This window comes from Equus asinus, chromosome 2 (assembly GCF_041296235.1).
Source record: "Equus asinus isolate D_3611 breed Donkey chromosome 2, EquAss-T2T_v2, whole genome shotgun sequence".
Classification (NCBI taxonomy): Eukaryota; Metazoa; Chordata; class Mammalia; order Perissodactyla; family Equidae; genus Equus; species Equus asinus.
The window spans coordinates 170,872,406-170,944,278 of NC_091791.1; the positions used below are offsets into that span (position 1 = coordinate 170,872,406).

A 71,873-nucleotide genomic window follows, 5' to 3' on the forward strand; every position below is an offset into this window, starting at 1 on the left:
AACAGCAGGTAGGTCTTCTGTCTCAGTGAACACAGCAGGGTGGCAGTCTGTTGTCTCCAGCTGAGTGGTCACAGGTGAGCTGGGTGGTCAAAGGTGAGTGCAGCAATCAGTTCCTAGCCTAAGGAAAGATGCTTATCCCTAAGGAAATGCCAATGTGGGGGGAAGTTGCACCTTTATCTCAAGGGCCTTTGTTCTGGCCATAGGAAATGTCTAAGCAGATATACAGTGGGTGCTCAACAGCCACAGCCAGGCCCTTTTGTAAAAAACAAAGTCAGGCTGAATTAGGTTTGTACTAAATGGCTTCCTTGTATACTCCAATATATTCTATTGCTTGCCATTTTTATTTGTCATATTGGATACAATGTTCTAAATATGCTATTAGATCCACTTGTCCTTGTTTTCTTTAAATCATCCATATCCTTATGGAATTCTTTTATGGTCTACTTGCTATACTAATTCTTGAGGTGATGGTAGGTTTATTTATCTCCTTGGAGTTCTTTAAATTTTCGTTTTGTAGACTTTCTGGCCAGATAATAGGTGCCTTAAAATTTAAAATCACTTTGTCTTCCTGATGAATTGATCTGTTTATCGTTGTGAAAGGACCCTATTTCTCTTCACAGACACTTTTGATTTGAAGTCACTTTTGTCTGGTATTGATACACCTACAATGGCTTTCTACGGTTATTGTCAATAATGGTAGATCCATTTCCTTTCTCTTACGTTCAGCTTTTTAGACCTGTCTATTGCACAGAGCACACATTTATGTTTGTTTTCACAGCTGACTTGATTCTTTGAATTGTACCTGGCGTATTCAGGATGCTTACATTTGACGTAGTTATGGATACATTTGCTTTTAAGTCTGCTCTGACTTTATGTTTTGCGTTTCTCCCAACTATTCTGTGGGTTTTTTCCCTCTTCTTTCTCACCTTGTCTTGGATGGATTACTTTTTACCTTTCCTTTTTTCCCTTCTACTCTTTGGAAGTTATGCATTGCTTATATTATTTTAGTGGTTACATAAAAGTACAGGATGTCTCCACAACTTATCAAAGACTAAATTTAATCAGTAGGTTTATCCTTCTCCCTGAAAATGCAGGAAACACAGCCCTTTTAATCTCATTTACCTTCTCCCAAAATTTTGGATTTTAATTCCACCCTGTTTTGTTAACACATTGGAAATTGTGATTATCATTTTACAGAAACAATGTTCATTTTTCTTTAATACTTTCTAGTTACTAGGCTAGTTTTGTTTTTGCTGTATTGTACTCTAATAATTTCTTCAGATATTTCTTCCACTTAAGAATCCTCTTTTCTGGTGTCCTCAATGTGCAAGCAAATCCCCCCACTTCGTTTATAATGTTGTTATTTTGTCAGGGCTAATTACCCTGAGGAGTTCAAGGCGGAGTTTGAAAGCATTTGACTGTTTTACCAAATCATTTTTCTTCCCTTTTGTTATGTTAAGGAGATGCAACCAACCACTCTGAACCCGACCAAGCCTCACTAGGAGAGCTATGCCTATGACCTTGGCCTCATTTTAAGTGCTAAGATCTCTCCAGGAGGAGCTTAGGCCTTATGAACCTGCAGTATGTGGAAGCATGTTTCCCATCTTAGCCCGCTCACGTGAACACCCTCCTCTCCCTTTTTTTTTTGGAGGAAGATTAGCCCTGAGCTAACATCTGCCACCAATCCTCCTCTTTTTGCTGAGGAAGAGTGGCCCTGAGCTAACATCCATGCCCACCTTCTTCTATTTTATACATGGGATGCCTGCCACAGCATGGCTTGACAAATGGTGCGTAGGTCTACACAGGGATCCGAACCGGCTAACCCCAGGCGGCCAAAGCAGAACATGCAAACTTAACTGCTGCACCTGCAGGCCCACCCCATCCACCTCTCCCTTTTGAAACTCCCGTTCTCCAACTAAAATAAAAGTCCCTTCTTCCCTTTGTTCGGGAACCCCATGACTCCGGAAATGATTCCTCAAGGTCTCCCATTTGCTGCAAATACACCTTACTGTGTGAGTCAGCTCCTTCTGGTGGAGAGTCTGATTTCACTTGCCAGGAGGAAACTCACTTTGGTTTCAGTACAATTTTGTTTTTTATATTTGGAAATTCTATCTAGTTCTTTATCCAATCAGTAATGACACTTCATATTTTCCTGCTTCCTGCAGTCATTTTTAAGTTTGTATTATAATATGTGCAAGATAATTCTAAATCTCAAGTACATAGTTGCTGATCTGTCCCTACTAAGAGTTATTTCTGCTGGCTTTCGTTCACGGGGTCACGTTTTCATGTATTCTTTGGCATTTTGATTATGTGCAGTTTGATACTTTTTCAAAAGATTTTGCATGTGTGGTGGGTAGGGGCCGAGGGTGGCAGGCTTCCCAAGGCCTGAAATAAAGGTACCTTCTTCAGAGAGGATTTGCAATGGCTTCTGCCTGGCCCCTGGAGTCATTTCCCTTCTAAACCACCTGGAAATCAAGACCACTGCTGGAGACCCAATGAGAACCTAGTCTGAAAATCTTCAGGAAGGGTGTCCCTGGTCACAATTTCTCAGAATCTGGTTGTTTTTCCCTTTTCTCCATTTTCCTGCATTGTTCAGTACCAAGGCTATCTTCTCTGCTGAGGGTAGAGGGTAGATTTGCGTCTGCTCACTGTTAGGCTAAAGGGCAGCCTGTGGGGCCCCAGATTAACATGAGGAGAGTTTCTTACTTGAGTCTCCATATTGGTTGGACCCAGGGCCTTCACTTTTATCCCTCTTTCCCCAAGAAATCACCAAAACCGAAGGCCCAATTATTTAGATGGCAAATACCTTCAGGGCAAAACCAGCTTGAGTTGTCTCGACTTCTGCTTAACTTCTGGGTTTGAGAATTAAATCCAAAATTTAACCTGACAGTCCCCTGCTGTCTTGTCAGTTTGTCAATGCTTTCAAAAGTTGGATTCCCCCTGTTTTTCCCTTAAATTTGTTTCTTCAGAGGGTTGGTCCAAATAACCTGGCCTGCTATCACTAAAGATGGAAGTCAGGGTGTTACTTTTGTATTTATTCAACCATCCTTCATTCAGTTTATTTTGTGAAGGAGACAATTAGAACTATTTCACCTTGCCACTGCCCTTCATTTTGCCAGTTACTCTTTACTACACAAAATCACAGAAAATAGTTCAATGACTACATTTTAGTGGACTCGTGTCACTAAAAGAATGGATCGTTTAACCTCAGCGAGCAAACTTCAAATTCATCCCAGGTTGGTTCTCTTCAGAGGAGGATTCCTACAAAAAGCTAATCCAATCTGGTGTGCAAACTCTTTCCTGACTTTGGGATCCTATCCTCTTCCTGAATTTCAAAAATTCCCTTTTCTGGATTAGGGGGAATCTTGTACCACTTAGAAAAATCTATGAGTATGCGAGGGCTCTATTCTCTAATGCATATCCAACAAAACAAAGGACTGTCAGGAACTGGGACCAGATGTCTGCCCCCACCTGGAGATCAGATGGCGGCCCCACCCAGAGACCAGCTGCCTTCCCCACCTGGAGACCAACCCCCTATATAACCAGCTTGTAGTCTTTGTTGTGTAAGATGATTCTTTTGGACATTAGTCCTCCATCTTCCCTCTTGCTAGCAAGCTGCAATAAAGAAATCCTTCCTCTCCCACCACTTTGCCTCCTGACTATGGGCATGTCTTGCATTGAGAAGAGGACCCTCCCTTTGCCGGTAACAATATGACACAATAATTCTGCTGCTGGGACTCTATCCTGTAAACAGTGTGAAACACACACACACACAAACACGGGCACACTCACACCTTCACACATTTCTACGAAAAACTTTGAGCATAAAGATGCTCATCGCAATATTATTTAAAATTGTCAAAAATGAGAAACAACCTAAATAACAAAGTGGAAACCATTAGCTACGGTATATCCACATAATGGAGTATGATATAAACATAAATATGATCTTTAGGAACCTTGTAGAAAACCAGGCGAAAAACTTTAACTGGCTATTTGCATGCTCTCACTCCCAAAAGAGAAAATTATCAAAGCATCAAGTTAACACTTTAGCCTATTGGACTGGCAACAATTTAAAAAAAGGACAATATTCTGTTTGGGCATATATGTGGAGAAACTGCCATAGAAATTTCTTGATATAGAGTACATAAATTGGTACTATCCTTTTAGATAGCAATTTGCTAACATGTGCAATAAGTTAAAAAAATGCAAGTATGCTTTGAACTAGCAAACCCAGTTTATGTACTTATTCTCAGAAAATGAGACAAGTACTTAAAGGTTTTTCATTGCAGTATGGTATACACTAGCAAAAAATTTAAAAATGAGAACAACCTTGAAATAAAGCAAAAAGAGCATCAATAAGTAAATTCTTGTAAGTTCATATATCACATGCAAATGACAAAATAGAAGCAGCCATTGAAATGATGACTAGTATTTCCTGACAGTCATAGATGACCAAGTAACAGAATCAGGTACAAAATCTCATGTGTGGGAGAGTAACGTCACCCATATGGCAACATAGGTCACTCCCGAATTTGCTCCCCCTCACGAGAAGAATGACTAACAACTATTCATGAACAAGACACCACTGAGAAAATCCTAGAACAGAGAACTGAGGCTGAAGCACCCCCTGCACTGCAGAGACCAAGACAAACCACGTTAGAGGGATGAAGGATGTTAACTAAACTTATTGTGATGACTATTTCACAACATAAGCAAGTCAAGTCATTGTGCTGTATACTTTAAACATATGCAGTGCTATATGTCAATTACATCTCAATAAAACAGGGGAAAAAATCTTATGTATAGCATTATCCCTTTTTTATTTTACAAACTATACAAATTTGCATAGTAAAAAGCCTATTAAAATGTACACCAAATGGTTGCTGGTGGTTGTAACTGGGTGGTGAATATTAGATAATGCTAATTTTTTTCCTGTTATCTTGGTTTATTTGTATTTCCTTCAATTATATTTTTGTATATTTTGAAGATGAAAGAAGAGGCCATGGACCAAGAAATGCACTTCCTGAAGCTGGAAGAGGCAAGAAACAGATTCCCTGGGAAACTGATGTTGGATTTCCGGCCTCCAGAACTGTGAGGGAATAAATTTCCAGCCTTTTAAGCCATTAAGTTGGTGAGAATTTGTTGCGGTGGCCATAGGAAACTAATACAGCGCCTCATCTGGAAGTTTGCATTTGGAAATCATGTCCCCAGGGGTAGCTGCCTCAGAAAAAGCCGCCCCCACTGACAGGACTAAGTATGGACAGGCACCCTCTCAGGACTGCCACTCATGTGGCTACTTGTTGTTAAACTATGCCTTTGCATGAAGAAAATGGTGGCCATTCCTCCAAGGTTCTGCAGCCCCAAGCTGGGGATTACTCCCAGAGAGCCAAGTTCAGGCTCGCACCTGTGTGAGAGCACAGCCACCCAAAGCCAGGCAGCAGCTCCAGAGGTGCAGCCTCACAGAAGCTCAGTGGGAAGGGCTTAGGCCAGGGTCAAGCTGGGGGAGCATTCAAGGCCAGGGCTGGACCACAGGACTGCCTCTGATCTCCCACGCAGACCCAAACAGAGACCACCCATCCCAGGAAGATGGGGAGAGCAGGACCACATGGAGGCCAGCTCAGTCTTCCCTTCCTCTGCCTGAAGGGGGCTCTGGGGGCCCCTCCCGTGTAACAATGCCACCCAGGGCCTTGCCTCCTTTGGATGGAAAATGGAACCCCTCCAGGTCTTCACCAAGATCCAGAGCTTCCTGTCCTGGAGAAAGAGATCAATGAGAGCCCCATTATTGAGAATTTCTTGGGGAAGAGTCCAGACCTCCCTGCATGGAGGCTGCCATGGCCTTAATAACTAGATGGAAATGACTGATTTCTCTTTACTTATTGAACAACAGTCACTGGGTACCAGCTGTGGGCAGGCTAGCCTCTGCTTACGTTTCTCCCCTGTTTTCTGCATCCTCCTCTCTCTCACCTCCCACCACCTCCTCACAAACCCTTGCTGTGTTATGACCCAGCTTGATGCTTTTCAACACCTGTTCCTGGATGAACTCCTCACATCCAGCCCCATGGCCCCTAGGGCCTAGAAGTGACTCATAGACCATTCACTCACAGCCTCGGCCCCTTTCAGCCTGTGTCTTGTTCACCTGTGTAGGACGTTGCAGGCCACTTGGGCTATAGCTGCCAGTCGAGTAAGGGAGGGAGTCTTTGTAGAGGGGCTGAACAGCACTACTATTGCCATCAATCAGCAAACAAGGGAATATCGAGCACCCGCTATGTGCCAGGAACTGGAGGCTCAGAAGTGGGCATGGCAGACACAAGTCCTACCCTCATGAAACTTACAGCCCAAAGGACTTTCATCAGAATTTCCCTAAGTCTCCTTCCTTGTCCAGGCTGGTCAGATTGTCCTGAATCTGTGGGGGAAATCCAAACAAATGAAAATCATCTTATTGGAGAATAGCAACATTCATCTCACTTACCATTTCCAGTTTTCACATGCACTGTCACATTTGTCTCTAGAACAGCAGTGTTTGGGATTGGAAATGAAGAGCCCAGTTCTGTGGTCAGTGCAGCCCCACCTCTGGATGAAGGAGAGATACAAGGAGGAAAAACACAACCAGGGCAGTGATTTCTTTATGGTTTACATCTAGGGTGCCCTATGGGTAAAAAGTTCAGTACAGACTCTGACATGGAGGACATACCCCAGTTCCTTATCTTCCTTAAATCACACCAGATCAGGGAGGCTCACATAGTGCCAGAAAAATGGGGAACAGCCTCCAAGCCACAGGCCACTATGGTTACTGCTCCATGCTTAGCATTCAAGGTCACAGTGACCCTCAAAATTGGCCAGCTCTTAACTTGGAGGCCACATGTGTGATAAGAGCCTCTGTGTTGACACTGGGCTCCCTGGGCCTGGTCAGTGGAGCTGGGCATGCAGGGCAGCCATCCCCTCCCAGATCTTGATGCTTATCTGGGTGCCTTATCTTGATGCTTATCTGGCTGGCTTATCTTGATGCTTATCTGGCTGTGAAGTTCAGTCCAGTCACAGTGGTAGATGAACGTCCCCCAACCAAAACACACACACACCAGACTTATTTTCACATGTGGTAAAGATCTCCCTCTGGGTTCTCGTCACCCTGGCAGGCAGGCCTTCTCACATCTTATCACCACAAAGACCTCTGTAGCAGAATATCTTAGTGATCTTGCCCACTTCCGCGACACGGGGAGAACAGTTGACTTCACACAGCTTTTGTTTGAGGGCCGAAAATCCTCCTGAAGCAAACATGTTCCCAGATCATGCTCAGAAAGAGACAAGGAAGGGGACAAAACAAACAAAAATACAGGATTATACACACAAGCACACACAAATATATATGCACACAGACAGGCATATATTTGAGTGTGTATCATATATGAAATATGCATATGTGTGTCTATGTACATATGTATAGATACAGGTATAGGTATGGACATATGATTTCAAAAAGCTACCCTGGCACATACATACCCATTTGAGGAGAGATTTCCATGGCTAACAATGCTTACAAAGCCTCTGCTGTAGCCCGATGCTCTTATGTTAGAGGAGGATAATGAGGCCCAGAAATTGATATAACTGAGCAGGAGCTCAGGGCTCTCAAGCTCCACCTCAGGTTGCTCCCAACTGAGAGATAAAGGCTCAGAGCTGCCAAGTCTTAAAAGTGATCTTATGGCTCTGCCCAAGATAACATCCCTGGTCCCTGACGAAGATGTTTTCCAACCTCTCTCCCAACAATTTCCTGGAGAGAAAGCTCCTGGGCCACCTGAGCACCATTCTAAGACAACTCGAACTCTCAGAACACTCTCCTTTGCTGAGCTAACATCTGCCCGCTGTGGCTTCCACCACCTCTTAGAGTGATACAAAAGAGAGTTTGCAGCTGGGCAGGCACACGTCCTGTGTGTATGTGTGTGTACACACTTTCTATAACCATGTGACCTTGAGCACATCACTTAATCTCGCTGGGTCTGTTTCATTTTACAGTGTGATTCCTGAGAATGCCCATGCAGAGAGTGGAGAATTCAGTGAGATCACATATATGAATCACATATGCCTGGGAACATAGTCAGGTGGGGATTCATAGTAATGCCCTTGGCCTTCTCTCTTCCCTGATTTCCCCCAAACTGTATTTGTGTTAAAAAGCAGCTACCAAATAACAGCCCATTTGAAGATAGCATGATGCACACCACTCCCCTGCCCATCTTTTCCCTACATGTGTCAGCTGGGAGTTGGTTTACCAGTGGGCACCCTGTCTTTTGGGACACTCAGCAGAGCCCAGGGTGGGCACCCTCTTGGGACAGGGCTTTCCTCCTCTTATCTGTTATATCCTCTATGGGGTCAAGAAAAAGGTCGAAGTTCCCTGCCCCCATGAGACTGCAGGAAAGATGAGATTTCTGGGAGACAAGGGCCAAGCCAAAGACACAAGCCAATGCTAATCCCCCTCATTCTGGTCCCCATTGTCTACTAAGGAGTTGTCGAGTGTCACTCAGAGTAGGTATTTATGTGTAGGTGTTTAAGATGCTCATAGCTGCTCAGCCAAAGTCTTAGCATTTGATGCCCAGGGGACCAGAAAACTGACTCCTAAAAACCTCAGTGGTGGAGTTCAATGCCTTGATGAATTAAGTGTGGTCCAGTAACAGATCCATCCTCCATTTTCCAGGCTTAGGAGCCCAAGACAAGGCATCATTAAATATGTTTAGAGTTGTGCAATCATATACTGGTTGTTCTGATAAAAAAGCCAGAGAGAATACAGGCAGAATAATAGTCTTTGGTATCTTAGTAAATTATCCTGCCGCAGTTCCATTGGTAAAATGCTCTCAGTGGCCCAGAAGGTTTCTGCAATGTCTGATTTCCCATGTGCAGGCTTTGAAGGGATGGCTAGAATGGTCCAGAACTTTTGCTTTGTCCACATGTGGTTCCAGTGCTACTTCCTAGTACTTGGTCAGAAATAGAAGTTTAATAGCAGTGGGGGGCGGGGGCCCTACTACTAGGAGATGTCATTTCAAGACTGGAGGAGAGAGAGAGGACGTGACACAAGAATTCTTAGGTCTGCGTTATATTTTGCAAATATAACACTTCATTATATCTACGCTGAACTATGAGACAGAAAGAAAGAGAAAGACCCACCAATTTTGCAGTCATGTACTAGAAGTTCTGGTAAATTATTCAGAAGCAACCCCTTACCCACCGCAAAGCAAACCATTTGCCACATCCCATACGGACACGGTAAGAAAGCACACAGCACCAGCTACTGAGTGAGATGGGAGAAGAAATAACTCGTTCACTCCAGAAGGGCAAGGTGTGACCTTTAGGCTCTGTGGGAACGAATGCTTTGGGGAAAAGAAACGTCCTCAGTGAGCAAAATTCCTGTGGAGGTAAAGACACTCAGGTGGGGTTTTGGGGGAGAATAGTCTTGACTGTGATCCAAGGTCACATCAAAAGTGACATTACAACCCAGATCATCACTCCTTTCCAAGCTGCTCCCACCCAAAAGTGCAATCAACAGCTGCCCCCAGTTGGGAGGGCGTGGGCACTCTGTTCTGACCCAAACTTGCTTCTCCTCCCCCTTCCTCTATATTCCTCTGTCTACACATCATCCCAGACATTGACCCACACCAGACTTTTACTGAATTATCCCCAACCCAACATCCACATGTTGCTCTTTGTTGGTGGCTGGGCAATGATTACAGTAGGCAACAAGGAGAAATTAAAGGCTGTTCTAGTGGTTGCCAAAACTATGTTAATCTCATAAATTTATATCTGTCTTATAGACATTTTTCTCTCCCCAATCCTGCCCTCTCTCCCTTATCCTTACCACTACAGAGGCAAAAGGGAAGTACAATCTTCCCCACTCCCACTCATAACCTAGGTTCTCCTTCACTGACACGTCTTTCCCTGAAAACTGTTTTAGATGCCCTGTAAACACCCCAGACATTGACTATCATCCCAACTTCCTAATAGGAATGGAGAGACAACTCCTACCTGAGGCAGGAATCTGTTCTCAACAGCATGGCTGAGTCTCATGGTCAAATGAAATCAGCTAGGGCCCTTTATGCTTGTAGGTTCTGATTTCAGGCAGGACTTAAGAGAATGATCAGACTCAGGGAAAGTGGTTTATAGCAGCAGACTCAAATGCCATGTATGAGTGCAGGAATGTCATGTCATTGTGCCATTGTCATTGCTGCAAGGAATGGCCCTGCCCACGTCCAATAAGTACTAGATGTGATTTGGTAAGAGGCTAAGGCCCAAGAGGATTGCCCCTCATGGGCCAAGCATGACATTCTCCTACATGTCAGGGAAGAAAATCAGGAGAATGAAGAATAAAAGCAAAGGGAGTGTGTGATCCCAAGGACCTTTTCCATCACAATTTGATGGAATTTCCATCACAGTATTGTGGACACTGAGGAATCTTTCTTCTCTAAGAGAACTAGAGTCACATATTAAAGATATAGACAGAAACTTTTACTCCTCAGCACCTGCTTAAATTTCCCCCAGATTCCTCGAACACTATATGATAGGGTTAAGCTGTAGAGGTGTGGAGAAGATCCCAGACTTTGGAATCAGATCCCTGCATTCTCATCCCAAGTCCCCCTCCATTCTCATGAGCTGAGTCATGTGGAACAAGTCCCTTAGCTCCTCAGGGTCTTAGCTTCCTCATTTGTGAAATGGAAGAAATATTGGTAGTGACTCAGATGGTGAGGTGAGGATCTGTGGTTGGTGATCAATAAATATCAGCCGACATTATGACATTGGGTAATATTGTCTCATTTGTTCAACAAACTGAAGAATCATATCTTATTTTCTATAGATTTTATTATCAACTTTCACTTCAACACAGCTTTTTAAAATTACAAGTCACAAATGTTTTTCACCATCTTTTAGTTTTTCTCTATTTGGTCATATCTGAGAAGAAATTTAGTCTCTCCACTGACGCTTTTTCCAGGTAGGATTCTTCCTAGAAAGGCACCTGTATTATAGCTTTTCCACATGTTTGCCACCTCAGTAAGCATTTCACTCCCTTAAATTTGTATTACTACTTCTAGATTTGGGAGGATGTTCCTCCATGACCTTGGCCATTTGACTATCCATTGAGGTTAAAGAAAATTTTCCTTGAATTTCCCACTCCCTCCATTCTCAGTCTAGTCAGTCTATAATGTCAAGGTTACTATGTTCAGGGCCCTAGCCTGACTCTTGAAGAACCAACCCAAAAAGGGTGAGGGCCAGGAATGAGGATGATGGGAAAGGGCAGGGCCTGAGACTCAGGGGTTTTATGTCCTCCTCTAACCTTAGTATATTTGCTTTCCAAATATAATAAAGCAAGGAAATAATCAATGACATTATGGGAGCTCTAGCAATTCCGAGGAGAGTCATCTTGGGCTGGAGTGGACATAAAGCCCTGAAGTTTCCTAACTTTAAGTCAGCAGAATGACCAACAACCCCCTAAACACAGAGCAAATAAAGGTTCCATAGCGTTGTGCTCTGTTGACCCTGTCATGCCTTGTCTTATCAAGGGACTGACTTGTTACTTTAGACTTCAAACACCACCTAAAACCATGAACTGTATTCTGAAATATTTCTCTGCTTCTTGTCTTGACAGAGATAGAATCAGTCTTCTTAGACACAACTAGATAGAGGTAAGGTAACAGAGACTGCAGTGACCACACAAACAAGGAACATAGTCCTTGTAAAAAATTTGGAAAATCACTAAACAAATGGATGACTGTACCACACTACTAGTAATATGACCAATCCCTGGGGCAGGGGGACAGCATTATTTCCAGAGCTACCACATTACAATATGCAAAATTCCAAGTTTTCATTGGAAAATTGAAAATACAAAGAAACAAAAAAAGTATGATCCATTCACAGGGGGACAAAAATAAATTTACAGAAAACATTTTGAAGAAGCCCATACATTGTTTATATAAGACAACATGTAAATTGACTGTCTTTAAAACATTCAAAGAACTAAAGGAAACTATGAAAGGAACTCAAGGAAATCAAGAACAATGTATGGAAGTGTAGATAATATCCATAGATATATAGAAATTATAATTTTGAAGCTTAAAAGTACAATAGCTGTAATGAAAATTCCACTGGAGGGATTCAACAATAGATTGACCAGACAGAAGAAAGAATCAATGAACTTTCAGGGCAAAGAAAAGAATCCAGACTGAGGAGCAGAAAGAAAAAAGAGTGAAGAAAATGAACAGAGCCTAAGGGATCCATGGGAAACTATCAAGAATGCTAACAGATGCCTTATGGGAGTCCCAGAAGGAGAAAAAGGAAAGGACCAGAAAAACAATATTTGAAGAAATAATGGCCCAAACTTCCTAAATCTGGTGAAACATAGGAATATGCATATCTAAGAACCTCAACAAATTTCAGTGAGGATGAACTCAGAGATCCACACTAAGATACACTACAATCAAACTGTCAAATGCCAAAGACAAAGAGTAAATCTAGAAAGCAGCAAGAAGAAATGACTTAACGTGGACAGATGACTAACAGTAAGATTAACAGACCATTTCTCGTCAGAAATCATGGAGGCCAGGAGGCAATGGGATGATATATTTAAAGTACTGAAAGGAAAGAAAAGCCCGTCAACCAAGAGTTCTATATCTGGTAAAACTGCCCTACAAATAAATGGGGAAATACAGATATCCCCAGATAAACAAAAGCTAAAGGAATTCATCATTAGTAGATCTGCCCTACAAGAAATGCTAAAGGGAGTCCTTCAGGCTGAAACAAGGGCATTAGATGGCAACTTGAGTCCAAATGAAGAAATAAAGATCTCTGATAAAAAGAACTACAAAGATAAATATAAAAGCTAGCATTAGTCTATTCTGGGTTTGTAACTCTCCTTTTTGCTTCCTGTATGATTTAAAATACATAAATGCATAATAAATACTTATTAAATAATAAATGCATCAAGCAATAATGGTAAAACTTATGGGCACACATGTAGAAAGATGTAATATGTGACATCAACAACATAAAGGAGTGGAACTGAATAGGAGTTAATAAATTAATTACAAAAATTGCAGGGTAGAAGATCAGTTGTGTTTCTATATACTAGCAATGAACAACCCAAAAAGGAAATTAAGAAAACAATTCCATTTCCAACAGCACTAAAAGAATAAAATACCTAGGACTAAATCTAACCAAGGAGGTGAACAAATCATACATGAAAACTATGAAACTTTGCTGAAAAAAATTGAAGAAGGACTAATTAAATAGAAATACATTCCATGTTCATGGATTGGAAGACGTATAGTGTTAAGATGGCAATACTCTTCAAAGCCATCTACAGAGTCAATGCCATCTCTATCAAAATTCCAGTGGCCATTTTTGCTGACCTGGAAAAGCCAATTCTAAAATTCATATGGAAGTGCAAGGGGCCCCAAATAGCCAAAACAACATTCAAAAAGAAAAACAAAGTTGGAGGACTCGTACTTCTTGGTTTCAAAACTTACTATAAGATGAGGGTGACCCGGTGTCAGCATGGTTAAGTTCACATGCTCTGCTTTTGTGACCTGGGATTCACCAGTTCGGATCACAGGTGCAGACCTACACACCACTTGTCAAGCCATGATGTGGTAGCCATCCCATGAATAAGTAGCAGAAGATGGGCACAGATGTTAGCTCAGGGCTAGTCTTCCTCAGCAAAAAGGAGAAGGATTGACAGCTGATGAAGGTTCAGGGCTAATCTTCCTCAAACAAACAAAAAAAACTTACTACAAAGCTACAGCAATCAGAAACAGTGTGGCACTGCATAAGGATGGACATATAGACCGATGGAATAGAAGTGAGAAACCAGAAACAAACCGGAACATCTTTGACCAATTGATTTTTGACAAGGGTGCCAAGACCATTCAGTAGGGAAAGAATAATATCTTCAATAAATGGCGCTGGTACAACCTGATAACTACATAAAAAGAATGTAGTTGGATCCCTACCTAACTCCATACACAATAATTAATTCAAAATGGATCAACAGCCTAGATATCAGAGCTTAAAGCATAAAACTCTTAGTAAATCTTCATGACCTCTGATTTGGCACTGGATTCTTAGATTTGACACCAAAAGCACAAGCAACAAAAGATAAAATAGATAAATTGGATTTCATAAAAATTAAAATGTTCTGTGTACTAAAGATAGTATCAAGAAAGCGAAAGACAATCTACAGAATGAGAGAAAATATTTATAAATCATATATCTCATAAAGGTTGAGTATCCAGAATATATAAAGAACTCTTACAACTCAACAACAAAAAGACAAACAACTCAATTAAGAAATGGGCAAGGACTTAAACTGACATTTTCCCAAGATATATAAATGACCTGGAAACAGAGGAAAAGATACAAACATCAGTATTTATTAAGGAAACGTAAATCAAAACGACAATGACATATCACTTCATAACAACCTGAATGGCTATAATCAAAAAGAAAGAGAGGAGGCAGCCCCGTTGCCAACAGGTTAAGTTAGCGTGCTCCGCTGCAGTGGCCCAGGGTTCGGATCCTGGGCGTGGACATGGTGCTGCTCGACAGGTCACGTTGAGGCGGCGTCCCACATACCACAACTAGAAGGACCCATAACTAAGATATACAACTATGTATGGGGGGGGGGTGGTTTGGGGAGATAAAGCAGTAAATAAATAAATAAATCAATCAATAAAAGTAAAAAAAAAGAAAGAGAGAAAAATCACAAGTGTTGGAGAAGATGTGGACAAATGAGAACCCTTATACATTGCTGGTGGGAATGTAAAATGGTGCAACCACTGAGGTAAAAAGTTTGGTGGTTCCTCAAAATGTAAACATAGGATTACCATATGACCTAGAAATTCCACTCCTAGGTGTGTATCCAAGAGCAATGAAAACATATGATCCACACAGAAATGTCTACACAAATATTTATAGCAGCATTAGTCATAATAGCCAAAAGGTGGGAAAATCCCAAATGTCTACCCACAGATGAATGGATAAATTGTAGTATATGTATACAAAGGAATATTATTTATCTATAAAAAGAATGAATATTGATACATGCCACAGCTTGGATGAACCTCAAAATCATTATGCTAAGTCGAAGAACCCAGATAAAACAGGTCAAAATACTTCTTGATTCCTTGTATATGAAGTATCCAGAATATGTAAATCCATAGAGATAGAAAGGAGATTATAGGCTGCCAGGGGGCGGGGCCGGGGGCGGGAGAGGGAGGAGGGAAAGTGATTCGGTACTCACTGTGCTGTGGACCTACAGCTTACCGGGTATGGTTCGTTGTTCTTCTGGGTGATGAAAAAGTTTCAAAACTAGGGAGAGGTCGTAGTTGCACAATATTGTGAATGCACTAAATGCCACTGAGTTGTACTTTAAAATAGTTAACCGTGTGTTATGTGAATTTCATCTCAAGTTTTAATAAAGGCTCATAGACATGTTTAGCATAATTCCCTTTGAATTTTGTAAAATGCAGATATACACAAGAGAAAAATGTTAGATCATACTTCAAGACATTAAAGATGACTATCAATGAGTGATGGGAAATGAGGTAATTTTAATTGTTTCCTCTTTGCTTAAATTATTTCTAAAATTTTCCAACAATGTTAGGAAATATTTGCATGTTGAATTCTTTAGTATCAGGGAAAGAAATACTATAGTGATATTGACTAGAGATTTTTAAGAGCATGAGGAACGTGCTTAAATTGTAGAGTTAAATGAGGATAAAAGAAAACTGTACTGTATATATAATATGATCCCAAGTATTTAAAATGCACTGCTCATGGTAACAGGCTGTCTGCTGGTGAGAGGAAGATGAGTGGCACTGTTCCTTTCTACTTTCCATATTTTCTTAATGAACATTTCTTACCACTATAATCAGAAAAGTGATTTTATTTTTAAAATGTCTACTACTGGGTAAGCTAGGTGCAAAAAGGCAGAGGTTTGATAAATGTGCTTGGTTTGATAAGGAGAATATTTACACTGGAATCATGGATTTTGATACAGAATATTCCTCATAGAAAAACTGTAAAGTACAGGAAATATAAAGAGGGAAACTTAAATCACCAGGCCCTAAACACTCAGAAATGCTTAGTTGTTCTCTGAACAGGATTGGGCTTGGGCTGTTTAGAAACAACAGTCCTTCACTTCCATCATAGCGAGATCATCGGCAGAGTTTGTTGAGCAAATGTGAGTCTATGATGTGCCAGGCCGGCTCCATCAGAAGTGTGGCTCTCTCGATGGAGAACAGAGAATCCTGAAAGGATAATTATTGGTCTTTGGTTGCCTGGTAAGCTTTCTCACTTCACACGGTATCAGCAATTTAGTCGTCTGAGCTTCCTCTGGGAACTCAGCCCTTTCCCAGTCTTAGTCCATGTGGTTTGGGTGGGACTGACTCCAGCCTACCCAAAGGAAACTGACCTAGGATTGAGTCAATTAGTGGGTTCAGTTTCTAGGGTCATAACTATTTGTTAATTTAGGCCAATAAAGGTCAAGTGCAGGACTTTTGTTAAAAACATGGACAAGAGAGACGGACTCTATCACTCTGAGCATTTGTAACTTAAAAAGAGATGTTAAAAATCCCCTAGGAAGGAAGCTGTGCTGATGCATGGGTTGCTACATGGATTTGGTAGATGGTGGCCATGCTTTGCTTTCATCTTGTGCATCCCTCTACTACGGTCCTTCCCATACTGTGCTCTGCTCACTGATGCTTCTGTCTCCTCCACCAGACAGACAGCTCTCTAAGGGAAGGAGACACATCTCCACTATGTTTGGTCATGGCACAGAGAAGGGCCCAAACACTTATATGCTGAAGAAATCATCCCGATTGACTTAGCAACATGGAAATGAGGCACTGGTGGTTCCTTCACTGGGGACTCAGGTTTCTGGGGCTCCAATACCTCTACTTGTCGATACCACAGCACACGGTCTCCACTTTGTACCCCTGGGTTCCTGCTCTAGGCTGGAACAATTGTTCCGCCCTGAGTCATCCACTGTGGGTTCTGATGTGGTCACTGCTTGATTATCACACAACCACCCAGAGGATGTCATCAGGCAGAAAGAGTGCAGGCGGGGAAGGTTTCATAGAAAGCCGTCTCTGATGAAGCACCACACACCACAGGGGGACTTGAGGTCACTGAGCCCATCTGTACCTCCTTCCTCTCCTCGGGGCTAAAAGAGAGCAAAGAGGAAGCAACAGCCTCTCTGACCTGGGCAACCTTCCTGGAAAGATGCAGACTCTCCTGTTCCTGCTGGCCATTTTAGTGTCCCCTGGGGCAGAGGCAGGTGAGTGACCATCCCCGCCCTCAGATGCCCAACCCCTCCCCCCAAAGACAGTGGGCTCAGATCTCCTGCCCCTTCTGCACATCCCTGATCCATCCATCCACCAGCAACATTCTGAATCCCAGCTCCCGTCCCATCTCAGAATCCCATGTATGACGCTGGATAAGCTACCAACAAGAATGTCAGGGCAGAAGGCAGTTCTCAAGAACAGCCAGTGGGTGCTATTCCCTCCCTAGGCCCTACGTTTGCCATCTGCAAAGTGGAACTTAACTGGAAGTGCATGGCAGAGGGAGGGAAAGTGGAAAAGAGAAAATAATGAATTCCCCTGCAGAGGGCAGAGTGGGCCTGGCTTCCAGGTCTGGGATGACACAGATGCCTCCCTCAGCATCTGATTAGGAGAGAAGTCTAGAGCTCTGCAGACCCCGGAGTTGGTGGGACCACTGACCCCAGAGGACTGCTGGTGCCTTGCTCAGTCCCAAGGCCCCTCGGTCCCTTCTCCAGCTCTGCTTTTCTTCCCAGGCCTTTAGCAGCTCCCTTCTTGCCAGGATGGAGCAGTTGTTTGCAGACCTGAACTTCTCTTCTTTTCTGAATCCCACAAGCGCTGGCCCTACAAACTCTCCTTCAGGCCCTTGGGGGCCATTCCTTCATGCAGCCAACAAACAGCTTTTGGGCACCCACTATGTGTCAGGCCATGGGAAACAGGCTACGACAACATCTAGATCCCTAAACCTAAGACCTGGCCACTGGAAAGCAGCAGCATCTCAGACATCACAGGACAACAGTGCCTTATACAGGCTCTTGAAACAAAGCAAAGTCAGGAGAGGAATTCTCAGGAGACTCTAGGACTTTGCTGTCCCTAGGATGCGTAATTGGATGCTCACCTCCAATTATCTGTGGAGGACACATTCACAGGCCAAGCCTGCTCCTCTTCCTTTTCCTAGAGGGAAAGCCCCACCCCAGCCCCTCTCAACTCCAGGCCATCTCAGGCTCCCAGATGCCCAGCAGTCCTGAGCCTTCAAGGTGATGCATGCCTTGTGAACTCGCTGGGAGCGCACAAGTAGATAAGACTTTTCCTTCAGGGGAGATCATCGGGGGACATGAGGTCAAGCCCCACTCTCGCCCCTACATGGCATTTGTTCGTTATCTGATTAAAGAAAAAAGGAAGAACTGCGGCGGTGTCCTCGTGCGACCGGACATTGTTCTGACCGCTGCTCACTGCTGGGGAAGGTGAGGGACCGTAGACAGCTGACGCTTCCTCAGACCCCAAAAGGGACCCCTGTCCTCTGCCGAGGGCCTGCAGCCTGGGGTAGCTCCCCTGGCTCCTGGGAGCTCAAGGGCATGAGAGGTCATCAGAGGAGCCATCTGAGGGCATGCCTGGGTTATGGAGAGTGAGAATAGGACAGGCAAGCTTTGGGGTCAAAGGGTCAGAGGTGAGAGGTACTGGCCCAGTTGAGAAGAGAGACCACACTGGTCAAATGACGCAGCTGTGGAGGATGGAACCATGCACTAGGGTCAAAAGGCAAACTCAGAGTCCTTTCACAATATTGCCTGAGGGCTGACAAAGCTCCCAGAATCCCCTCTCAGAGTCACCCACTGCCCAGTGCTCCCATTGTTTTGATTTCTCCTTCCTGCAGCCCTGCCCTGGCCCAGCTGTCAGCAGCCCTTCATGGCTCCTGGGCTGGATCTCCTTTGACTCCACGCCCCCCATATCCCCACCCTGCTTTCTGCATAGCTCAATCAAGGTGACCCTGGGTGCCCACAACATTAAGAAGCAGGAGAAGACCCAGCAGGTCATCTCTGTGAAGGAAGCCATCCCCCACCCACATTATAATTCTAAGAAGATCGCCAATGACATCATGATACTAAAGGTAAGGGAACCGCCCTGCTGCTCTTGCTGTCCTGGGTCCAGATGGCTTCCCCTCTCACTGGGACCTGTCCCTTCCCTCCTTCCCATCCTGGCCACCTGACTAGTCCCAGTGGCTCAGGGGAGAGGGAAGTCAGTGCAGCCCCATCGCGGTGTCCAGGCCCAGGAGGCCAGTGGCTGAGCTGGACTTTCTTGCCTCTGTCATCAGCTGGAGAGAAAGGCCGAGCTGACTACAGCTGTGCAGCCCATCAGCCTGCCCTGGGGCACAGCCCAGGTGAGGCCTGGAAAGGTGTGCAGTGTGGCAGGCTGGGGGAGAGTCACCCCAAATGGCAGAGGGTCTGACACTCTGCAGGAGGTGGAGTTGACAGTGCAGCAGGACCAGGTGTGCAAATCCTACTTATGCAATTACAACAGTACCACTCAGCTTTGCGTGGGAGACCCGAAGGAAGAGAAGTCTTCCTATAAGGTGAGACTGGGCACCTACCTAGCTTGGCTCTGGGGAGAGTGGTGTTTTGGGACTTTCAAACCCAAGGAGTGGGGCCTCCTCCACACCCTAGACTCTGATCTTTCTCCTGGGAAGAGAAGGGGGAGCAGCCAGAGTGGGGATTCACAGGTCTTCTGGGAGCCTACCAGGGGCCTGAGATGCATCTAAATATGGTGCTCCATCCACATCATGAATTTGCAACACTCTGCCCCACGACGGGCACAGGTGTTAGAAAACTGCTCCCTGGGTGTACAGCAGTCAAACCAGGTGGCTCCTCAGAGCTGGCTCCCATCTTGGTTAAATGGCTCACCCTCCATGCTGAGTGTCAGCCTCACCTGCCTGCTTCCATGTTCTTAAAGGGTAGACGGAATAACAGTCCTACAGCGCCCTGATGGGAGAGGATCTGGGACCTGGGGGAGGAGAGGGAAGCACCCCTGAATGAAATGAAGCTGTGACAATGTCCAGGGTCGGGACTAGGCAGCTGAGGGGCCCACAGGGACCTGCCCTGCTCTCTGATGTTCCACATGGAGGCCAGGCCAGCCGGCCTTCACTAAGAGGGCACTTGGGATGCAGGTGGGCAGGCCCCGGGGAAGCACGGACTCAATCCTCGCCACTCTCTGTCTACAGGGGGACTCTGGAGGACCTTTCGTGTGTAAGAACGTGATCCAGGGCCTTGTCTCCTATGGACGATCAGGCGGGATTCCTCCAGGGGTCTATACCAAAGTCTCGAGTTTTCTGCCCTGGATAAAGAAAATCATGAAGGTGCCGGCCCCATTTTGGCGTGGCTAAGTTCGTTTGCTCCACTGCGGTGGCCCAGGGATTTCCCCATTCACATGCTGGGAGCCGACATGGCACTTCTCAACAGGCCATGCAGAGGCGGCATCCCACACGCTGCAACTAGAAGGATCCACAACTAAGAATATACAACTATGTACCGGGCAGCTTTGGAGAGGAAAAAAAAAGGAAAAACTAAAATCTATAAAAGAAAATAAAAAAAAGAAAACCATGAAAAGCCTCTAACTGTAGGAACCAGCTCACCTTCTCTGGAGCTGATCCAGAATGACACCAGTAACTAAATAAATGTCTCTGAGCTGAGCAGGAAAGGCTGTTTTCTTGTTTATTCATTGACCCTCATTCACAGGCACTAACTCTGTCCTTAGAAGGTCAAGGACACAAATATACTGTTTTCTGCTCCCTCCTCTTCCACCTCCCACCACCACCTCCCCCAAACCTCAAGAAAAGCTGTTACCCAGCTCCTTCTGACCCACACGTTTGTCTGGGCCTGCCCTTCTGCCAGGGCTGCAGCTGAGCACCATCAGGAGAAAACATGAACCTCTCTGATCCTGGGTCTCAGGGTGAACTTCTTACCTCCTTCCCTGTGTTATATGGCAGACAGGAAGGGGGATGACACCATGGGTCCCGGACACCAAGCAGGCAAGCCTGAGGCTGCAGCCCTATGGCATAGCCACCCACACTGGGGAGGGGAGAGGCTTCCTGAGCAGGATATTTCTCTCCCACAGCCAGGGAGAGGGCACACAGTCAGGGTGGGTCCCTGGAGAAGCTCCTTGTTCTCACCCAGCCTGAGTTTCCTCCCTGTCCTCCTGTGACCTTGGGGCCCAGCTTGCCCTCCAGTCTCCTGGCTGCCCCTTCTTCTCCATCCCTGCTTTCCACCGAGAGTTCTCAGAGTCCACCAACTCCTGTCCCCTCCACACAAGCCTGATCTGAGTTGGCCCCTTCCTTATAGCCCTCCTGCCTAGGACACTCAGAGCTCCGTGTGGTTCCAGTAGGGCCTCTCCCCTGAGATGCCAGCCCAGCTCATGACATGGCAGAGAGTGCCACAAGGAACCAGGCTTGTGCTGGCAACAGGCGGGACCCGTGGAGGACACGGCAGGCAGGCTGTCTCTCCAGAACCCCTGCCCCATCTCTCACCTGGCAAGGCCAGCTCAACCCCTCACATTCACCCCAGTGACTCCCCAAGTGCTCAGGGTGCATTTCCCACTTGGTCATTCAGTAGCCTGAGTACATTTCAGCCTGTCCCTCTTACTCACTGCTGGCCTCTAGGCTAAGACCCCTCACTGGCCACCTAGGGCTGTCTCAGCCTTTTGAGTTAGCCCTACGCTCTCTGCAGTAGGACTGGAAAGCACCATTTTTCCATCAATAAACAAACACACCCTGATTGAGCTCCTAAGGGCCTGGCACTGGGGATCCACAGTGGACCTAATACAGACTCTGTCATCTGAACCTGAGGGACACTGACAGTGTGAGTTTCACCCAAATCATGTAACTCTCCCTCCCTGTCACGTGAGTGCACATGGCCTAGATCTCGTGGGAAATCCACAGGAATAAAGAACTTGAGTTTTGTTCCTATTGCTGGTCACAGTCCATGTGAGCATGAGCACGTGTTACTCTAGGACAGCAGGGTGTGGGATTTGGAAATGACAGCAGTCATTTAGTTTCTAGGAGTGAAGTCACCACACTCTGTCCACTGGAGCCTCCTCTTCACCTAGAGGAGAGGGCAGCCTGTAGGGAGGGAGGAGGGCAGCGAGGGCAGCCTTACCTTCATTAGCCTCAAAAGTGGGAGGTAGGAATGTAATTGCACAGAATCAGAGTGTAGGAAAAACTGTATTCTGTATTTGGTTGAAGGCAACTAGAGTCAGACTCTAAACACCCATCCAACTGGACTGGCCGGAAACATGATCCCTGTGGTTACTGTACCTCCTGCCTGCGCAGAATCAAACTAGATTCAGGGAGGTTCACATGGTCTGGAAATCTGGAGAAAGGCCTCTCCTCTTTAGGCCACCGTGGTTACTGCTGCATCCATAGTTTCCAGATCACCCAGATTTTTCAATTTGAGGAGGGTTTTGGCTTGGAGCCCACACATACAGTACGGAATTCTTTGCTAAATGAGGATCTCCCTGAGTTGGGCTCACCTCAGGAAACACTCCCAGCAGCCATCTCTCCAAGGGCTTGCCTGTCATATGGGTCAGGACCTGGGAGATCAGCATGCGTTCCAGCTCTGATCTCCTGCTCCAAACACACACACAGCACTATCCTCTCACCACAAGAGGTACTTACTCTGGGATCATGTAACCCTCACAGGCATGGCCTTTCCCACCTTGTTGTGCACAAAGCAGGCAGCAACACAGTCTCTTCATGACTGCGGGTACCTTCATGAGGGTAGAGCAGTGAAGACACGCAGCTTCTGATCTGGAGCCGAAAAAATATCTCTGTATCTAGGACATACTAAGAACCTGGATCCTTGATGCAAAAAGACAAGAAAGAAAATGCCAAAAGCAAAACAAAAGTATTATTTAAAAAGTAGCCCAGCCACATGTATATTGAGTTTAGATATGATATTTACTTGAGGAAATGGTTCTGTGGTTTTCATACAAGTTTGAGGACGCTGCTGCAGGTCTTCCTCCTGTGAGAGATGAGGGAGGGACACAGTCCCAGGAGGGAGCAGTGGCCGACTGAAGGGACCACAGAGTTAGAACAGAGCCTGGACTGAGCCCAGGCGCCCTGACAGCCAGGCCAGCAAGAGCCCTGACATGTTGTCTAACCCCCACCCCGTGATGACTTCCTGGCATCCCTGAACAAGAGCTGAGCTTCTGCTCAGACTCCTCCCTGGAGAGAAAATCTCTGGGCTGCTGTGCAGCCATTCTGTGACAAGGATTTCAGCACCTCGCTTGGTGAGCTGAAGTCTGCTCAGGGGCACATTTGGATGGAGGTGGGTAAGCACCCTAATCCTGCTGATTCCTTCAAATCTCCTTTGTCTGTGGAAGTATCCTCTACCTCACTCCTGCCTTTGAGGAAATGATCCTCCGCTCAACATCTCTGTAACAAAAATTTAATAATAAAAATAAACAAAATATCTCTGTAATGACCTAAAGGAGACGCTTCTACTCACCAAAAGTCACTCCCATCACCCCGTCTTCCATCCAGACCCACAAGGAGACCTGGGTCCCAGGATGGCAGGGAGAGAACTCCCAAGCCAGGTCCTGGGGGAGAGAGGCCCAAAGAAAAGTGAGATCTTGCTAATTTATTTGGGAACGTGTCTTGGGATAGCTCTGCCTTCCTGCCCACCACCATACTTCTGCCGGTTCCCCCTTTGTGGACTTACAGAACTCACAGGCTTGATTTCCTGTCTTGCTATCCCACACAGCACTGCTTTTTTCCAACAAACACATTTCACCATAAAAGAAGTGCAGCCCCTTGTTTCTTTTCGTCATAGGCCTATTGCTAGACTACATTCCTCATCCACAGATTCAGGAAGCTCAGTGAACCTTGGGGAGGGCAAAGGAATCCATGTGTAAGCATATAATAGTCAAACTGGTAGAAACCAAAGATGGGGCCCCCCAGCAGTGCAGTGGTTCAGTTTGTGCACTCCGCTTCGGTGACCCTGAGTTTGCTGGTTTGGATCCCAGGTGTGGACCTACACAGCGCTCATGAATCCATGCTGTGCCAGGCACCCCACAAACGAAAAAAATGGAAGAGGATGGACACAGATGTCAAGTCAGGCCAAATCTTCTTCAGAAAAAAAAGAAAACAAAGATGAAGACAAAAAGGTGAAATTAGACAGAGAGGAAAGCAATGCCCTTTACTTTATAGAAACAATAAGAGTAACAACAAGCTCTCATCAGAAATGATGGAAGTCAGAAGACAGTGAGAGGACATTTCTAAATGTTTGGAAAGAAAAAAGAAATAGGCAACCTCTTTCTGGAACTCTATGTTCAGTGAACATATTGTTGAAAAATGAAGGCAAAGAAAAGACATTTTAGGAAAACAAAGGTATGAGAATTTGTTGCCATCGGACCTGCATTGCAAGAAAGACTAAAAGCGGTTCCTCAGGCTGAAGGGAAACGATCCCCATCGTAGGAAGGAAGGAAAAAGAATAAAAAAAGTGTAAATGTGACCTAATATAAAAGACTTTATATAAATTTCTTTCAAAGGTTAATGACTATTAATGCAAAAATGCTTTAGGATTTATGCAATATAGTAGCAAAATGTATGACAAAAATAACTCTAAGGGTGGGAGGGAGGATAAATGGAAATATTTTATTACAATGTTCTTATATGAAGTGGTATAACATTAATTCAAAGTAGACTGTGATATGTGAAGGAGGCATATTGCAATCCTACATTGCTCAGTAAAATACTATATAGAGATCTAACCAAAAGCCGATAAAGAAGGAAAAATCAGGTACAACAAAAGAAGGCAGGAAAAGAAGAACAAAAGAGCAAAACATTAATCACACAAATAGAAATCAAATAGCAATATGATATTCTTCAACCTAACCCTATCAGTAGTTCCATTAAATCTAAGCAGATTAAACACTCCAACTAAAGGGCAGAGATTGTCAGTGTGGATAAAAAATGCAAGACCAATTTTGTGCTGTGTACAGGAGACACTCCAATATAAAGACATGGATAGGATGAGAGCAAAATGATGGAAGAAAAAATAAAGACATATCTTGCCACACCAATCCAAAGAAAGCAGCCTTGCCCATTGAGGGCGCTCTTTAACTTTAGAACTTCGGCCACTTATGAGATGAAATAGAGTGTCTTAGTAGAATTATTATTTCCATAGTTTATTTCCATTTCTCTTAATATGAGTGAGCTAAGACTTCATTATGTTTTAATTTTATTTTACTGTGAACTGTCTTGTCTTTTGCCCATTCTCCTATCAGGTCTTGGTCTTTTTCTTCTGAATTTTTAGAGTTCTTTATATATTAGATGGATTAGCTCTTTAATTGTGATATGTGTTGCAATAGTTTTTTTTTTCCAAGTTTGCTGTCTGTATTTTGAATTTGCTTGCAGTGCTTTTGACATACGAATTAAAAAAGTTTTTCATTTGTATACTAAAGTTTATCAATCTTTTCTTTTAATGTTTCTGGATTAAGAGTCATTTCTAGAAAGGCCTTCCCTTTTCTAAGTTATAAAGGAATTTACCCATGTTTATTTCTAGTGCATGAATGATATTACTTTGTATATTTGAATATCTTATCTATTTGGAGTTTATTCTGATGGTTTACGTGAAATGTGACTCCAACTTAACCTCTTAATAAATCACTGTCTAGTTGTTCCAGTATCATTTATTAAAAAGTCCATCATTTCCTCAATGATCTGAAATCCCACCTTATGAAAAACCACATTTCCATATGTACTGGGGAATGTTTCTAATTTCTTATTCTGTTTGATTCCTCTCTCTGTCTGTTCATGAGTCAGGGCCACACTGTTTTCAGTAAAGAAGTTTTATAAGATGTTTTTAATATCTGACGGGGTTCATGCTCTCCATTACTAGTCTTTTTTATTTTTGTCACGATTTTCCTAGCTAATCTTGCTTGCTTATTTTCCAGATAAGTTTAGAAATTGTCTAGAACTTGTGAAAAATTGATATTTTTATAGGAATCACATTAAATGTATATATTACTTTGGGGAGAAATTATACGTTTTTGGTGTAGATCCATCCTATTTGAGAACTAAGACTATATTTCTATTTCTCAAGTCTATTTTTGTGTTTTTAGGACTATTTAAAAGTTTTCCTCGAATAGATTTTTCACAATTCTGGTTAAGCTTTTCCTGGCCTCTTGGGTTTTTTGTTGCTACTATGACAGATTTTCTTTATACTTATATCTTCAAACTGATGGTTGTTTGTATATGTGAAAGCTATGGGTTTCCTCCTAATTTTAAAACAATCTCAAGCTTATAGAGAAGTTGCAAGTACAATACAAAGAACTTCTGTTTTCTTGAGCCATTAGAGAGTAAAGTTACCGACATGGTGCTCTGTCACTTCCCGAATACCTTGGTGTGTAATTCCTACAAACAAGGACACTCGTACATAACCACATTCCAGCCACCAAACCCAAGAAATTAAGATTCATATCATCAATATCAACTAATCTTTAGACATCTAATCATTAACCTTACTTTGTTTAATATTAGATTAATCTGAAAAGAGATTCATATAACAAATCTCCCAGATCCCAATCTTCCCCTATGAGGGTCCTCTCCTTCCTCCACGTAGGCTCTGGCATTCCACATCTGTAGCCCCTTCGGGCCAAAGCCCAACTCACCCTAAACAGCCTGCTCTGACAAACGGCACCAGCCTACCCCCCTGAAGAGGTCCCTGTCTCCCCACTTGAGCTCCGATACCACCTAGTAGGACAACCCCTTGTGTGAACATCCTGTTCACCCAACTTGGGCATCCACTCCCTGCACTGGGCTGCCATCCTCACCTCACATGTATTCTGACACCCCAAGCCATGCAGCCCAGTGCTGGGTGTCTGAGCTAATGTGGGGTGAGGAGGCAGTCTACACAGAGGCAGGCCTGGTGTGAGCATCTGCCCCACCCCACACAGGCAAGGCTTGGACACCACACTCTGGTTCACTGTGGTTCCCATTCCAGAGTCACCACTGACATTGTGCTTTGTTTCTTTAACTAAAGTTCTATTGCTTTTTAAGAGAATTGGGATCAACATGTCTAAAACCAACATTATTTTCAATTCCATGACTCCCTATTCTTTTCCATTACGGGGAGATAATCAAGATAACTCTTATGGGGAATGCTACTTGGATATCAGAAATGCTCTCTGGGCAGTGGTGTGAGAATACTGCTTGGGCTCCCTGGCATCCGTTCCCACTTCACGTAGTATCAGTAATTCATTGATGATAATAACTTAGGGGAGAACCAACACTCTTCCATTCTCAGGACCCAGGATTTGGAGAAAGCAGACTCCAGCCCATCAAAGGCTATGACCTGGGCTTAGACACATCAGAGCCTCTGACCAACTCTACAGGCACCTAGAGCAGCATGACAGATTGTGCTTTGCTGGGATGGCCTCTGTGTACCTCCCATCCCACAGGCTCTTCTTACAGGACTGCAACACTCCTCCCACTCACAGGCAGGTTTGTGACCTTTTTTCTCAATTGGGTCTGAGGGGGGTTTTAGATGCCACGAACCAGGAAATAGGGTAGAAGTGATGCATTATGAATTCAAAGTCTAGGTAATAAAAAGAACACAGCTTCTGCCTGGCTCACTCTTTGGGAGATGCTCACTCTGGGAAGCCAAGCATCATGATGTGAGGAAGACCCGACAATCCCATGTGCAGAGACTACTTGAGGGGCCCTCACGGAGAGGAAGGGACGTGCCGAGCGGACAGCCAGCATCAACCACTGGGCACATGTGAGCGAGCCTTCAGGTGATTCTGGCCTCCGGGCATCAAGCCTCCGCTGACACCAAGGGGAGCAGAGGGGAGCTATCCACACTAACCCCAGAGCAAAACGCAGATCCATGGGCAAAATCACTGTGGTTGTTATTGTTTTAAATCACGCAGTTCTTTAGGAATGGAACAAGCCCTCTTCAGCCATGGCCACACCTTCTGTCCATCCATCCAATCATCATCCTCAACTCCCTTGTCTGATCCCTGATGGTTTTGTCTACTCCACTAGAAGCAAGGTATTTCATATCAATACCCCCAAGCCTCACATAGAACGGGGCCTCCATAAATAATCATCCTCAATAATGAGGTCTAAAGAGAGCCAAGGAAATGAAGATAGTGTTGGATCTATCATCACAAGACTCAGGTTGCTGGGGCTCAGGGACCTGCTACTGGCTGATCAACATCTCCAACCACCCCACGTGTAGCCGGCAGTTCCTGCTTTCTGTGGCTATTATCAGCACTGAGACAAGAGCTACAAGTGCTTGTGTGGTGACTGATAAGCTCTTGCTCCACTCAGGCCTGAGGACTTGATCAGATGGCAGTGTGAGGCATTCAGAGGGAACCTTATGTAATAAGGGCCACAACACTGAGGAGACATTAGGAGTTAGATGACAAGGATGAAGCTCCAGTACAATGACCTGGGGAGCCTTCCTGGGGAGATATGGCCACTGCCACTCCTGGTGGCGTTTCTTCTGTCGCACAGGGGAGAGGTAGGTGAGTGACTGTCCCTACTAACACAGGCCCAGCATCATCCTGCACAGGCTCAGCCCTGCTCAGACGCTGCACTCAGACACATCCTAGTGCTGGTCCATCTGAGAACTCTCTGAACTCCAGGTCCAACATCCCTCAAAGACCAGCAAATCTGATGCATAATGAAAACTCAGCAGGAATGGCAGGGCGGAACGCTGTTCTCACAAGGGCCAGTGGGTGCTGTTCCTCCCCAGGTCCTACCCTTGTCATCTGGAAAGCGGGTTCTTTTACAAAGGCCTCTGGAAGGAGGTTGAAAGCTGGGAATGAGAAATAATTAATTCCCAAGGAAAGGGCAGCTTGGAGAAAGGGGCTGACTTCTGAAATCAAAGTAGGGCCCACTAGCTTTCTAACTCGATGTCCTAAAACATATCCTCCAATTCCACTCCCTTCTCTAAGGTTTGTCACTCCCATGCCGCCCAGGAAAGAAACTAAGGATCCAGTTGATCCCAGAGCTGGCAGCATTCCCTTAACAGTGATGTTTGGCTGGATCAGTCTCAAGTTCTCTCTGGTAAGTTTTCAGTCAATGGGCACAGCAGCTTTGGCAGGCTCCATCTTGCCTGCTGCTCAGAACCTTACCAGGACTATCCCTACCTACCCTCCTCAGAGGCTAACTGGGAGCCATTCCTTGGGGCAGATAAGACATTTACTGGGCACCTACGACCTGTCAGGCTCAAGCAGATACAGAGCAAACACAGCCTAGCATCTTGAGCTCATGTTCCGAATATTACAGACCAGCAGCCAGTGAGGTCTGGAAAAGAAGAGCAGGGAGAGGACTCAGAGAACGTCAGGGAAAGGATTTTGCAGGATCCAGCAGGCCTTCATCATTTGTTCCAAACACCATTCCTGTCTGCCACACAGGAGTCTACAGGAGGAATTAAGGATGAAGGCTGCTCTTCCCTTTGTCAGAGAGAGAATTTGAGTCTGGAGGGTCACTAGGGAAGCCTGCGTTTCAACCCCAGGAACCTGCAGGGCCCCCTTCTTGCTTGCTTCAAGCCACTACAGACCGCACTATTTGCCACTCCAGCTCCTTCCCACCCTGCTCTCTTTTGTTCCCAGTTCCCTGCTCCAGCCTGTGACTCCATGAGCACAGCAAGCAGGGTAGAATTTTCTTTCAGGGAAAATCATCCGGGACCATGAGGCCAATCCTTATTCTTGTTTCTATCTGGTATTTCTTCTGATCCAGAGTCCAGAGAAAAGAAAAAGCTGTGAGAGTTTCCTCAAGTGTGAGGACTTTGTGCTGACACCAGCCACTCGCTGCTGAGGAAGCTGAGGAACAGCATGTTCCACCCTTCTGGTGACACTTCACAGAGAACTGCCTTCTCAGAGGTCGCAGAGCTGGGCCACCTAGTAACACAGAAGAGCCCTTCAGAGGACAGGGAAGCTTTGGGGAGATAGGAACAGGTCAGTGCAAGTGGTCTGTTGAAGTGACGGGCTGGTCAAATGTGCCATCGGGAGGAGGCTGACGTCGTGCTCCATGCCCAGAGTGCACAAGTGAGAAATTCAGGTTTTGCTTAGACACAGGCAAGCTCTGCATCTGACTGAGCACCCAGAATCTGCTCCAGGAACCGCCAGCCAGCATGGGACGTCAAGAAGCAGAGGACACGGGGATGTTCAGCCCCAGGGCCCCAGCCCCTGTAATTACTCCCACTCCAGTCCTGCTGTGTCCCAAGCCTTCGTGCCTCCTTTATGGCTCCTGGGGTGCATCTCCTGTGACTACACATCCCACTCTGCTCTGTGCAGCTTAACCCACTTTTCCCTCAGGCTCCACAACATCCAGGAGCAGGAAAGGACCCAGCACGTCATCCCTGTGAGAGGAGACATCCCCCACCCAGACTACAAGCCTAGGAATTTCTCCAAGGACATTGTATTACTAAGGGTAGGGCTCATGGCTCCACTGGTTCTTGTACATTTTAATCCTGAGGTTTTGCATCCCCCATGACCTCACTCCTGTCCCTCCTTCCCAGTATGACCCTTTCACTTGTATCAGGGCTGTGGAGAAAGGAACCCCATGACGGTCCCTGGAGTCTTTGTGAATTTCTCTCCTCTGCCTTTAGCTTGAAGAGAAAGGCCAACGTGACTGCCTCTGTGAGCCCCCTCAGGCTGCCCAGGAGGAGAGAGCTGGCAAAGCCAGGGACGGCGTGCAGTGTGGCTCACTGGGAGGACCTTGGTGGGAACACTTCCTCAGTCATAAAACTGCGGGAAGTAGAGCTTGATATCCAAAGGGATGAGCAACGCATCTCTCACTACAAAGACCATTACAACAGCATCACCCAGATATGTGTGGGGGACCCAACAAAGAGGAAGACTTTTTAAGGTGAGATCCCCAGCACTGTCCACGCCCAGCCTGGGGTACAGCCAAGCTTGAGGAGATCTGGAGCAGAGGGAACTCGCTATATCCTTATGTACTCAGCCTTGTCACCAATTCAATCTGTGGTCCTGTCACCCTGCAGGGATAGGAGACTCTACCACAGCCAATTATAGGCAAAGTCTTCCTGGTGGAGGAGAAGAAAGGAATTGTCAGAGCCAGGCCGGGGTCCCAGAGCAAAGAGGGGCACAAAGGCTGTCCTGGCCCACATCTCACTCCCAGCCCCCAAACAGAGACCGCTTAACCTCAGGGCATAAGGGAGGGGAGGAGCAGGAGAAGGCCCAGCCCAGCCCCTCCTCCCCTGCCCACAGCGGGAGCCCAGTGGCTCCCTTGTGAGAAACAAGGTGGCCCAGGACACTGTCTCCTTTGGAAAAAAGAATGGGAAACATTCACTTGTCTACAGCAGGACCTCAAGCTTTCTACCCCATGGAAAAACTGCCTCCAGGATTGATCCATCCATCTTCTCTGGGGCAGAAGCCAGCAATGCACTGAGTAGAGGAGGATGGAGGGAAGGCTGCCAGGGACTTAATGAACTTCCATCTTTAGAGTGGAAATCATTAATTCTTTCTTTATTCACCAAAATGTCCTAGGGCCTATAGCGTATTGAGCAAATTTTTCAACAGTCTCTGAATCTTGTATATAAGAATGGATTGAGAAAAGTAAACTCATTTTCAAAATATCCACCTTAGAGAAGGCTAAACTAGAAAGAAGTCATCTGCTGAATGTTTGCCGTTGATCAGTGTGCTTTGACTATGGGAAAATGTTTACTGGGTACAAAAGTAATGCATGTTTATCATAGAAAGACAGGTAAAGGCAGAACAGACAAATAAGAATATGAAAATTCCCAAGAATTTCACCTCCCCGAGACCAGCATCATTAGTGCTTAAGCACGTTGCCTTCCCGTCTTTTTCTGTGTCTTCATAACATTCCGCTGCTTTAACAGAATTGGGATTGGGCTGATTAGAATTCATAATGTCTTCTTTTCCACTACTTCCTCATCTGTCATCATACTGGAGAGGATGCTGGGATAATCTGTTGGCAAATACTTATGTTAGGCCCAGGGATGACAGAGCCATGATTCACTGGACCAGGACAGAGAGTACTTGGTGGATAGTGATTATTAGGATGATCAGCATCCATTTCCCCATCTGACATCAGTAGCCAGCATTTCTCAAGGGCAACTCCCTCCTCAGAAAACAGACACTCTGATTGGGGTGGAACAATCCCCGCCTCAGGTCCAGGGGTGCTCAATGACTCAAGAATAAACCACTTAGGCCATTCAATTCTGATGGACTTAATGATGGTTTGTTTTGGTCCCATGAATATCAAGTCCAGGATTTTACTCAAAATTGTGGGATGAATGAAGCTCTCTTTGTCACAGAATATTTACATTTAAAGAGGAGATTCTAAATACTCCAAAACACTAGGCTGGACTTGTGGTCAGAGAGGCAGTGAGGTTACCACTGGGGGTGTCTGCGTGTGTCCAGCTCTACATGCCCCTAAGGGAGGTTCAGATGTTATCTCCCACCACCAAGCAGACCCCCACCACAGCCCTTACTGGCCTACACTCTAACCACAGATTCTCAGTCTACTCAAGGCGACCGCCATCTTCTCAAGGGCAGGAGCCATCTCACTCATCTCCTTGGAGCAAGCTTCCTAAATAGTTATTCATGACTTCATCAGGATGGAAAAAGAGCCATGAGCTAAGAAATGGAGACATTCTAGATTCAGTCACCGAGGGGCTTCTGGGGTCCAGCTCCTCTGGTGGCTGCAGTACAGGCTTCATTTTCTTGTTCTTTCTTCTTGCTTTCACGCTGTGACCCAGCACTGAGAGTGCAAGTGTGGTTGTTGACAGTGCTACTGTCACCTAAGCCAATCCAGAGAATTTCGACAAACCATCTTGCAGATGACACAAGGAAACCAGAGCAGCACAGGTCTAGGAGGTCTGTGAGGTCTTGAGCCACCACTCCTGCCTTCCCTTGGGGGACATTGTGTCTGGAAAGAAGTAATACCAGCAGCTGTGACCTCGGCAGACCTTCAGGAAAGATGCAGCCACTCCTGTTTTTGCTAGTGTTTCTTCTGCCTCCTGAAGCTGGGACAGGTGAGTGACCATCCCCATTCCAGAAACCCCAGCCCATCTCACAAAACCCTCTGGACTCCTCACCCTTCTGCCCAGCACAGTCAGGGACTTTCCTCAGTTTGAGCCCAAAAACTTTCTAGACGCCAGCCTCTACCCCAAACCTACACTAACAAGTCCGATGCTGCATAAACACTCAAAAAGGATGGCAGGAAGGAAGGGTGTTCACTAGAAGGTTTAGTGTGTAAGCCTCTCTCTTATCACCTGGGAAGTAGATTGCTCATAGAAAGCTATTTGGCAGAGGATGGGAAGCTACAAATGACAAGTAGTTGAAATCCCTCACTCTAACCCAAGAAAGGGCGGCTTAGAAAAATCGGATGTGGTAATGAGAGTTGTCCCGGACCCAGCTTAAGATTCAGTTTCACTTCCTGGAAACTTCACCCCCTCACCCTTGCTGAGGAGAGAAGCCCAGGGAGCAGCTGGTCTCTGAAGAGGCTGGATCACTGCATGCAGGGTGCCCCGTTGCCATGGCTCTGCCATGGTCCTGGGCAGCACATTTTCAGCCCCACCTCCCCCTGCCGTCTCAGGCCTTCGGCTGCTCCACACAGTGTCCCCTCTCCAGGCCAATGGCCTTCAATTCCACCAGCACGATCCCCACCAAACTCAGCAGAAAGCTAAGTGAAGGACATTCATTCATGCAGCCACAAAATGTTTACTGAGATCCTAGGACGGGTTAGACTCTCGGACATGAGGACTGTAGAAAATCCAGCACCATAAGCTCACGGACAGATCATTAGAAACGGGCACAAATTCAGACATTAGCAGAGGCTCAGCGGGCTTAGGAGACTCACTGAGACAGAAGGCGTAGCGGAGCCCTGTCCATGATCCCCTGGGCTCCACCATCATGAAGACAGCTCTTATCTCACCATGCATGGTCTGAAGTAGGACAGGGCAACAAGTACTGTCGTCCCTTTTCTCACAGGAGGTTCTGAGGCTTGACATTCAGAAAAGGTTATTGTCCTACTGGGAGAACCTGGGAGGACACTCCCTGGTGGCAGCAGGGCACTGTAGACCCCACCCTCAATCACCACCTTCCAGAACCTTCCCTCCTGACCACAGCCACTCCAGGAAAGCCCATCTTCCAGTCTTTTCTTTCAGAGAACATCATCGGAGGACATGAGCCCAAGCCCCACTCCCACCCCTACACGGTGTTTGTTCAGTTTCTGCTTGAGAACAAAAAGAAGAGGTGTGGCGGTGTCCTCGTGCTAGAGGACTTTGTTCTGACGGCTGCTCACTGCCGGGGAAGGTGAGGGGCCCGCAGACAACTGATACCTCCTGAGACCCCTACAGGGACCTCTGCCCAGGGGCTGCAGCCCAGGTGAGCTCCCCCAGCTCCTGGTAACTCAAGGCCATGAGAGGAACCATCTGAGAGCATGACTGGGTGACGGAAAGTGAGAAATAGGACAGGGAAACTTTGGGGTCAGAGCGTCTGAATTGAAAGCAAGTGACTCGGTTGAGAAAAGAGACCACACTGTCCAACTAAAGCAGCTGGGAAAGCTGAAAGCAATCATTAGGGTGAAAAGGCATACTCAGAGTATTTTCACAATATGACTTGAGGGCTAGAGAAAGCGTCCAGGTGACCTACCCTCAAGGTCATTGAGAAGCACAGGGGACAATCACTCAGTGCCCAGTCCTCCTCTTGTTTTGATTTCCACCAGCTGCAGCCCTGTACTCCCCCATGTCATCCGCCCTTCATGACTCCAGGGCTGGATCTCTTTTGATTCCATGCACCCCACCACCTCACTCTACTTTCTTTGCAGAGTAATCAATGTCACCCTTGGGGCCCACAACATCCAGAAGCAGGGGAAGACCCAGCAGGTCATCACTGAGAGACAAGCCATCCGCCACCCAGACTATAATCCTAAGAACCTCTCCAATGACATCATGTTACTAAAGCTAAGGGAACCTCCCTGCTGCTCTTGCTGTCCTGGGTCCAGATTGCTTCCCCTCCCAGTGCAACTTGTCCCTCCCCTCCTTCCCCTCCTGTCCATCTGACTAGTCCCAGTGGCTCAGGGGAGAGGGAAGTCAGTGCAGCCTCATCGCGGTGTCCGGACCCTGGAGGCCAGTGGCTGAGCTGGACTATCTTGCCTCTTCCCATCAGTGGAGAGAAAGGCCAAGCAGACTATAACTGTGTGGCCCCTCAGCCTGCACAGGGGCACAGCCCAGGTGGACCCAAGCCCGGTGTGTAGAGTGGCCGGCTGGGGGAAAGTATCCCCAGTAGACAGAGTGTCCGACACACTGCAGGAGGTGGAGCTGACTGTGCAGAAGGATGATGATTGTTACTCCCACTTCCCAGACCACTACAACCAGAACCCCCAGATTTGTGTAGGGGACACAAAGAAGATGAGCAGCAGCTTCAAGTTAGGGTTTCCAGCATCCACCGAGACAGACCCAGGGAGAGAGGAAATGGGGAGCTCTCAGGGATGGGCGTGGCCATGTCTTCAAGCCTCAGCCTGAGAGCTTGGGCACCTGGGGTGTACGGATGCAGTCTTCAGTTTTATCCCCAGAGCAGAGCAGGGCTGCAGGGCGAGGAAGGATCAGTCATCCCACAGCCGAGTTCTCACCAAAATTTCCCTGAGGATTAGAGAGAAAGCATTGACCTGGGTGGAGCTGCATGTGACAGTCAGAGCCATGCTGGAGTCCTGGGATGAGGGAGTTGACAAGGCCCTCCCTGGCCCTGCTCCCCCACACAGCCCATAATGGAGACCACTGACCTCTGGGTTGGAGGGTAGGGCAGGACCACAGGGAGGCCAACTCAGTCCTTCCTCTCTCTGCCTGCGGGGAGACTCCAGAGGCCCCCTCATGTGTAATAAGCCAATCCAGGGTATTTTCTCCTATGGACAAAACAACGGGATGCCTCCAGGAGTCTCCATGAAGGTCTCACACTTTCTGCCCTGTATAAAGTCAACAATGAAGCACTTCTAACAGCAGGCAGGAGGCTGACCTTCCTCTGTGCCTGACCATCTTTCCTGGGGCAGGAATCCCGTGGGGCGGGCAGTGGGACTGCAGGGCCGTAATAAATGGATCTCTAGCGAGTGTGACTGAAGTCTCACGGACTCACTGAACCACTTTCAACACGCAGCAGCATGCTCCAGGCAGCCCTCTGCTGTCAGTTGTGGCTGTCCTTCCTCCTTCCTCCTCCAGCTCTCCTTCCCCCTAAACCCCATGCTGTATCCTTTCTCAGTCGCACATCTGTGGTGCTGAGCCCTGTGCAAGGGCTGAGTCTGAAGGCTGCTCATTATAAAAGGACAATCTTCTTCCCCAAAATATGTACCTCCCTGGTCTTTAGAAAGTTCTTACCTTCTCTAACCCAACCACCATCACCGACACCCTGACAATTTGGCAGAGAGAGCAGCAGGGCAGTGGAAGGGGAATAACTCCAGGGAGACAGGAGGCCAGGGGGCCAGGCCGTGGGCACTGAGTTTCCTGTTTCCAGGGCGTCTGTCTCCAGTGGAGCAGCTTCTCCCACAGCCAGGACCATCTGCAGCTTCTGATGCTCAGATGCTGCCATGATGGCCTCCAGCCTCACTCTGGTCCCATTTCCTGCCCTACCCTGGGCCCAGAACTGAGCTCAATCAACCTTCCTCCCTGGCTGACTGTCCCACAGCAGCATCTGTTTTCCTTCTGACTGCCCTGTCTACCTGCCCCTTTCCCTTCCAGCCCACCCTGATTTGAGCCAGCTTCTCTCTCATCTCCCTAACCGAGTTCCCAAAGTCCCATGTGAATTCCCCTCCATGGCTTGTCACTCTCATGCCTGAGCTGCCGGCCCACCTGATGCCTATCAGAGGACCCAGTACCCACTTCCCACCAGAACAGAGACAGTTCAGTTCCTCCATCCAGCCTAACATTCCCAGGGCCACATCCACAATTTCCTGTGAGTCTCTCAGCAGCCTCAGCCCCTTTCAGCCTGGCCTGTCTCCCCCTGCTGGCAACCTGGGTTACAGCAGCTCAGTGAGCCTGATGCCTCCAGGGCTGCTGGGCCAGAAAGTACCACTTGGCTGTCCATCAATAAGTCAACTGTTGATCTCTCTCTTTGTGCCAGACACATAAGAAGCTGTGTCCCTGATACTGGGAAACTTAGATGGAGGGGAATTTCCTCTACATTCTCCTGGTTCCTCCCCTTCCCCCAGGCAGGTCAGTTTGGCAAATGGATTGGTATTTGGAATCCACAAGGAATCTTGCCTTGAAAATAATTAAAATCTCTGTATTTTATCTGTATTGCACATTAAAGTCTCGCATGAGTCATCTTGTTCGATTCAAGAAGGGCAGTGTGAAATTGGAAGAGACTTCAAGACCCACAGTTCCTGAGTTTCCCAATCCGTGCTCGAGTATCCCATGACAGGACAGGAGGGAGGGAGAGAGGAGTGAGCCACCTGGGCAGCCTTATCTTAATTTATTGACATGCAGAAGGCATGAGCCCCAGTCCACAAATGCAAAAAATGCCACATTTCAAGTCAAGATCCTTCAGTGTGATGAAAATAGTAAGAATAACAAGAAGCTTTCACATCTTGAGGTATGTGGGGAAGCTGTTCTGGATTAACCATGATTCAACCTAAAACTTGCTTTCCCCAGAACAGCCTGACTTCTGACCCACCAAACATTGTACATCTGCTTCAAACATTTTCCCAAAGCAGAGAATGAATTATATATCTACTTATCAATTAATTAATTAATTTATTTATTTATTTATTTATTTTTTGAGGAAGGTTAGCCCTGAGCAAACATCTGCTGCCAATCATGCTCTTTTTGCTGAGGAAGACTGGCCCTGACTTAACACTCGTGCCCTTCTTCCTCTATTTTATATGTGGTTTGCCTGCCACAGCATGGCTTGATAAGCCGTGCGTTGGTCCACACCTGGGATACAAACCGGGCTCCCGAAGCAGAACATGCGAACTTAATCACTGCACCACCAGGCCGGCCCCAAGAATGCATTCTGTAAAGGTAAGAATTAATGTCTCTCTTTCTCTGACTCCAATACCAGCACTTCTTTGAAGATAAGCTCTTCTTCTCAGAGGACCAAGGTCAAGTTGACCTGTTATATATGTGCTAAACTACAGAAAAGCATATCCTTGCGAGTTGGAAAAAAATTGCATTCCTATCCTATTTCATGTATGTTCTTGTTTGCGAAATGGTCTATAGCCATGCTGTGTCCACACTTCTCAATAGAGCTTTCCTCCCTGATGGAGACAGCACTTCCAGGCTAGTATTCAGCAATAGCTGAATAAACATCGCTCTATCTTTCTTATCTAAAGATTGGTCATTAAATATTTTTGTCATCAATTATGACCCAGATGATCTTATTTTAGGATTCTGTAGCCTGCAAACAGTACCACTGATAAATTGCATGTGATGGAACGCAACAAATTCGTGATAGCTGGACAAACACTGAATCAGTCGGGACCAACATCAAAAAGAGAAGGACCACCTTGGAGAAGAATAACAAACAAATCACACAGATATGAAAAGTAAAATCCAATACATTGAAAACTAAGATGAAAAGCAAAAGAAAGTTTATTTTTCACTCAAGACAGTCCCCATATCCATCTACCAAGCATTCTGTGGGACCCACAGCACCGGCAGAAGCTCCAGCAGAGGCACGAAGGAAGAGCTGAATGCACGTGTGGAGATGAGCCAGTGAATAGTAGAAGGGGCAGGAGCCAGGGGACAACTTCGGGTCACAGTGATAAAAAGAACACTCTTGGGAGAAGTCGTCACAATAAAGAAATGGACCCCAGAACGTCAGCCATGAGGAGCTCCATGGAGCCCCAGGGTGTAAGCCAGAGCCAGCGAGAGAGTAGCCAGGGATATTCCCCACCAGGGGCATGGGTGTGTGGCCTTGAAGGACAGTGCCTGGTGGGTCAATTCTCCCTCTCACCTGATAAGAGCACTTAATGTGGTATGACACATGTTAAGAAGGAAAATGATTGAACAACCTAGAAGAAATGGATAAATTTCTAGACTCTTACAACCTCCCCAAACTGAATCAGGAGGAAATAGAGAATCTGAATAGGCCAATCACAAGTAAAGAAATAGAAACAGTAATCAAAAACCTCCCCCAAAATAAGAGTCCAGGACCAGATGGCTTCTATGGAGAATTCTACCAAACATTCAAAGAAGATTTAATGCCTATCCTTCTCAAACTATTCCAGAAAATTGAGGAAGTTGGAGCACTCCCTAACACATTCTATGAAGCCAACATCTCTCTGATCCCCAGACCTGACAAGGACAACAGAAAGAAAGAAAACTGCAGGCCAATATCACTGATGAACATAGACGCAAAAATCCTCAACAAAATTCTGGCAAACTGAATACAGCAATACATCAAAAAGATTATACACCATGATCAAGTGGGATTTATAGCAGGGACACAGGGATGGTTCAACATTCGCAAGTCAATCAATGTGATACACTACATTAACAAAAGGAGAAACAAAAACCACATGATAATCTCAATAGATGCAGAGAAAGCATTCGACAAGATCCAACATCTATTTGTGATAAAAACCCTCGATAAAATGGGTATAGAAGGAAAGTTCCTCAACATAATAAAGGCCTATATGACAAACCCACAGCCAACATCATACTCAACGGACAAAAACTGAAAGCCATCCCTCTGAGAACAGGAACGAGACAAGGGTGCCCACTTTCACCACTCCTATTCAACATAGTAGTGGAGGTGTTGGCCAGAGCAATTCAGCAGGAAAAAGAAATAAAAGGAATCCAAATAGGCAATGAAGAAGTAAAACTCTCGCTGTTTGCAGACAACATGATCTTATATATAGAAAACCCCAAAGAATCCATAGGAAAACTATTAGAAACAATCAACAGCTACAGCAAAGTTGCAGGATATAAAATCAACATACATAAATCAGTAGCATTTCTATACACTAACAATGAACTAACAGAAAAAGAACTCAAGAACTCAATCCCATTCACAATCGCAATGAAAAGAATAAAATATCTTAGGATAAATTTAACCAAGGAAGTGAAAGATGTATACAATGAAAACTACAAGACTTTCTTGAAAGAAATTGATGATGACATAAAGATATGAAAAGACATTCCATGCACATGGATTGGAAGAATAAACATAGTTAAAATGTCCATACTACCTAAAGCAATCTACAGATTCAACGCTATCCCAATCAGAATCCCAATGACATTCTTTACAGAAATTGAACAGAGAATCCTAAAATTCATATGGGGCAACAAAAGACCCCAAATTGCTAAAGCAATCCTGAGTAAGAAGAGCAAAGCCGGAGGCGTCACAATCCCTGATTTCAAAACATACTACAAAGCTACAGTAATCAAAACAGCATGGTACTGGTACAAAAACAGGTGCACAGATCAATGGAACAGAATTGAAAGCCCAGAAATAAAACCACACATCTATGGACAGCTAATCTTTGACAAACAAGCTGAGGGCATACAATGGAGAAAAGAAAGTCTCTTCAACAAATGGTGCTGGGAAAACTGGACAGCCACATGTAAAAGAATGAAAATTGACCATTCTTTTTCACCATTCACAAAAATAAACTCAAAATGGATCAAAGACCTAAAGATTAGGCCTGAAACAATAAGTCTTCTAGAAGAGAATATAGGCAGTGCACTCTTTGACATCAGTTTCAAAAGAATCTTTTTGGACACCATAACTCCTCAGACAAGAGGAACTATAGAAAGAATAAACAAATGGGACTTCATCAGACTAAAGAGCTTCTTCAAGGCAAGGGAAAACAGAACTGAAACAGGAAAACAGCCCACTAATTGGGAAAAAATATTTACAAGTTACTTATCTGGCAAAGGGTTAATCTCCATAATATATAAAGAACTCACACAGCTCAACAACAAAAAATCAAACAACCTGATCAAAAAATGGGCAGGGGACATGAACAGACATTTCTACAAACAAGACATAAGGATGGCCAATAGACACATGAAAAGATGCTCATCATCGCTAATCATCAGGGAAATGCAAATCAAAATTACACTAAGATATTACCTTACACCCATTAGATTGGCAAAAAATATCCAAAACCAAGAGTGACAAATGTTGGAGAGGCTGTGGAGAAAAAGGAACCCTTACACACTGTTGGTGGGAATGCAAACTGGTGCAGCCACTATGGAAAACAGTATGGAGATTTCTCAAAAAGTTAACAATAGAAATAACTTATGACCCAGGCATCCCACTACTGGGTATCTATCCTAAGAACCTGAAATCAGCAATTCCAAGAGTCCCATGCACCCCTATGTTCATCGCAGCATTATTTACAATAGCCAAGATGTGGAACCAACCTAAGTGCCCAGCAACTGATGATTGGATAAAGAAGTTATTGTATATATACACAATGGAATACTACTCAGCCATAAAAAAGGACAAAATTGTCACATTCACAACAAAATGGATGGACCTTGAGGGTATTATGTTAAGCGAAATAAGCCAGATGGAGAAAGACGAACTTTGTATGACTCCACTCATAGGTGGAAGTTAACATATAGACAAGGAGAACTGATCAGTGTTTACCAGGGGAAAGGGGGGGGGGAGGGGATGGCACTAGGGGTGAAGTGGTGTACCCACAACATGACTGACAATAATGTACAACTGAAATTTCACAAGGTTGTTAACTATCATGATCTTAATAAAAAAATTAATTAATTAAAAAAAAAGAAAAATGATGACCTTCTAATACCTGTAGCATCAGAAAGACTGGGATGTTCTTGATTATACCTGTTTCCTTAAAATGGAGTTTAGGTCAGTTTATATCTATTTCTCTCTTTTGATCTAGTCATTTTTCTTCTAGGACTTATTCATACACAAGGTCTAAAATATAGGAGTGTTTATGTGTCTTATTAATAAATATGTTCACCACACCATTGTTTAATAATAAACCCCAAGTTGGAATCACTATTAATCTCCAAAATAGGAAACTGGTACAATATGGCACCTGCTCATTATTGATTCCTCAACCCTTAACATCTACAGTATCCACTGCAGGAGAAAACTAGGCTAAGAACATTAACAGCTAAGTTATAAAAGAACTAATCAACATTTGGAAAAAAGGAGAAGCTCACTTATTAATCAATGCTAATTAAAATGTTAATAAATTTTTGTTTAGCTAATCAGGAGGAATTTACAAAAATAATAATGCTTACATTCAGTTTGGACATTGAGAAAATGGCATTTTTTGACCTTGTGCACAAAAATTCATAAGAATAAAAGGAAGAAAGGAGTCTTTCACCTAGCCTTCAAGCACAATGAGAGAAGCGGGCAAGGTTATTCCTTACAGATTTGTCACAAAAGTCAAACCTCCGAAACAATGCCAACGTTCAGCACCAATTTGGGGATGAGCTTTTGAAAAGTTTCATACCAGTGAACACTACATGATCTTAAAAGTTTTGAGACTGAATTAAGTTTTTTTGCAGAGAAGGATGTTCACCAGGTGTGTTTAAGCCAAATTAGTTAGAGATCCGTACATACTCCAATCGTATCTTTGTTTATACTTATATTTTCCTTGTAGGTTTTTTTTAGTCCAACATATTCATTTTCATAATTTTTCTGTATTATTTAGATAACTTAAAAGCCTATTAATTAAATATGAATGAGAACATTAAATGATTAAATGATTTTCAGCAATAGATTTTTAATAAAATGAGGGAAATGTTTATGTTGAATAATTTAAATGATAGGATGAAAAACTAAATATATTGTGATCACACCTAAGTAAAAGTACACATAGGAAAAAAATCTATGTGGAAAGTCTTCTGTTGACAATGGTCAGTTGGGTGGTGAGAGTAAGGATGACATTTTTCTTCTTTCTATTTTTTAACTTATTGTATATTTTAAACTGTATACTGATTAAAATAATTTTATTTTTATAAATATTACAATTCAGAAAATGGTAGGCTTCAGGAAGATGGTTTGTGTGCTAGTTAAGGTAACTTTAATTATTCTAACTGATAAACTTGAACATTTCAGTGACTAACACAACAGAAGTCTTTTTCTTGCTCACACACAGTCCAAAATGACTTCCTGGTGCGTGGTGCCGCTTCTTTCTCTCAAGTGTCCCATTTTGGACAATCATTACATGGTCAACCCATGATCAAGGGACTAGACTCAGTTCCCTGAAGGTGGCATCCGTGTTCCCCGTGTTCACCTGCATCAAACCCTGGAAGGGGAGGAGTCTAAACAGTCAGCACAGGACTGTGCTGGGGACCTGGTCTGGAAGGTGCGCACAGCATTTCCACTCACATCCCATTTGTGGCAACAGTCACAGAGCCACACCCGACCTCAAGTGAGGCTGCACAGTGTGGTTCACCTGCGTCCCCTGGAAGAACAGGAAATTGTTTTATTAAACTGCTAGCTCATCTCGACCACAATGCTTAATAGTCTTTGCTGTTTATAACAATCATGAGACCTAAATTTTTTTCTGCCTATAAAATTAATACATTTCAATTATAGAAAAAAACTAGATAAGATAAAGGTGAAAATAAGAGTCACATAAAACGGTTGTTCTGGTTCTTGTCTTTTTCTTTAACAGATTTAGTATCAAATTGCATACAATATTCTATAGTCTACTTTTTCCACCTGATATCAGATGATACAAACCGCTCCATGCCACTAAGCAGTCTCTAAAACATGATGCTTTTGAACAGCTGGACAGCATTCCACCCATGAATGCATCACAGTGTGTATCACCACTCTCCTATCTTGAATATTTGGATTGTCTGAGCATTTGTGGTAGAGGGTTTCAGGGACTATGTCCACCTCCACCTCTTCCTATATTTACTCAGGGCCCTAGGATCAGCTGCTCAGTCTCAGAAGTGACTTTTTCTGCCAGGAAACACTGAGGATCTGGCACCTTTTTCAAATCTCTGCCACTTCCAGAGTCTAATTCGCTCTTTTCCCACTAACTCCTTTGAGGGGAAGACTGTATGCTGATGTCACTGAATGTCCTGTGTCCCCTGCTCTTTCTACAAGGGCAACAGCACAGGTCACTTCTTGGAAAGAGAGTTTCTCGCTCCAGCAGACACGTGTGGTGGGAAGACAATGGCGTGGGCACAGCCTTCACCCAGCACTGACACTCCATGAAACATTACAGACCCATCAGTAAAAACTTCTCAAAGAGCTTCCAAAATGTCCTTCTGAGAGTGACATTAAGGCAGCCCTGAGGATGTCTGGAATGGCTCGGTAGTACACTGCTCTCCTGCAAAGCCAAGAGCGACGAGATTGGTTTCTGACCACAGCAGCATCAGAAGGATGAAGGGGAAGTGACCCAGCATAACCCTTCACAGACGATTTGCATTGTTGGCGGCCTAGGGGGCCCTGGGAGGAGGTGGGATGCACAGACTTTAATGTCCCAACATCCCAGAGAAGAAAAATGTTGGAACTGACGGAAATGTAATAAAACAGTCCAAAGTAGATGCAACTAGTTGTGGATGTTTTGAAACATTTCACACTAATCTTTGATCTAATATTACAATGTTTTACTAAAACAGAAAATGAAACATTTAAAAAACATAGGTATCCCTCTCTACTCTCATACATTCCACTCTCCATGGACAACTCATGGAAAGAAATGGAAGGACAGCTAATTTTTGACAAAGGAGTCAAGAACATACAATGGAGAAATGAAAGTCTCTTCACTAAATACTGTTGGCAAAACGGGACAGCCACAGGAGAAAGAATGAAAGAATGAAAGTGGACCATTATCTTTAGCACACACACAAAGTGAGACCTGAAACAATAAAATGCCTAGAAGAAAACATAGGCAGTACTCTCTGGGACCTGGGTCTTAGGAGTATCTTTTTGAATAGCATGTCTCCTCAGGCAACGGAAACAAAAGAAAAAATAAACAAATGAGACTACACCAAACTAAAAAGCTTCTGCACAGCAAAGGAAACCATCAACCAAACAAAATGATAGCCTAGCAACTGTGAGAAGATATTTGCAAATCATATATGCCATGGGGATTAATTTCCAAAATACATAAAGAACTCATACAACTCAACAACAAAAAAATGAACAACTCAGTTCAAAAAATGTGCAGAGGATATGAACAGACAGTTTTCCAAAGAAGATACACAGATGGCCAACAGGCCATGACGAGGTCTTCAACATCACTCATAATTAGGGAAATGCAAATCAAAGGTACAACTAGATATCACCTCACACACTTAGAAATGGTTATTATTAAAATGACAGAAAATAGCAAGCGTTGGAGAGGATAGGGATTAAAGGGCGCCCTCATACACTGCTGGTGGGAATGCAAACTGGTGCAGCCACTATGGAAAACGGTATGGAGATTCCTCAATAAACTAAAAATAGAAATATCATATGATCCAGCTATTCCACTTCTGGGCATTATTCCAAAGTACATGAAAACATTAATTAAAAAAGATATGGACCCCTATGTTCATTGTAGCATTATTCACAATAACCAAGACCTGGAAGCAAGCTGCGTGCCCATCATGGAGGAATGGATAAAGCAGACACGGTGTATATATACAATGGGATACTGTTCAGCCTCCAAAACAATGCCATCTTGCCATTTGCAGTAACGTGGGTGGACCTCGAGTGTATTTTGCAAAGCGAAATAAGTCAGATGGAGAAAAATGAAAAAGCATATGATTTCGCTCATATGTGGAAGATAAAAAAAACACACAGTTACCAAGAACAGATCGGTGGTCACCAGAGGGAAAGCAGATGGGCTGAGGCGAAAAGGGGTAAGGGACACATATGTATGGTGACAGACGGAAAGTAGACTCTCAGTGGTGAACACAATGCAGTCTATACAGAAGCTGAAATCTAATGATGTTCTCCTGAAATTTACATAATCTTATAAACAAATGTGACCTCAATAAAATAAAAATGAATGAATGAATAAATAAATATGAAGTGGGAGCACCCAGGGTCTCAGCAGGGTGGCCAGGGTTCAGAGGGAAGGCGGGCAGGCTTCCCCGTTGCTCCTTCATCTCCTTCAGCTTATTCCTGGTGTCCTCACCACATCCCACCAACACCACGACTGTGTTTCTTTCAGCTTTCTCCATGCATTACTAAGTATAAATGAATAAGTAATCCAGGAAACTTACATTATTCAGAGAAAGTAAAATTCCAAATGACTGAGCTCTAATCCCAGAGAAACAGGAAACAAAGGAAATGGGCAGCCATCAACTTTCATGCATTGTTGGGAAATTATTGAATTTTGTGGGTTTAGCATTCTGAGACACAAGCTCCAAGCACCCACATGTCACCCTGTGTTCCTGTTTCGGCGGCCAGCACTGACTCAGCGGTTGTCTGGGGGGGGGTGGCGGTGTTGGCTGGAATGACTCTCTCAGCCCCAGATCACTGGCACTTAGGGGGCAAGCCTCCTGGGCAGCTGGGAGATGAAACCTATCACGCCAGCAGAAGAATGAGACTGTGAATTCTGACCCCCAGCCCCAGGCTTCCTTCCTGTCTTGGAGGATGAAAGGCTGGCAGGAGGAAGCAGCAGCAGCAACTCACTGGGCAGCCTTCCTAGGAAGATGCACTCCCTCGTGCTCCTCATGGCCATTCTCAAGCCCCCAGGGCTGGGGTAGGTGAGTGACTGTCTCCAACCTCAGAGACATGAGCCCTCTCATAGACCTTGGAGGCAGCCTGCCTAGGCACTTCTTACCTCTGCATCGTGGGGCAAGTTAGTTGAATTCACAGTTCCTCAGGATCCTCACCGTAAAATAGGGATCATTTCATGCCTACCTCATAGAGTTCCTATAAGAGTCAAATTAGTTGGTGTACATAAAACTCGTGGAATTTCCCCTGGCACCTAGAACATGCTATATAAATGTGCTCTCTAAATTCATTTTGAGGGACTGGCCCGGTGGTGCAGTGTTTAGGTTCCCACGGTCTGCTTCTCGGAAGCCCGGGGTTCACCGGTTTGGATCCAAGGTGCAGACATGGCACCACTTGGCAAAAGCCAGGCTGTGACAGGCAGTCCACGTACAAAGAAGGGGAAGATGGCCATGGATGTTAGCTCAGGGCCAGTCTTCCTCAGCAAAAAGAGGAGGATTGGCAGTAGTTAGCTCGGGGCTAATCTTCCTCAAAAAATAAATAAATAAATAAATAAATTCACTTTGACATCCATGTGTCAGAGCCTGGGAGACAAGGAGATAGCAATAATAATCCCATCAGCTCACATGTAGAATATTAAAGCCAGATCCAAGCTGGTCATGAGCTGACCATGAGCTGCACTCAGAGGGATCCGGGAAGCTCCCTGAGGATGAAAGTACCAGGGACTTCAGGAAGAGGCCACTCAAGTGGGTTCCCATCCAACAGCAGAGCATCTCTCCTCAACAGGGGAGGCTGAAGCTGGCCATGCCTGGACCAAGGGTTCTTCTCCTCCTTTGGGGGAGGTGGGAGGGAGTTGAGGTCTGGGATGGTAAGTCAGCAGTGTTTCCTGAAGAACCTCGAATGCCCTCCCAATGTGTGGAGCAGACCCTTCCAGGCCCAAGCTCTGCTGTCCTCTGCATAATGTCTCCTGCCTCGCACTTTCTAGTCTTTCTGGAGCACCAAGCTGTTCCCCACATCGAGGGTTCTGACAGAACAGAGATGAGTACTGAACACTTCCTTTCAGGGGAGATCATCTGAGTCCAAGAGGCCAGGCCCCATTCCCATCCCTACATGGCATATCTTCAGACCCAGACTCCAGTCGGTCTGGCCACTTGCTGGGGATTCCTGGTGCAAGAAGACATTGTGCTGATGGCAGCTCTCTGCTCAGGAACATGAGGCACTAAGGAGCTTCCTGGGTGACCAATCACACAGGCCAAGAAGAGTTCAAGAGAGACGCCATCTGAAAGCAGGGTCCTAGCAATGAAGGGGGGACAAGGACACTAGGTAGTTCTGGGGGTAGAGAATGGGCCAATGCAAATGAGGTAAAAAGAAGGACATAATCCAAAAGAGCAACAGGGGAAATGGAAGGCACAGATTGGGGTTGAAAATATGAATTCAAGCACTTCTGAATTTATTCTACAGGAAGTAAAACTCAGGGTTCCACTGTCCCCCACCATCCCCAGCTCAGGGTTTTAAGCAAGCAGAGAGCACAGACAGCTCAGCCCCACAGCCCTCCTGTCCCCTCAATTCCATCAGCTAAAATCACACCACCCTGGGCTGTCCTCCTGCCCTGCAGAGCTGGGGGATGGAGCTTCTGTGCCTCACACCTACCTCTAGGCCTCCTTTCCTTCCCAGCCATAGAAATGTCATCCTGGGGGCCCACAACACGGGGAGGCTGAAAAGCACCCAGCACTCATATCTGTACTCAGAGCCATCTGCCACCTAAATGTGATCAGTAGGAGAACCTGAATGACATCATGCTACTGCAGGTACCACCTACCTGACCCTCTGGCTCCCCAGCCCAGCTGGCTTTCTCCCATCATGGGGACTCCACCCTGTCCTGGGACCATGGAGGAGGAAGCAGGCACAGTGTCCTGGTAGTGGTGGAGGCAAGGGATGAGCTCTGCCCAGGAGTCCCTGAGGGCCTGTACTCTTCCTGCCAGCTGGAGAATAGAGCCAGACTGAATGGGGTTTTGAGTGCTCTGCCTTGGACTCAGGCCAGGCCTAGTGCTGGGGCCAAATGCATTGTGGTGTGATGGGGCCTGGTTGGCATGTGTGCTTAAGCAAATATAGTCTAGGATGTGAGCCTGAGACTGTAGAGGGATCAGGAGTGCAGTGATCGCTTCAATTTCTACACCCGCCCAAGGTAGATTTGTGGGGGGAACCAGAGGAAGGGAAAGTCCACGTTCCTGGTAAGGCCCAGGGCATCTGCCAACACTGCCCAAAGCAGACGGGCCTGAGCGGTATTGACCAGTTGGAACTGACTACATCCCGTCAGCCTCAGTCTGGGGCCCAGACCTAAGTGACATGGGGCTTTTCCCTATCAATCTGGTCTCCAAGGGATTGCAGAAGCACTGGACACACAACCTACACATGCGCAGCTTTGTCCTGGGGAAGGGGAAGGTACCCTGACTTGGGGTGAGCTACAGACAATAAACACAGTCAGGACTGAAGACCATCAATGGAAAGTTCCAGAAGCTTGTCTTCTCCATCTCAACAACCTCCCATCTCAAACACACCTTGCACTCAAGGAGCCCACCAGTCCCTAGCTTCTCTGAGGCCTGTGCCTTAGGATAGCAGGAGTTGGTAGGCCTGATTTCATGTCCCTTCTTCTCATCACACACAGGGGGATACCACAGGCTGCCTGGTGTGTCACCATGAGGCCCACGGCCTCATCTCCTATGGAAATAAGATGCGGACTCCTCCAGCAGTCTTCGCCCGAGTATCCAGCTTCCTTCCCTGGATAAGGAGAACAATGAGATGCTTCAAACAGTGGGGTCAGACTGAGATGCCCCCATGACCCACTCTTCTTTGTGGCAGAGGACAGTTCCAGGGCCTGCCAGAGCCTTAATAAATGACCATGTCTAGAGCAGAAATATCCGATTTCTCATTTGCTCATTGAGCATCATTCAGTGCACAATAAATGTGTGCCAGGTCTGAGTCTGAGAAAATCCAGGAAAATGGGGTCTCTTCCTCAGGACAAATGAATGTCCCTCAATGTCTTGGAGATCAGGATGAACTACTTCCCTCCTCCAAACTATGCGTTCCCTCTGTCCTTGGGTTGGGATGGAAGGACATCTCTCTCCCAGGGCAAAGCTCTCTCCTCTCTGCCCTACCAGAGACCCTCAAGTAGATATTAGAGAACAATGCACCTTCCACATCCCCCAAGGATTCAACCAACGGGGTTCGACCAGCCAACGATGGTTGCATCCTACTGAACATGCACAGACTCTTTCTTGTCATTTTCCCTAAACAACAACTACAGTATTAACAGCCATGGCATTTGCACTGTATGAAGTATTACATGTAATAGAGATTATTTAAAATGTACAGTAGGAAGGACGTGCATAGGTTATACGCAAATATTGTCATTTTATACAAGGAATTGAACAGCTGGAGATTTTCTTACCAACAGGGGTGCTTGAAGCCATCCCCCTCGGATACTGAGGGATGACTGTAAACTCTAAAACCGTGTGCCACGGTGTGTGTAGAACAGGCAGGACAAAGAGCAGAACTGAAATTGCACAGAAAGCCCAATTCAACACAGAGTAAAGGTGGCATCTCACATCACTGGGAAACACGAAACTTTTAACAGACGGTGACAGAACAACCAGGTAGTGATTTGGGGAAAAAGAGAAAATTGGATCCACTCTTCACACCATAACCTAAAATAACCTTCAAATGGATTAGATGTCTAAAGGCAAAAAATTAAACCATACAAGGAATAGAAGAAAAAAAAAATTTGCTTGCTGAAAAAAGCTAAAAAACACCTATATTCACAGCAGCACTATTCACAACGGCCAAGAGATGGAAGCAACCCACGGGTCCATCACAGCCAGTCCTTCCCGTAAACACTTCACCACACCAACCCCCACTGTACTATGGACCAATGTTCTCATTTTCAACATGAGCAGGGTCCACTTGTTCTTTTGATACTGTGAAGATATACAAAATTCCACACAAAATGTTGGCTGAAATAATATGACTTTTTAATTTTTCTTTTGAGGAAGATAGGCCTGAGCTAACATCTGCCACCAATCCTCCTCTTCTTTGCCGAGGAAGACGGGCCCTGAGCTAACATCCGTGCAGCAACTTCCTCTGGTTTATATGTTGGATGCCTGCTACAGCGTGGCTTGACTAACGGTGCTTAGGTCCACACCTGCTTCTGAACTGGCTAACAACAGGCTGCCGAAGCACAACATGTGAACTTAGCCACTATGCCACCAGGCTGGCCCCTAAAATAACATGACTTTTACTCAAGATTGGCCCATTTTCAAAGAAAAGATCACTGAAATCACTTAATTTAAAATCTTGCTTTAAATACTTTCTGAAGGTAACCATACAGAATGAGCTGACAGATTTTTAACCTCCAGCAAAATGTCAATTACTCTTGCAGTGTATACAGAAACTAATCAATAATAACATACACCTGAAATTACACAATATTATAAATCATTATGTCCTCAACAAAATAATTGGAAACAATGAAGCTTTTACTCATTGCAGGGTGACACGTACCATCTGAACTTTTGCAATTTCCATGACAATAAATGCAATAATCACAGAGGACACATTTTGTTAAATCCAAGTGAGTATACCCAGAAATGCTGTGGTAAATGTGACCACTACTACATGGGTCTTGCTTATCACAAAGTCATGATATTCAGTGTAAACCATTTATCAACAAAATTTTAATCAAGAATATACCTGTGACGATACTCAGTCACTCTCTATATTTGCTACCATCTGTCCATAAGAACTCTCCTCTACTAGCATGCTTGTGAGGATAACAGTCTCATTATTAACTGTTTGCATTGGCAAATGGAAAGAATACTTGATAGTGGGGAGGGGGAGGAGAAAGCAGTGGAAGAGTCCCCCATTCAGCCCTTCCTCTCTGTGACAATCACTTAGAGCCCAGAGCACCGCCCAGTCTCAGGACTCAGTCCCCAGGAAACACCCAGGGCAGACATGTCCCACTCCCATGTCTTTCTGTGCCTGTTGGCACTTCCCAGGCAGCTCTCTCCTCCAGCTGCCCTGCTGAAAAGATTTACACACCTCACAATGCTCACCTCCAGGAGACAATTCCTTCCTGACCATCCTGGCAGCCAGGCCCACCACCTCCCACAGCTCTGCACTCTTCTCTATTAAGGAAACCTCGGTAGCAGAACTGTGGCAAGAAAGTGTTTTGCACAATGAAATCTAGTGAAAAAGGACAAACTTCCTCCCACTATCTCTCTCCAGGTGAAGACTCTGGGCATTAAAGGCCCTACTGAGTGACTGGGAACTGGTAAAACCATGACAAGCTTGTGCCTAGTAACCTCACCCAGAACTAAAGTGGTCTGCAGAGAGCGCACACTAAACTCAAGTACATTCATCCTCAACCCTCCTCTAAGGCTCCCCATCTGGGCTCCCCTTACCTTCCTACTATTCTCCTTAACATCCCATCTTGACTTCCTCCCCAATCTCCATGCTGCACTCCCACACGCAGGATTCTGCCTTTGTCTGAAACTACCAAGAAGTTGATGGATGACTGGGCTTCTGGCTAGTGAGACTAGAGGAAGGCACTGTTTTCTTTTTTTAAAGTATGCTTTTTGATGAGGAACATGGGCCCTGAGCTGACACCTGTGGCCAATCTTCCTCTTCTTTTTTTCCTCCCATGAGTCCCAGTACATAGTTGTTTATCCTAGTTGTGGGTCCTTCTAGTCCTTCTATGTGGGATGCTGCCACAGTGAGGCTTGATGAGCAGTGTCTAGGTCTGCGCCCACTATCCAAACTGGTGAACTTTGAGCGGCCAAAGAGGAGCCTGTGAACTTAACCACTAGACCAGAAGGCAGGCCCCCAAGGGCACTTTTGCATGAATATGAAAAAACAGTTCAGGCTTCAAACAGCAAAAGTCTAAAAGGGAAAGGATTGGGTCAAGTGATGATATTTTAGGAAGTAGGCTGATGCTAATCACACATGCAACGCATTGTGGGGTGATATTCAGGCTCTTTGAACACCCAGAATTCAACCAAGGTAGGGAACATCACTTCTGACTCAGGCCAGAGTTCCCCAAAATCCTATTCATTCCTTAGAAGAGCTCAGTATTTCCTCCTAGTGAATGTGGTCAGGCTGACTCAGCAACTGCATAAGAATGGGGTTCTCACGACACCTTCAACACTTGCAGAGAGCCCCAGCCAGGTTATGTCTGTGACGCAACCTTGTCTCATTCCTACCCAGGAATTTGCTGAGCCCCTCCACTATTGTCCAAAGCAATTCCCTGAAAGGATAGAAATGAAAACTTTGTCAAAGGGCAATGGTGGACCTTTTCATTTCATGGTCCACTCACTTGTAACCAAGACTCTGATCAAGTATTAGGATGGCACAGGATTCTGGTGGAGGGAAAGCTGAAAATGGGGGATATAATATTCCATTCCCCAAAGCTAAGAGTGGTCCTCTATCTCAAGAGCTGTTGTCTGGATCAAAAGCAGAAGAGCTTACTAATAGCTTCCTAGGTGTCACCTTCACCTTGTCCAACTACAGCTGAGCCACTCAGTTCTGCCAGGCCAAATACCCAGAACCTAACTGATCCATAGACTGTTGCCTCACCATTGTGCCAAAGACTCTAGTGGAGACTGGCTACCACCCAGGCGTTTAATCCCCATTTCTCCATCTCACTCTGAAGTCCCAACTTTGTATCTGCCCTCATTATTCTGAGAGTTCAATGCCTTAAGAAGATAAAGCCCAGCAGGTCTTCAGATGTGGACATCTCCCACACACAGGCAAGCCAAAGTGAATTTGTGTATTATTCACTCCTGCATTAAACAAACTTTTATGCGTATTTTGCATGTGTCTGACTCAAGTTGGAAGAGACAGATACTAGAGTATTCTGCCTGATTAGCTCAAAATATTCAGGTCTTATGGACCAGGCTCATCCTGGAATGGAGCAGGACACAAGTGTCTGAAATGCTCAGGGACAAAGAAGTAACCAGCATAGGCAAAAGAAAGTGTTTTCCAGGTCTTCTGGACAGTCTACCCCAAGGACGCAAACTTTTCAGGTAACATATATCTGAAGCATGCTTCATACAGACCAGAGCTGAGCAACTCATCACAATAGAAAGAACCTGAGAATTAAGGAAGCAGCCGGCCCACGCTACGAGGCCACTATGCTGCCCACAGAAGCCAGGAGCCCCAACTCAGTGTGAAGCGGTCCTGACAACGAGCTCCCTTCCCCACCATGTCCACTTCCACAAACTGTCCAGGTCTGGTAACCAGATCTGTTCTCTGGTGTCTAGAATTCTCTTCAGATTCCAAGACCAAGACCTCCTAGACTCAGCCTCAAGTTGAGCTTTCTCATGCCTCATGCCAAGCTAACCTGTCAGTCATAAAGGAGATCACACTTGTGGAGGAAGATCCCATCCTCCGCCCTAGTGAGAAGCTCCACTGAGGATCAGGACTAGGGATGTGGTTTCTGGAGGCAATGCCACTTATATTCCTACTTCTCAGGACAGTGAGTTTTGCAGAAAGGGCAGCAGAGCAGGGCCCAGGTGGAGATAGTCACACTTCATCGGGGCTTTTCTTTCCTTGGAAACAAGAACAGAAGCCCTTTTGAGGCATCAAGCACCTCTCAGTTGTCCGTAACAACATCAATACCCCATTCAGATAAAGAATTGTCCTTCTCCTCTCTCTTTCTCTTCCAAAATATCCCAAACTGTGGAGCTCCAGGCCTCTCTGTCCAACCTGAACACATTCCCGAGAAGTTAGGAGGACCCTCCACTTCCTCGTGGTGGTCGGGAGCAGATGGATGAGTTCATGCAAACTTTGTGCCGTGCCTTGCTCCCTGCCCAGCTCTTCTTCTGTACTGTCTACTTTCCTTCAAATCTCTGCTGGCTTAGAGTTGGCCTACTGCCTAAAAAGGTTTAATTGATAATAAGGAGTAAGGCATAAGAAAAGAACAGGCTCAAGGCTCTTGTATTTACATAAGAATCTCTTGCAAATTTATGAAGACAAGAAGTAGAATGGTGATTTCCAGAGACTAAGGGGACAGGGCAAAGAGAATTTACTGTTCAATGGGTTCAGAGTTTCCATCTGGGAAGGAAAAAGATTCTGGAGATGGATAGCCATGATGGTTGCACACATTGTGAATATACTTAAGGTCACTGAACTGTGCACGTAAACATGGTTAATAGTTACATTTTATGTTATGTATATTTTACCGCAATTTAAAAAGTAATTGACAAAAAGAATCCCCTGTAAGACAAAAGGAGCAAAGCTCTGATTGTAGAAGAAGCTATTTGGAGAAAGTGGGCAGAGACGTCCTCTGCACATTCATGCCATTGTTAGAACTACATTTTGCTCTGAGCTCTCTGGTTTCTAGTTCAAGCAGAAGAGGTGTCACGTCAGGTTGATGTCACAGACTCAGAAGCATCTCCATCCCAACATTTCTCCCCTCTAACATGACTTAGAAGCAGCAGCTGTGAGGAGAATGAGCCAGAGGTGCGGTCTGAAGAGAGGGCTGGGCTGGAAATGAGACCAAGAGACCTACGATAGAAGGGAAGGAGGAATGAGGAAATCTTGCCCATTCTTCTATGGTCCTTTATCCTCCTTGGACTTCACTGAGTTTCTTGAGTGTGTACATTAATAGTTTTGGTTTGTTTGGATTTTTTTTCACCAAAATCGAGAAAGTTTCAGCCTTTATTTCTTCCAATATCTTTTTCTTCTCCTTTCTCTCTCTCTCCTCTCATTCTGGGACTCCCATGACATGTGTATTGAATGCAGTGTCCCACACATCTCTGACATGCTCTTAATTTCCCTTCTTCATTTTCTCTTTCTGTTCACTGAAAACTTCTAAAGCAGTTACAAATTTAGTAATGAAAGGCTCAGGATAGCAGCCAAGCTTCTCTCCAGACACGATGGCTAAGCAGAGGCACAGGTGCCTTTTGCCCTTGGTCAGAGCAGCAGTCATGACCAGCTAGGTGTGGGTCAGATGAGACAGGGGGCAAAGAGGGGCAGAAGGAGAGCAGAAAGGAGCAAATGCCTGCTGATATGATCTGGATGCACAGGTCAGGCTGAGAGAACGGGGCTTTCAGCCATTTGTAGGGTGGATGTGTAGCCTTACATGGTATGCCAATAGCTCAGAGGAAAGTTATGTATGAGAAAATTGTGCTGGTGCAGCTAAATGTATAAGAAACTGTCATTCCCTAGTTATCAGGAGGAGCTGAGGGATGGGTCTGGATATTTTAACTGTTCTCAAAATTGCTCTTTTTCATTTTCTTATGTTAATGAGATGCTATCACCAACCACCCTGAACCAGACCAAACCTCACCAGAGAGCTATACCTATGACCTTTGCCTTATCTTTAATACTAAGAGCTCTCCAGGAGGGGCTTAGGCCTTTTTACCAAAACCTGCAGTGTGTGTGGAAGCGTGTTTTCCCTGTGAACCAGCACAAGAGAATACCCACCTCTCCCTTTCGAATATTCATTTCCCGGCTGAAATGGATGTCCCTGCTTCCCTGTTTTCGGGGACACCGTGACTTGGGAAATGATTCCCCATGGTCTCTTACTTAATATACTTTGTGACACAATCACTTCTGATGAAGAGTCTAATTTAACTTGCCAGGATGGAACATTCTTCAGTTTTGGTAATGAAATCAGCTACGGAAATTGTGAAAACACTTATGGTTTTAAGTGATGAAACGCACTCAAATGATAAAAACCTCCTTTGGGCAAAAATTACATTCTATCATCTTTGATTTTCTATACTTCCAAGACTTCATAGACATTATTTAATAGGTACTTCACAACCCAATGGGTTAAGACACATTTGATTAATAAATCACTACAACGTTGTTGAACATACTTTTGGATTCCAAATCAGGGGTAGGGGGTAGGCATCAGTCATCAGAGGCAGGAGAACAGTGATGTCCCCTGTAAACAACAGCCATGTCTGGGACAGAGAATGAAAGTGAGAAGACACGTGACATGTTCCACCTTCTGGGCAATGACTGATCCAGCAGATGCAAAAGCAGCAAAACATTATAACCACTTTGAGGTAAGACTTCATAAGTCTTCTGATATCTATATTAAATTATACAAGAACAAAGAAGAATAATTTAAACTGCCAAGCTGTTTGCTTGTATTGGTAGTACTATGATGCCTTGAGACTTCTCCCATCCAAAAGTTGACAGACCTCCAGCTCCTGTGTGCAGAGAACTCTGAGAGCAACCATGCCAGGTTCCTGACCAGGGACAGGGAGCCTTGGGGGCAGAATCTTTGCCTCCATCATGTTCTTCACTGTCACACAACATTACCTGTGCTAGGTTGGACAAGAGTGACCACAGAAACTCAGAATGAGAGGCAAAGCTTTGTTTCTCCCCTTTCAGTCTCTATCTGCATGTCTGAAACTACTTTAACACTGGAGTCTTTTAAAACTTTGAAATATCAAGAAGTTGAGAACAACATTAGCTATCAGGGCAACCTGGGACCACAGAGTGATCTCACGTGCATTTTTTTGTCAAACCCTCCTCTCGAACTCTCCTACTCTGTCATTGCCTTCTCTTCCAAGCACTCTCATCAGCCTTCCATCAGCATGTCATCCCCAATCCCTGCTCTCACCCCCACCTCAACAGTTTCACGTTGCCTAAAACTACCAAGAAGTTGATGGAAGACTTGGCTCTTGGCTCGTGTGTTTTAGGAGAGACCAGTGCTTGGTATTTTGGCATTTATACCAAAAAGAAAAAGAAAAACTCTTGGGCCATCAAAAAAATGCAGCTCTACAAAGAGTAGGATTGCATAGATGCATGCTACTTTAGGAAGTAGACAGTTGCCTAATCTCAAATTCAAGGCATAATGGGGTCATATTCATGTTCTTGGGGGATCTCACTTGGGGAAAGGAACACCATGTCCGGCTAATACCAAATACCCCCATAGCTCCTTCTCCATTCCAAGTGTCCAGTACTTTCTAGGTGAACGTGGTCATGTGATCAAGGGCCTAAGAATGTGGTTACTGCAAAACTGTCACCACATAAACCCCTCTCTCTAAGGGGAAGAATGAGCTGATGAAAGCTCTAATCTTGGGAATCTATAGAACTGGGAGGAAATTGGTGGTCACTGAGCCGGCTCCTTCTTGCTTCACCTCTACGATTAAAAAGCCTGGATGAAAAAAGCACGTACAACTTCAGACCTGATCAGCCTGTCAAAGAAGTTGCTGCTTCTGCTGTTCTTATTGGCCAATCTCCTACCCTCCAGGGTTGAAGGAGCTAAGTGCCCCTGTAGATCCTCAGAAGCCTTCCTTATCCCATCAGACACTTCCACAGTGTCCCTGTGAGGTTGTCCTTATGATCTTTCCTTCCCTCAGTCCATTCCCAGAAATTTGCTGATGCCCAGATCTGTCGCTAGATCTGCAGGGTAGAGAACTGCAGAAAAGAAATCCACTCCCAAAGAGACCTGGTGGGTCTTCTCACTTCCAAGGGTCAAATTCTTGTCAGCTTGAAAATGACTTAGTATTAGAATAGCACATGATTCTGGTGGAAGGGGAAGCTGAAATAAGCACGATAATTCCCATTCTCTAAAGCTACGCGTGGTTATTTATCCCAGGAGCTATTATCTGAATCAAGAATAGAAGAGCCAGCTACTACTCAGTTTGCTAAGTGTGACTCTCACCGTGTCCCCATTCTACGTAGCCACTCAGCTCTACCAGAGCAGATATCTAGAACATAATTGAGCCATCTGAGTGTTGCCTTACCAGTGCTCCCACGACCCTAGTGGAGTCTGGCTCCCAACCAGCCACTCCAGCCCATTTCCCCAACTCACTCTGATTTCCTATCCTTTCTCTTCTGCCCACTGTGTCCCTGAGAAAGATCAACTGTGCTGGACTTCAGATTTCATTAAAATCACTCCTCTTCAGTTGCTGATCTAGGCAGATTTGAGGAGTGGCCATTCATGTACCTGACAAGCATTTCTGGGGTATATACTATGTGCCTGACCCAGGATCGGGGAGAAAGAAGCAAGAGAATTCAGCTCCATGAGCACAAAATGTTCAGGTCAGACTAGACCCATCCAGGAAGCAAGCAGGACACAGAAGTCTGAGAAGCTCAGGGAAAAAGAAGCAACCAGGGTCAGAGGGAGAGAGTAATTTCCAGGTCTTCTAGGAAAGTCTCCTTAACAAGTTTATGAAGTGTGTTTGCTCCAGAACAAGAGCTGAGCTCCTCATCTCTATGGAAGGAAACTGACAACTAAGCCAGGAAACAAGTCATGCTGCAAGCCCGCCAGCTGCCCGCTGAAGCCTGCAGCCCCCTCTCATTGTGTTGGGTCCCTGAGGACACTACAACCACCCCAGCCTCGGATCATCCCATGGGTTTAGGCCACCAGCAAGTGCCCATTTCCTTTTTTCCATGAACACAGAGATTCAGGGCAAATTTCTCTTTCAGGGAAGATCAGATGGGGAGGGGCCAGAAGGCATTGCCAGCCCCACATGGCATCTGTACTTTCCTACAATGACAAAGAAAGCTGGAGCAGATGAAGGAGGGGTCCTAGTATGAGACAAGTTCATACTGAGAGCAGCTAACTGTAATGGAAGATGAGGATTACAAATGGATCCTTGTCTTCCTGGGAACCCTGGTACCTTCCCATGACCCATAACTCAGGAAGGTCACTGAGCACACAGAGCCAATGACTAATCAGAGGAGCAATCTGGTCTGCTCAGACCAGGACACAGTGACCATGGGTTACACGGGTGGAGCATGTGGACCGAGACCTGGGTGACAGACATGCTGCTGAAGAACCAGGCTGGGTCACTGCCACAGAGCACAGATGGGTGACACTGTCCATTTTTCCCTTCCTCCCTATCTGACTCAGCTGCCTTTCAGAGACTGAGTTCTAGCTCCTGTGGCTGACCCAATCCACCTTTTCTTTAGAGAAAAACAAGTGTCATCCTGGGGGCTCACAATATCAGAAAAGTGAAAAACAGCCAGCAGGCCATTCCTGTGCTCAAACGTTCCCTCACAAGGATTATAACAATAATTCAAAGACCAACGATATCTTGCTACTGAAGGTACCATCTTGCTGACTTTCAGGTGAAACTGCACAGGTCACAAAGGAGCAGGCAGCTCACTCAGGGTCTCAGTCCCCTCCTCTCTTCCAACCTGTCTATTCTATTGGGTCAATGTAATAGCAGGGGGCTTGGGAGACTCCAGGCAGGGGGTAGAGACAACCTCACCCCTGGTTCTGAGACCAGCAGGGGCCGGGACCTGAACTGCCATCCCTCACCTTTCTGACCAGCTGCAAAACAAGGCTCAACTCAGCCCAGCTGTGAAGACCATCGCCCTGCCACAGAGCCAGGACTCGCTGAGGCCAGGGCAGATGTTCAGTGTGGCAGGCTGGGGACAACTGGCAAGTGGCAAAAAGACAAACACAGTCCAGGAGGTGGATCTAGAAGCGCAGAATGAGCAGAAGCGCAAGGACCTCTTCAAAAACTATAACTAGTCCCTCCAGCTGTGCTTGCTTAACCCTGAGGACAAGAAGGCTGGAGCAAGTGTAAGGAGACAGGGATCTTCTCACCCTTGCCCCAGGGACACAGTGATGCTGGGGTGACATGGCCAAACCTTCTGCCACCTAGCAAGCAATGGTTGACCTCAGTGCAGTCATGGGTGGAGGCTTGCTGTTCCCAGTATGTGGAGCCCAGGCATCTCCCTGCAGCCAATCTCTTCACTTTTGTCCATGGCACAAGAGCAGGGCCTGGGACTGGGTTGAGCATGAGAGAGGACACAGCCAGGACACAGGCTCATGGGGTGAGTAAATCACAGAAGATCCACCTACACCTCTGACACTCAGAGCCGAGGTGAGTGGTAATCAATCAGCTAGTACACATCTGAACAGCTGGGCCCTGAGAGAGGGGTAGGAGAGCAACAGGGAGAAAATAATGTTGACAAGGAGGAGCCAGAGAGCTGCAACTGAGACTTCTCCCTTCTCTGTGCACAAGGGTACTCCAGGGGCCCCTCATATGTAACAACATGGCCCAGGGTGTAATCTCCTTTGGAAAGAACAATGGGAAATCTCCATTTGTCTTCATCACCATCTCAAGGTATCTGTCCTCCATAAAAAGAACAATACTTCAGGTTACAGGGCCCAGACTCAGGTGCCCCCAGGATTGATCTAGATGGGATTGGACGGGACAGGATTGATCTTCTCTGGGGTCAAAGCCAGAACTGCCCTGGGCAGTGCGGGTTGGAGGGGAGGCTGCCAGGGACTTCATAAACTTCCATGTCTAGGATGGAAATCGTTGATTCCTCCTTTATTCACCAAAATAGCCTATAGCTTATAGACTACTGGGTAAATTTTTCTTATATTTTTCAGCAATGCCTAAATCTTCTATATAAGAGTGGATTCAAAAAAGTAAACTCATTTTTAAAATATCCAGCTTAAAGAAGGCTAGACTGGAAAGAATTGGTCTGCTGAATGGTTGCCAATGATGCGTGTGCTTTGACTACAGGAAAATGTTTACTGCGTAGAAAAGCAATACATGTTCATCATAGAAAGACAGGGAAAGGCAGACATAGCAATAAGCACATTAAAATTCCAAGAATGCCACCACCCAGATGTCATCATCATTAATGCTTAAGCAGGTTGCCTTCCCCTCCTTTTCGTTATCTTCATAAGTTTCCGTTGCTTTAACAGAACTGGGATGGGGCTGTTTAGAACTCCTAACGCCTTCCTTTCCACTGCTCTGTCATCTGTCATCACACAGGTGAGAGTGTTGGGATAACCGGTTTGCAAAGGTTTATGACTGTTGGGCCCATGGACGTGATAGCCATGTTTCACTGGACCCTGGGCAGAGAACACTTAGTGGATACTAATTATTAGGATGATCAGCATCCAATTCCCCATCACTTGGCAACAGTAACCTGCCTTCCTTTAGGAGAACACTCTCCCCAAAAATCAGACACTAGAATTTGGGTGGAGCAGTCCCCACCTCAGGCCCAGGGGTGCTAAACGGTCCGAGAATGAACCAATCAGGCCACTCAACACCGATGGACCTGCTGATGGTTTGCTCTGGTCCAATGAATATCAATTCCAGGACTTTTGTTCAAGATTGTGAGATAAAACAAGCTCTCTTGATCACAGAATGTTTAGATTTAAAGAGTGAATTCTGAATATTCCAAAAATACGAGGCTGGATTTGTGGTCAGAGAAGAAGTGGGGTTACCATTTGGGGTGTTTGGGTGTGTCCAGCTCTACATGCCCCTAAGGCAGGTCCAGTCTCTATCTCCCACCACCAAGTGAAGCCCCACCACAGACCTTACCAGCCTGAACACTAACCGTTGATTCTAACTCTACTCCAGCCGACCATTGTCTTCTCAAGGGCAGGAGCCCTCTTGCCAATCTCCCTGGAGCTAGCTTGCTAAATAATTATTCATGACTTCATCAGGATGGAAAAAGAGCCAATGGCTGGAAAATGGAGACATTCTAGATTCAGTCACTGAGGGGCTTCTGGGGTCCAGCTCTCTGCTGGCTGTAGCACAGGCTTTGCTTTCTTGTTCTTTCTTCTTGCCTTCACCTTGTGACTCAATACTTGGAGTGCAAGTGTGGTGACAGTGTTACTGTCACCTAACCCAAGCCTAAGAACTTTGACGAAGCACTTTCCCCAATAATACAGAAAAACCAGGGGCACAGCCCTAGGAGGTCTGTGAGGCCCTGAGCCACACCCCTGCCTTCCCCTCGGGGACTGTGTGTCTGGAAGGAAGAAACACCAGCAGCTCTGACCTGAGCAGAACTTCAGGGAAGATGCAGCAACTCCTGCTCGGCTTGGCCTTTCTTCTGCCCTCAAGGCTGGGACAGGTGAGTGAGCATCCACATTCCAGAGGCTCCAGCTCATCTCACAAGACCCTTTGTACACCTGACCCTTCTGCCCAGCACATTCAGAGATTTTCCTCAATTTCAGCCTGAGAACTTTCTAGACCCCAGCTCCCATCCCAGACCAAGACTAACAAGCCCAATCCTACATAGACACTTAACAAGGATGGTCAGAAGGAAGGGTCTTCACTGAAATATTTAGTGTGTCTGCCTCTCTTATCACCTGGAGAGTGGGTTCTTCATAGCAAGGCATTCAGCAGAGAATGCGATGCTACAAAAGACAAGTAATTAAAATCCCTCCCTTCAACTCAGGAAAGGGCAGCTCAGACAAACTGACTGCAGTGCTGGGACCTGTCCCTGGACCCAGCTGAAGAACCAGTTTCATTTCTCTGAGCTCTCACCTCCTCATCCCTGTCCAGGAGGGGAGTCCATGGTGCAGTAGATCTCACAAAGGGGTGGAAGACTGCATGCATGGCTCCGCTGGGGCTTTACATCTGTCGCAGCCCTGGGCAGCCATTTACAGCCACACTTCCCCCTTGCCTTCCTAAGCCATCGGCTGTTCCACAAAGTTCCTCCCCCCATGCCATTGGCCTTCAATACTACCAGCACAAATCCCACCAAACCTCAGTTTAAAGCTAAGAGAAGGCCATTCATTCACGCAGGCAAAAAATGTTCACTGAGATCCTAGGATGGGTTACGCCGTAAGACATGAGGATTTTATAAAATCAAACTCCATAAGCTCACAGACAGATTATGAGATACGAGCACCAGGTGGGACATTAGCAGAGGCTCAGAGGGGTCGGGAGACTCACTGAGACAGAAGGCATCAGTGGAGCCCTGGCCACGATCCCCTGGGCTCCACCATCGTGAAGACAGCTCTTATCTCCTCCATGCAAGGTCAGAAGTAGGACGGGAACAACAAGCACTGTCCTCCCTTTTCTCACAGGGGCTTCTGAGGCTTGGCATTCAGAAAAGGTTATTCTCCTACTAGGAGAACCTGGGAGGACTCTGCCCCCGTGTCTGCAGGGCACTGTAGACCCCACCCTCAATCACCACCTTCTGAAGCCTTCCCTCCTGAACACAGCCACTCCCAGAAAGCACATAGTCCAGTCTTTTCTTTCAGAGGACATCATTGGAGGCCATGAGGCCAGTCCCCATTCCTGCCCCTATATGGCTTTGGCTCACTTTGTGGAGCAGGAGAATGAAGGCAGGTATGGTGGTGTCCTCATGAGAAAGGACTTTGTTTTGAGGGCTGCTCACTCCCAGGGAAGGTGAGGGGCCATAGACAATTGACACTCCTGAGACCCCTACAGGGACTGTTGTCCTCTGCCCAGGGGCTGAAACCCAGGGGAGCTCCCCTGGCTTATGGTAACTCAAGGCCATGAGAACTCATGAGAGGAGCCATCTGAGAGCATGACTGGTCCATGGAAAGTGAGAAACAGGGCAGGTAAGCTTTGGAATCAGAGGGTCAGAGGTGAAAGCAAGTGGGCCAGTTGAGAACAGAGACCACACTGGTCAAATAAAGCAGGTGTGGAAGATGAAACCATGCACTAGGGTGAAAGGCAAACTCAGAGTATTTTCACAATATTGCCAGAGGGCAAGACAAGCTTCCAAGTGTCCTTCCCTCAGTGGTTTTGAGAAGCACAGGCGACAGTACTCAGCACCCAGAGCTCATGTTGTCTTGATTTCCCCTTGCTGCAGTCCTGCCCTGCCCTGGCTGTCACCCGCCCTTCATGGCTCCGGGCCTGGACCTTCTGTGACTCTAAGCCCCTCACATCCCCACTCTACTTCCTGTGCAGCTCAGTCAACGTGACCCTGGGGTCCCACGGCATTCAAGAGCGGGAGAGGACCCAGTAGGTCATCCCTGTGAAAGAAGCCGTCCGCCACCCACGCTATAATCCTAACAACCTATTCAATGACATCATGTTACTAAAGGTAAGGGAATCTCCCTACTGCTCTTCCTGTCCTGGGTCCAGAGTTATTTCCCTCCCACTGGGACCTGTCACTTCCTTCCCTCTCATCCTGGCCACCTGACTAGTCCCAGTGGCTCAGGGGAGAGGGAAGTCAGTGCAACCCCAATGCAGTGTCCAGGCCCAGGAGGCCAGTGGCTGAGCTGGACTTTCTTGCCTCTTCCCATCAGCTGGAGAGACAGGCCAAGCTGACTGCAGCTGTGGGGCCCTTCAGCTTGCCCAGGGGCAAGACCCTGGTGAAGCCCAGACATGTGTGCAGTGTGGTCAGCTTGGGGAAAGTCTCAATGGGCATTTTAGCAATCACTCTGCAGGCAGTGAAGCTGACCATGCAGAAGGATGAGGTGTGTGATTCCTGCTTCCTTGGCTATTACAGCGGGGCCACTAAGATTTGTGTAGGGGACGCAAAGAAGATGAAGACCAGCTCTGAGGAAATGTTTCCAGCGTCTGCCTAGGCATACCCGGGGAAAGAATAAATGGGGAGCTCTGGGACATGGGAGTGGCCATATCTTCATGCCGGACAGGTGGGCTGCCTGGGTCCATGAATCCAGTATTTAGTTTTTTCCCTGGAGTAGATCAGGAGTGCAAGCTGACGAAGGATCATTCATCCCACAGCAGAGTTTTCACCAAAATTGCCCTGAGGATTAGAGAGAAAGCCTTGGCCTGGGTGGAGCTGCATGTAACAGTCAGAGCCAGGCTGGAGCCCTGGGATGAGGGAGGTGACAAGGCCTGCCCTGGTTCTGATTTCACATGTGGCCCCCTGAGACACCACTGACCCTAGGGATGGTGAGAAGGGCAGGACCCCGAGAATGCAAGCTCAGCCTTTCCTCTCTCTGCTTCCAGGGGGGCTCTGGGGGACTCTTCTTGTCTGTGAAAATGTGGTCCAGGGCATTTCCTCCTATGGACAAGAGAGTGAGACCCCTCAGGCGTCTTCATGAAGGTGTCACACTACCTGCCCTGGATAAAGAGAATAATGAAGTGCTGCTCATAGCAGGCATGAGGCTGACCTTCCTCTGGGCCTGACCATCTTTCCTGGGGCAGAGACAGGACTCCCAAGGGGAGGGCAGTGGGATTGCAGGGCCATAATAAATGGATCTCTAGTGCGAGTATGACTGAGGTCTCACTGACACACTGAACCGCTTTCAACCTACAGCAACATGCTCCTGGCAGCCCTCTTCTGTAAGTTGTGGGCTGTCCTTCCTCCTTTCTCTTCCAGTCCTACTTCCCCGTAGACCCCATGCTGAATAGTTTTTCAATCACAACTCTGTGGTGCTGAGCCCTGTGCAAGGGCTGAGTCTGAGGGCTGCCCATTATAAAAGGACAAACTTCTTCCCCAAAATATGGTCCTCTTTGGGACATAGAAAATTCTTACCATCTCTAAGCCAACCACCATCAACAACACCCCAACAAGTCAGCAGAAAGAGGAGCAGGGCAGTGGAAGGGGTGTAACTCCAAGGACCCGGGAGGCCAGCGGCCTGGCCCTGGACACTGAGCTTCCTATTTCCAGGGCCTCTCTCTGCTGTGGGGGCAGCTTCTCCCACAGCCAGGAACACCTGCATCTTTCGATGCTCAGATGCTCCCTAGATGGCCTCTAGCCTCACACTCGTCCCATTTTCTGCCCTACAATGTGCCCGGCACTGAGCTCAGTCAACCTTCCTCCTGGCTGATGGTCCCACATCAGCCCCTGTTTTCCATCTGACTGCCACGCCCACCAGCTCCTTTCCCTCCAGCCCATCCTGTTTTGCGCCAGCCTCTCTCTCATCTCCCTTACAGAGTTCCCAAAGCCCCATGTGAATTCTCCTCTATAGCTTGTCCTTGTCATCGCACAACCACCAGCCCTCTTGATGCCTATCAGAGGACCCAGGACCCACTTCCCATCTGAGCAGAGACAGTTAGGTTTTCCATGCAGCCCAGCATCCCTGGGCCTTCTGCCATCATGGACTGTGGAGTCACTCCAGAGCCTCAGGCCCTGGCAGACTGTCCTGACTACCCCTGCTGGCAACCTGAGTCTTTGTGCCAGGCCCATAACAGGTTCTGTCCCTGATACTGAGAATCTTACAGTGAGGGGAAATTTCCTCTAAACTCCCCTGGTGCCTCCCCTTTCCCCAGGTCAGCCAGTTTGGCCAATGGATCAGTTTTTGGAATCCTCAAGACAGCTTGCCTGGAAAATATTTAAATTCTCTGTATTCCATCTCAATTGCACATTAGAGTTTCCCATGGGTGATCTTGTGTGATTCCAGAAGGGCAGTGTGAAAATGAAGAGACTTCGAGACCCTCAGGTCCTGAAGTTCCCCGTCTGAGCTCAGTGGAGTCCATGTCTTGAAGGGAGGGAGGGAGGAGACAACTGGGACAGCCATATTTTTGTGTATTTACATGTGGAAGGCATGAGCCTCAGTCCACAACCCCACAAAATGCCACATTTCAAGTGCAAGCCCTTTCATTGTGATGAAAACAATAAGAATAACAAGAAGCTTTCACATCTTGAGGTGTATGGGGAAGCCATTCTGGTTTAACCGAGATTCCACCTAATACTTGTTTCTCCCAGGGTAGCCTGACTTATGATCTACAAAACACGCATTGTACATCTGCTCAAACATTTTCCCAAAGCAAAGAATGCACTCTTTAAAGACAGGGATGAATGCCTCCCTTTCTCTGATGCCATTACCAGCACTTCTTTCAAGGTAAGATCTTCTTCCCAAAGGACCAACGTCAAGTTGAGCTGCCACGTATGTGCTAAACTGCAGAAAAACAGATCCTTGTGACTTGGAAAAAAAATATATTCCTGTCATGCTTCCTGTATGTTCTTTGTTGTGAAATAGTCTATAGCCATGAGGTGACCATGCTTCTCAGGGGAGCTTTCTTCCTTGGGGGAGACAGGACTTCCAGGCTAGTCTGCAGCAAATTGGCTCAATAAATATCACTTCATCTTTCTTATCTGATGATTTCTTTCTTATCTGACTGATTGGTCATTGATTATTTTCATCACCAATTATGACCCAGACACCTTATTTTAGGATCCTGTATCCTTCAAACAGCACCACCAGTGAACTGGATGTGACAGAACACAGCAAATTCATGATAGCTGGACAAACACTGAATTAATTGGGACCAACATCGAAAAGAGAAGCACCATCATTGAAAAGAATAACAAATATATCACACAGATATGAAAAGCAAAGTCCAGCACGTTGGAAACTAAGATGAAAAGCAAAAGAAAGCTTATTTTTCATTCATGACTGTCCCCATGTCCATCTGCCAGGCCTCCCCTGGGGCTCACAGCACCGGCAGAAGCACAGGGGAGCGAAGAGCTGAATTCACGTGTGGAGACGAGCAAGTGAATAGCAGAAGGTGCACGAGCCAGGGGACAACTTTGGGTCCCAGCAGTAGAAATGGACACTCTTAGGAGAAGCCATCACACTACAGAATTAGAAACCCCAGAAAGTAGGCCATGAGGAGCTCCATGGAATCCCAGGGTGTAAGCCAGAGCCAGCGAGAGAGTAGCCAAGGAAATAGGCCACCAGGGACACGCATGTGTGGCCTCAAAGGACAGTGCCTGGTGAGTCAGTTTCCCCTCACACCTGACAGGAACACTTCATATTGAATGACACACATGAAGATTCAAAACTATGACCTTCTAATGCCCGTAGCATCAGGAAGCCTGGGCTGCTCCCGATGGCACCTGTTTCCTTAAAACGGCTTCCACATTATTTCACATCTATTTCTCTCTCTTGATCCAGCGATTTGTCTTCTAGGACTTAATCCTACTAGAGCTCTGAAAGCGTGTGTGTGTGTGCACGTGTCTGTGTGTGTGTTATTCAGAACGAGGACCATCACACCATAATTTAATAATAGACCCCAACTGGAATCAGAATTAATTTCCAAAATAAGACAATGGTAAAATATGCTATGTGCTGCTTACAAATTCTGCAGCTCTTAAATTTCTACATTATCTGTGGCTCTAGGAAACTTGCCTAAGAACATTAATAGGCCAGTCATAAAAAAAACTAATAGACATTTGGAAAAAAGTAAAAGCTCACTAAAAAATCATGCAAATCAAAATAATAATAATTTTTGCTTATCTAATTGGGAAGGATTTACAAAACCAACGATGCTTACCTTCAGTATTGACATTGAGAAAATGGCATTTTCATACCATGTGCACAAAGGTCCTTAAAAAAAAGGACAAAAGGCGTCTTTCACCTAGCCATCAACTACACTGAGAAAAATGGACACCATTATTCCTTATAGATTTGTTACAAAAGTCAAATCTTCGAAATAGTGCCAATGTTCAGCACCAATCTGCTGATTCGATTTGAAAAGTTTCATACCATTGAACACTGTAGAAACTTCAATGTTTTGAGATAGAATTACATTTTGTCACATGGAAGAATGTTCATGCGGTCTGTTTAAGTCAAAAGTAGTTAAAGATCAGTACAGACTACAATCATATGTTTGCTTACAATTATATTTTCCTTTTGGCTTTTATTACTCATACATATTCATTTTCATAATTTTTCCGTGTTATTTAGATAAGTTTAAAGTGTATTTATTAAATAAGAATGAGATCATAAAATGATATTCAATAATAGATTTTTAATAAAATGAGGTAAAATTTATGTTGAATAATTTAAATTATAGGATGAAAAACTAAATATATTGTGATCACACCTATATAAAAATACACATAGAAAAACACCTACGTGGAAAAACATCTCTTAACAGTGGTCAGTTGGGCGGTGAGATTAGGGCTGCCATTTTTCTTCTTTCTATGTTTTAATTTATTCACAATTTTGAAAAGTGCAGCAATGAAAATATTTTTATTTTTATAAATATTACAATTCAGAAAAATGTAGGCTTCAGTAAGATGGTCCATGTGTTAGTTAACTTTAATTATTCTAACTGAAAACCTCTAGCATTTTAGGGACTAAAACAAGAGAAGTCTAATTCTTGCTCACACACAGCCCAAAAGGAGTTTCGAGGTGAGTGGTGCCCCTCTTACTCTCAAGTGTCCTTGTTTGGGCAGCAATTATGTGGTCACTCCATGATCCAAGACCAGGATCAGTTCCTTAAAGACGGCATCCGTGTTCCCCATGTTCACTTGTGTCAAACCCTGGAAGGGGAGGAGTCTACATAGTCAGGGCAGGACTGCATTTCTGTCCAGGTTGGGAAGGTGCCTACATCGTTTCCACTCACATCGCATTTGTGGCAACAGTCACACAGTCACACGCAAGTTCAAGTGAGGCTGCACAGTGTGGTTCACCTGTGTCCCCTGGAAGAAAAGGAAATTATTTCACTAAACTGCTAGCACATCTCAACCATGATACATAATAGTTTTTGTTGTTTATAGGGATCATGAGCCTTACATTTTTTTCTGCCTGTAAAACTAATATATTACTATTATAGAAAAAATTGGATAATATAAAGGTGAAAATTAGAGTCGCATAAAATGGCTGTTCTGGTTCTTGTCTATCACATTAAAAAAATTAGTTCAAATTGTATACAGCGTTTGACAATCTAATTTTCAACTTAAAACTGGATGACACAAACTGACCCATGCCCCAAGCATGATGCTTTTTAACATGATGCTTTTTAACAGCTGGGCAGCATTCCATCCCATGAATATATCACAACTCTATTACCACTCTCCTCTCTTGGATCATCGGACTTTCTGATGATTTGTGGCAGAGGGTCTTAGGGAACATGTCCACCTCCACATCTTTCTACGTTTACCAAGGGCCCGAGGGCCAGATGCTCAGTCTCAGTAGTAAGCTTTTCTGCGAGGAAACACTGAGGGTCTTGCAGTTCATTTAAACTGTTCTCTGCCACATCCAGGGTCTGGGTCCCTCTTTCTCACTGACTACACTGAGGGGGAGACTGTATGCAGATGTCACCAAAGGTGTTATGTCACCTGCTCCTTCCTACAAGGACAACAGCACAGGCCAATTCTTGGAAAGGAAGTTTCTCACTCCCAGTAGACACGTGTGGTGGGAAGACAATGGCGCGGGCACAGCCTTCTCCCAGCACTGACACTCCAGAAAACATCACAGGCTCATCAGTAGAAACTTCCCAAGGAACTTCCAAAACGTCCTTCTGAGAATGACATTAAGGCAGCCCTGAGGACGTCTGGAATGGCTCAGTAGTACACTGCTGTCCTACGAAGCCAAGAGCACCGAGATTGTTTTCTGACCACAGCAGCATCAGAGGGATAAAGGATAAGTGACCCAGCACCAGCCTGCCCAGAAGATTTGCGTGGTTGGCAGCCTAGGGGGCCCAGGGAGGGGGTGGGAACACACGACTTTAATGTCCCAACATCAGAGAAGAGAAAAAGATGTAACTGACAGAAATAAAACAGTCCAAAGTACATGTAGCCAGCTTTGGATGTGGTGAAAGCTTTCACATTCATGTTTGATCTAATATTACAATTTTTTACTACAATGGAAAACAAAAACATTTAAAAACATTCATATCCCTATCTACTCACATAAATTCCATTCTCCATGGACAACTTCAAGAAAGAAATGAGAGAACAGCTTATTTTCTAACTAAAGGAGCCAAGGACATACTTTGGAGAAAGTCTGGGCACCTAAAGGGTGTTTGTGTAGTGAGAAGACTGTGCTGATGGCAGCTCTCTGCTGGGGAACAGGAGGAACTAAAGAGCTTTCTGGGCAACCAGTCAGACAGGCCATGAAGAGTTCCTGAGGCGGTCATGAAAACCAGGGTGGTAGCAATGAAGGGGGGACAAAGAGACCAAGTAGGTCTGGGGGCAGAAACAGGCCAGTGTAAATGAGGAGAAAAGAAGGATGTGATCAAGAAGAACGATGGGGGAAAACCAAGGCTCCATTGCGGCCCAAAATATGAATTCAAGCTCTCTCTCAATATATTCTGGGGGAAGTAAAACTCAAGGTCCCTGTGTGCCCCACCCTCCCCAGCTCAGTGCTTTGAGGAGCAGAGGGCACAGACAGCTCAGCCCCAGAGCCCTCCCATCCCCTAAATTCCCTCAGCTACTGTCTCACCATCCTCCTCCCCTACAGCGCTGGTGGACCAAGCTGCTGCGGCTCACACCTACCTCTAGGCCACCTTTCCTTTGCAGCTCTATAAATGTCATCCTGGGGCCCAGAACATCAGGAGGCTGGAAAGCACCCAGCAGCACATATCTGTGCTCAGAGCATCCGCCACCCTGAATATGATCAGCAGAACAACCTGAATGACATCGTGTTACCGCAGGCACCATCTACCTGATGCTCTGGTTCCCCAGCCCAGCTGGCTTTCTCCCAGCATGGAGGCTCCATCCTCTCTTGGGGCCAAGGAGGATGAAGCAGGCACAGAGTTACAGATAATGGTGGGGGCAAGAGGTGAGCTCTGCCCAGGAGTC

General features: G+C 45.7%; 2 protein-coding genes across 3 annotated transcripts; both read left to right on the forward strand.

The window, feature by feature from the left end:
* Positions 1 to 17,023: 17,023 nt before the first annotated feature.
* LOC106830409 (granzyme B-like) lies at positions 17,024 to 20,759 on the forward strand. 2 transcript variants are annotated; one of them, XM_014839978.3, is made up of 5 exons: positions 17,024 to 17,311; positions 18,388 to 18,535; positions 19,041 to 19,176; positions 19,381 to 19,638; positions 20,284 to 20,759. In XM_014839978.3, the coding sequence occupies exons 1-5, from the start codon at positions 17,257 to 17,259 to the stop codon at positions 20,443 to 20,445; spliced, it is 759 nt and encodes a 252-aa protein (XP_014695464.3). In that variant the 5' UTR covers positions 17,024 to 17,256; the 3' UTR covers positions 20,446 to 20,759. The 2 variants fall into 2 exon arrangements, with proteins under 2 accessions (XP_014695464.3, XP_070360281.1); XM_070504180.1 differs by lacking the exon at positions 19,381 to 19,638 and having other exon boundaries at positions 17,144 to 17,311.
* A 12,056-nt stretch (positions 20,760 to 32,815) lies between these two features.
* On the forward strand, positions 32,816 to 36,165 carry LOC106830413 (granzyme H-like). The gene is made up of 3 exons (XM_070519109.1): positions 32,816 to 33,091; positions 34,226 to 34,373; positions 34,888 to 36,165. The coding sequence occupies exons 1-3, from the start codon at positions 33,037 to 33,039 to the stop codon at positions 35,120 to 35,122; spliced, it is 438 nt and encodes a 145-aa protein (XP_070375210.1). The 5' UTR covers positions 32,816 to 33,036; the 3' UTR covers positions 35,123 to 36,165.
* Positions 36,166 to 71,873: the final 35,708 nt, after the last annotated feature.

What these genes read in the sequence shown, in the direction of transcription:
- LOC106830409 (XM_014839978.3), top strand. Translation starts at nt 17,257, where the DNA reads ATGCAGACTCTCCTGTTCCTGCTGGCCATTTTAGTGTCCCCTGGGGCA. An exon ending in GCTGCTCACTGCTGGGGAAG is followed by an intron (nt 18,536 to 19,040) that starts GTGAGGGACCGT and finishes CTTTCTGCATAG; the next exon opens with CTCAATCAAGGTGACCCTGG. An exon ending in ATGACATCATGATACTAAAG is followed by an intron (nt 19,177 to 19,380) that starts GTAAGGGAACCG and finishes CTCTGTCATCAG; the next exon opens with CTGGAGAGAAAGGCCGAGCT.
- LOC106830413 (XM_070519109.1), top strand. Translation starts at nt 33,037, where the DNA reads ATGCAGCCACTCCTGTTTTTGCTAGTGTTTCTTCTGCCTCCTGAAGCT. An exon ending in GCCTCCTGAAGCTGGGACAG is followed by an intron (nt 33,092 to 34,225) that starts GTGAGTGACCAT and finishes CTTTTCTTTCAG; the next exon opens with AGAACATCATCGGAGGACAT. An exon ending in GCTGCTCACTGCCGGGGAAG is followed by an intron (nt 34,374 to 34,887) that starts GTGAGGGGCCCG and finishes CTTTCTTTGCAG; the next exon opens with AGTAATCAATGTCACCCTTG.